Source organism: Andrographis paniculata, unplaced genomic scaffold (assembly GCF_009805555.1).
Source record: "Andrographis paniculata isolate CXL003 unplaced genomic scaffold, ASM980555v1 Contig22END, whole genome shotgun sequence".
In the NCBI taxonomy this organism is placed as follows: Eukaryota; Viridiplantae; Streptophyta; class Magnoliopsida; order Lamiales; family Acanthaceae; genus Andrographis; species Andrographis paniculata.
The window spans coordinates 3901011-3951973 of record NW_026137513.1 but is presented as its reverse complement, the minus strand read 5'-3'; the positions used below and the strand labels follow the sequence as shown (position 1 = coordinate 3951973).

The window sequence follows — 50963 nt, the reverse complement described above, 5'->3', positions numbered from 1 at the left end:
AAAGAGTCTCTTTTTCTTGGGTTGTATGGCCGAAAGGAGTGGCCTAACCAATACAAAGGTCTTTGGGGCCTTTTTTTTTTTTTTAAATATATATATTTTTGTTCTTTTCTTCTTGGGTATATCTTCTTGTGCTGTGTTTGGCTGCAATAAAAATCATACATTATTGATACTGAAATTTCTCTTTCTCTTTCTCTGTCTGTGTGTCTGTCTTTCTCTCTCACTCCCCCCACACAAACACAGGGGGGAACCCCATCTCCCTATTCATGGCATGTGATTGACACAGAAGATTTTGTAGCTTTGTTATTTGTTTTATGGTAGCAGTGTAAATATGCTTTTAGTGTAAAGAATGAGTGTAGAGTGAGAAGACTTCACTATCCCTACCCCTACCCCTACTACCTAAGGTGGGAGAGGATGCTGTGTTATGTTGGCCCCCCTTGCAATTAATAAAGGGGGACTGATTCACTCATCCAATCTCCATCAATGAATATGACTTTGTGGCCCCATTCCCTGTCTCATCTCATCTCTTCTTCCTTCATTTCAGACACCTAAGCTAAACAGATACACACATGCACGTATACCGTAATTTCTATGTTTTAATTTCTATTGTCCTAAATTATATTTATAGAATTTTTTAGATAATTATCCTTTTATTACAAATTAATAAATTTGTTCTTATGATAGAAATTAAAATAATAAATAAATAAAAAATAATAATTTTTGAACGTCTTAAATAAAATATTAATTTGTGAACGAAAAAGGATCCTCTCTCTCACATACTAGTATTTGAACACACAATCCAATCTTAGGCCTAATTTAATTATTAGCCCCACACAACACAAGATTTTGATTACTTAAAGAAAATGAAAAAGAGAAAAACAGTAAACTAAGTTGTCGCGATCCCCCGTTCCCCCGACACAGAATTTGTCCATCTTAGGTCATTCCAAATTGGAATCAAGAAGACATTGCTCGTGGCTGGCATGCACTGCACATATATATCATCCATCTGGAAATAAATAAATAAAATTACAAACATATATCAAAGTAAAATATGGGACATAGAGATATATATATTATATTATATTGTATTACATGTGTAACGCTGTTTAAACATATCCTAACCAACCAACCCCTCCCCCCGTACCATATACTGAAACTCTGTACGAAACCAACACCTATTTATTGCCAACCAAAGATCCCTCCCCCACCTTTTTTTTAAATACTACTGTATTATCGTTTTCCTGTTACAAATTAGAATTGTACTGCAATAATAATAATAACAATAATAATAATAATAATAATAATATTATGTATTAAATTTAGTTTGTCACTCCATTGAGCTTTCACACGATTTCACCGGGGTCTGTGGGCACGAAGTAGCCTTCGGTCCGACGGTATGCAATATTGGACTTTAGAATTAGTATTGACTGAGTCTTTCTTCTGTATTCTCTTAGTTTATTTGGATAAATTTAGAAATATAAATATGTAATCTGTAATTGTCCTCGATAAATCTGTTTTCCGTTTCTGCCCGTGAACATGGCCAATATATTGTTGGTGAATTACGTAAATTTATGTACTCTTTACATTTCTATTTGTGATTTAATCACTAATTCATCCATCACAACAAATAATAATAATAATAATCTACTTTTCCACTATGAGTTATTTAGAGACTATTTATTGTAAGAACAGTGAAGTTGCTCAGCAGTTGAAATTTTGCATTTCAATATTTGTTGAATTATACGATATTGTTATGAATCTCCCAATCCAATCTATGATATATTGAATATTTTTTTATTAATTTATAAATATTGTTAAGAAATTTTTTTGTCCATTTTGGCATATAATAGAAAATGTACTCATAGTCAAAACTCCAAAGGAAATTTTTCGTAATGTCATTTTTTTTCTGTAGAACTTGACTAGGGAGTATTTTTAACTTAAAGAAAAATTGACTGTAAATTAATGTGACATACATGTTTTTACTCTAGACTTCTAAAATTGATGGACTGCATGATCAAATATTTTTTGATATTTTGGGAAGGCAATCAAAAATAAAATAAAAAAATCTTGGTCTATAAAGAATGATGGAATGGTGTGGGATGAACTTGTGATCGTGGGATCGATGATGATAGCGTTGTTGGATGTTTGTTGATGCATTCGTTCTTGTTCAACTTGATAGATTATAATGAATATTTCTTAAATCAAAACTTCTCAAATTTAAGTTTGATGTCGTTAAACTGAATCATCAAAAATATTATCATTGTATCTCATTTCTATATTTTGCACATGATTAATATTTATTTTTTTTGACATACTGGAGTTAAAAAAAAAAACAGAAACGTAAAGAAGATATAGATTTACTGGATTCACCAGCAACGTATTGACCACGTCTAAGGGTATAAACGAAGAACAAATTGATTGAAGACGACTCTGTTACATGTTATATATTTTATATCTCTAACTCTATTTAAATAAACTAAAAAAAATATCAGACACGTTCAACCCAATACTACGTACCGTTGGGTTGGGGGCCACTCCGCGTCCCCGGACCCAGGCAAGGGGGACTTCGCCCCTCTAGACCCTCCGGTTAGCGAGACCCCGTGAAAACTCAGTGAGGTGGTAAACTAGATTTGAAACCTATCAACAAAAATTATGGAATAATATGTGTTAAAAATCATGCTTATTTATTTTGATTTTATAATTTTCGCTCACATAAAACTATGAGAAATTAGCTTTTTATCTTCAAGATTTCCCAACAAATATATTAGCAAATTTTAAGTTTCTTTCTTTCTTCTTCTTCTTCTTCTTCTTTTTTTTTTTTTTTTTTTTTTGTTGCAGTGTGTTATTAATATCTGTTCTTTTTGTCATTTTCTAAAATCTGTTTTTATATAATTTAATTTCTTTTTATTATTATTATATTTTAATCTTTTAATATATATATATACATATAGATATATATAGAGAAAATTTACTAAATTAAGAAATATAGGCGTGAGGTGCACCCTTTAGAACATTACTATTGAAAGTTGATTAAATCTACTAAGCCAAATAAAAAGAAAGAAATTGCACATCAACACCAACGAATTTGCTTTCTAAAAATTGAGCAACTTTAGGAAAAAAGTTATCATATCGAAAATGTTTTTTTTTTTTTTTTTTTTTATTAATTTTGAAAGGGTCCCATGATCCAAAATAATTACAAAATTAACGTTATATATTATTCCCTATCAGAGTCTTGTCACAATTTGTGTACAAGATTGCTTAAGCTCTCACAATAAATTTGTGCGACGTGGCACGTGCCAATATGCAATCTTTTTTATATGTAACAATGATATTATTAAAAAATTAGAAATACTCGAAATAAATGTTAGGGACCATTTGAGAGATCAAAATCAAAATTGGGGAAAAAAATCTAAATAAAATAAAATGCAGAATTTCGTGGGTTTGCTATTAGTTGATTCATAAATAGTGACATTAAATTGCAATGCCACTTATGTGTCACAGAAGAATTTGATTTATTTAATTTATATATTCATATAATGAACAAAACACACACATATATATATATAACGATATCATATTCAATGGAAGTCAACAACAGTGACTTGATAATTTTGATTTTTAAATGCAATGGAATTAGGTAAGAATATCATTCGGAATATATATATATATATATATAAAAATGCATAAATTAAAATTAATTTTTTATTAATTAATTAAATAAATAATGATGTGTGGAGATGCATGTATCATAGATGACGTCGTGCAATGATCATAAAATGTAAAATTGAAAAGTGGGTAATAATTTGGATTTTTTTTTTTAAAAAAAAATATATATATATATTATTCCACTAAGATGAATATATTGTTTTTGTGAAGTACATGAGCTACACATTAGTTGTTCCAATTCCTCATTATTGCTTCATAATTCCATTAAGAAAAATATACCGTGTAATAAATACATATTGGGACAATACATAACAGAACTCCCTCCGTCCAGCTAGAAAGTATACATGTTTCTATTTTGGGACGTCCAATTACAAAGTAAACATTTCATTAAATACTTTACTTTTTTCCACAAATACCCCTACTTTACATCACATTATTACTTTTACACCAAAAAGCAAGGGCAAAAATGTCATTACACTACTTTTAACTGCCCACTATAATTAAAATACTATTATTTCTTAAACACCGCGCCAAAAGTAATTGTATACTTTTTTTGTGGACGGAGGGAGTATAATTTTATGTACTACAATATATTATTCATTTCAACGTAATAAATACTCCCTCCGTTCAGCTACAAAGTATGCATACTTCTATTTTGGGACGTTCAATTACAAAGTAATCATTTCATTTGTTTGGGGGTTTGGATTTTGAGTTGGGATTTGAATAGTAAAATTTTGAATTTGAATAGTTGTATGATGTGATATAAATAGATGTCGATGTAATGTTTTGAATGTAAAATTGATTCTTAGCATAATATAAAAAATGAAAAATTGGTGTTTGATTTGATATTTTTGGGGGAAAAATGAGATGAATAGTGAATTTAAAATCTAATCCCCAAACAAACACACCCTAAATATCTCATTTTTTTCACAAATACTTACATCACATCATTACTTTTATACCAAAAAGTAAGGGCAAAAATATCATTACACTACTTTTACCTACCCACTATATTTAAAATACTATTATTTTTTAAACTCCGTGTCAAAAATAAATGTATACTTATTATTTGGACGGAGGGAGTATCATATTATAAATTGCACAATACAATTTTTTACGTATCACAATATTATAGTCATTATATACTATAATACATATATTGTCCATCTTATATGTTAGACATGAATCAAGTTAATATGATATTGAATTGATACAATAATCGTTCTAACTGCCCTTTTATAAGACTGAATGATAATAATATGTAATTATTGAAATGAATTATACTTTGAAATGATGTAACAAATTTAATTTATTGGCCTTCATATCAAATTTATTGAACCATATTATTGACGTGTTGTCAATCACTTTGTTGACATTTTGCTATCGAAATTTAATTTTTTTCAATAATAATAATGTAAATGTAATATTTATGACAAAAAAATAATCTAAATAATTACATAATAAAAAAAAAAAAACCGAAATCAAACTCTAACAAAAAAAAGAATAAGCTAAAAGATGAAAAAATAAAAAGTAATGGAAAAATGAAAGCAATATATATAAAGGTGAGTTTAAAGAGAGAATAAAAAGAGAATCCCATGTAAGTAAATTGAAAACCCAATAAATAAATAATTAAATATTAAAAAAATAAACATAAATATTAATAAATAAATAAATATATATATATATATATATAATAAATGGGAGGGGGGCATAGAGGAGCGTTCTGAAGTCACTCTCCCATATCTTAAAAAGATGTAAAAAACAAACAAACAAACAAACAAACAAGCAACATCCACACTAACTTTAACATTATATTTTCAGCTTTTTTTTTTTTTTTCATTTTTATATTTATATTAATTTATATTTCGTGTGGCTAATTTATTAGACCAAATCAACGTTTCTACTCTCTCTATCTATCTATATATATATATATATGTATGTATAGGTTGAAGAGGTCGTGGGGTTGATGACGTGGCCTGTAAAAGAGTAGAGTTTAGAGTAGAGCTACCTAGCTTTGTAATGGAGGATTTATATATATATATAATATACATATGGATTTTTATGAATTTCAAAAGTTGGAATCATTATATCTCACACTATACTCTCTCTCTCTATATATATATATATGTATGTATGTATTGTTTTCTTTTTGTGGGTTTTTTTGGCAGATAAAGTTGAGATTTTATGCTGAATGCCAGACAGATCACTTTCATTTCCCAGTACAATTCATATCTCATATCTATATATATATATATACTACTATTAATATAAATTTAATTTAAGGGTTTTTTTTTTTTTTTTTTTTTTTTTTTGATGAGTTTGAAAATATTTTGATTTTAGTTTAGTATTAAAATAATGTATAATGATATATTTTGTGAGAGAAAAAAATATATTTAAACACAGAGTTCAAATAGTAGAATTTTAGGTTTGGAGTGTAAAGAAACAAACTCAGTTTTAGCTGTCAAGAAAATATAAATTTTGTAACGAGGTTTTTTCGTTTGTAAATTCACTTTTTTCCGTTACTAATGATATTAGAGACGAAATTATGGATAAAATTACGTTAGCTACGTGAACTTTAGGAACGGAATTCCGTTACAAATATACTTTTTTTTTTTTTTTTTTTTTTTTTTTTAGTGTTGGCAATAAACTGTTAATATATAAACAATACGATGTTAATTAATTATATATAATCAGCAATTTAATTTGTTGGAATGAAAATTAAAATAATTTGTTGAGTTCAATTTTATTGCTTGTGCACGAACACATATATATATATATGTGTGTGACTGTATGAGTGGAAATTAGTTCCTTTTTAGGTTACAATAAATAATTAATTAAATACACAATTTTGATGGCTAATAATTATTTTATGTGATGTCGTCGTCTAATTGTATTTGTCTAATACAATGGATTCATTTCATTCATAATTATTACTACATCTCATTGGATTTAATTATTTCTTTGTACAATAATAATAATAATAATAATGATTTTGTTGTGGAAATTGACAAAGACACACTTATTCATTTCTGATTTTATTTGTTATCAATTTAAAGTAGCTTTAAATTATTATTTTTTTTTTTTTTTAAAAAAAATCCCCTTAAATATTGCACAATTAATGGGATGCTAATTAGTTTAAATAGTATGCCCAATTAAGCAATCATGTTATATATGTGTGACAAATAAATATTATCAATTTAGTATAAAACAAAAAGATAGAAATAGAAATATATGTATATGTATATATATATATATAGAAAATTTGTTCATTTGTGTTTTTGGTTTTTTTTTTTTTTAATATTTTATTCACAACATCATACCTATCTATCAATCTTCATTCCAAAAGCTAGGTTAAAAGCACCAAAAAATTATTACAGATCACTACAAATAATACACACTCTAATAAAGAATTGGATACTAATTTCAAACTATTTTGAAAACCAGAAAAGAAGAAAAAGTGATCACACGTGAAACTTTACAAGTTTGAATAAAATTACAAATAAAAATCGATTTTATTATTATTATTATTATTATTTTTTTAAAAAAATAAACTAGGGTTTGTTAAAAGAAGTGAATCTAATCTAGCTAGGGCATGCACAAAACCCTAATTATATATTTTTATATATATATAGAAAGAAGAAGAAATCGATCATATGGGAGACCAATTCAAGAAATGTCTCATTGGATCCCAATTGCCAAATTAAAGCACCCTCAAATTCAAAGAGATATACATACACATACATACATATATATATAGTAAATACACACACTTGCATTATATATATATATATACACATATTGTAAATGGAGAGGAGCGTCTGAGAAATGTGATGTTTATATAAATATATAATAAATAAATAAATATATATATATATATTTTTGCTTTGTTGATAGTGCCCTTTTGAAAGAGTGGAGACAAAAGAGTCATCCCTATAATCATCAGACACACACACACACACATATATATCTATAATTATATATAATGAATATTTATAAATTATTATATTACATAGTATTGTTATTATTATTATTTTATAATTCTTGTTGTCCTAATCAGATAAAGCAAACAGAGAATGGGAAGGCTGATTCATAGCTAAATATTGGCAGTTTCTGAGTTTTTTTATTATTATTATTATAATTATTGAAGCCACAGCCATAGGGGATTTTTTAAAAAATAAAAATAAATAAATATATTTATAGTATTACATAAGTATTATTTGTAAGTAACTTAAAATTAAATAAACTATTCATCAATTTCTTCCAAGCATGATCACCAACTAAATTAATATAATTAAGGTTAATAAAGAAAGTACACTTCATATCCATTTTTATAACTAGACCAACTTTATATAATATTACATGTGATTTGTGTAGATATTAATTATTATATTAGTTAAATTAAACACCCCCCCTACCCCCCCCCCCCCCCACCCCAAAATGGTGATTAAAGAATTTCCTCTATACTTACAAAGTAGAAAAAAAATATATTAATAAAAAAGTGTATCTTGTTTGGCCAATTGATGCTCCCTTGGGACATAACACACACATATATAATATATTATAATATACAAACATACATAATTATTACAAGTGAGAGTTTGTACATAAATAGGTGTCAAAATGTGATCAAAAGTTCTTTTAGTGCCACCCACCTCATCTTGACACTGTTTATATATAAATATATATATATATATTGATAAATTTATATTATTATTATTATTATTTATAAGGATGATCAAAATAATAATTAATTTAGTTAATAAATTATTGATGGGACAATGGCCCAGAAAAATTTGATGAATACAACTGATATAAAAAGATAAATAAATATATATATATATATATATAAGTATTAAAAAAGACCCTTCACAATTGCGATCTCTTCCTCTTCATTGATGTCCCAGTCCATTTATTGTATAATCTCCCACTCCAATAAATTATTATTATTATTATTATTATTATTATATTTAATTATTTATTGTGGCTAAATATATAGCACTACAAAAAAATATCAATTTTGTAACAAGGCTTTTTCGTTCTTAAATTCACTTTTTTCCGTTACTAATGATATTAGAGACGAAATTATGGATGAAATTATAGATGAAATTACGTTAGCTACGTGAACTTTAGGAACGAAATTCCGTTACAAAAATGCTATTTTTTTGTAGCGTAGGCTCCATGGTAAAATTTTGTGTGTTTTTTTATTTTATTTTATTTTTGTATATAAGCAAATACAATGTGCAATGCATCTTGTGCTATAACATGTATTGGACCTATTGGTCACACATGTTTTTAATTTTTATTTATTTATTTTTATTTTTTAAAAAAGTATTTCTGAGATTAATTTTCGGCTGCAAACATAATTAAATTTGCGCTTTACTGCACGCAACTAAATTAGACCACTTTATTAAAATTATTATTTTCTTTTTGTAATAATATATAAGACCGGTTCATATATTAACTGATTTTATTTTCTTTTATTCTGAATAATTTGGTAATTGTTTTTACTTTTTCCATTTAAATGAAACTACAAAATTCTTAAAAGCAAACTATTAAAGTAATTTATTTAAATTATTGGGCCTAAGCCCCAAATAATTGGGCTCAGTATAAGCCCAAATTAGGCCTAACAAAAGCCCCAGCCCATTAAATAACCAATAATGAAATGTGTGTTTTTCTTTTTCGTTTTTTTTTTTTTTCTAAATAATTTAATATGTCCGTAAGAGAGAAAAAAAATAAAAATAAATTAGAGGAACATAAAGTATGAATACAAAACAATATATAATGAATGGATTTGTTCATCCAAATTATTTTTGAATGGCACGAATTCTATAATTATTATAAAAAATACAATATATATACATTTTAATACAATATATATGTATATAATGTATATACTCTATTTATTTACAAAAGTGAATAATTTAATACCAAATATTATTTTTATATATTATCCGCATAATTCTCTGTACCTCGATAAAGATGGAGTTCTAACATCTGCAACTTTTCTTAATCCATGCATAGTGAGACTTGTACTTCGTTCTTTAGGTAGTTGTACTTGGGGAAAACAAAATTCGAATCTTCTTTGGATGCTGCAATTTCGATATTCCTTTGCTTCACATATATTTTTTCTTTTTTAGGATTTCAAGAAAATCCCAATGTGGGCAACCAAAAAATCAACCCAAGATCCAATTTTTAATGTGACAAAAGTTTAATTGTACGGATCAAAAAGCCCTTAATTAAGAGCCCAAATAACATCTTGCCCTAAACCCGGCCCATGATCTAACCCGGAATCACAAATGGGCCATGGACCGGCCCAATGGCCCATTGTCCTAACTTGATGCAATGCTACCATTATTGAGTCATCAACCACAAGTAATATATTGTTATTACATAAGCATATAATTATTGTAAAAAATAAAAATAAAAAATTGAGAGGAGGCCATGCATGTGCATTCACTTCTGTAAAGAGATGCTCAAATAACAACCAAAGTACAGAGAGTGTTGTTGGTGATGGATAGATAATTGACATTGAAGTGACCTTGTTGGGACACACATACTAAGATTATACTCACATTTTAATAAGAAAAATAATTAATAATAAGTAGTAGGTTGGTTTGGTGGGCTTGGGGAATATGCAAGAATACAATACATACATACATATATATATATATATATATTATTTCAATCACAAATAATTACTTTTTCTTTTTTAAATTGTGTACTCGTTTGACTGGACACGAATTTTAAAAAAAATAAATAATTTTTTTAGATAAAGAGAAACTTTAAAAAAATAGTATTTTTTTACCAAAAATAAAAACAGGAATAAATTTAGATATCTAAAATAAAATAAAAATAAATTTGCATGACAAGAAAATATTTTTTGTCTTTATTTTACTTTTTGGCTAAATTGCACAAAACTCACCCGTAGTTTCATAAAATTGCGTCAAATCCTATGTACTTCTAAAACTGTGTCAAACTTTCCCTTGGTTTCGTAAACTCTGCGTTTAACCCCTCGGAGGTTCTTATTTAATGGTATTTGACCTAACTGTGCCTAAATTGCAAATAAATTTTTTAATATCAATTTTTAAACCCCTAAAATTTCAAATATATTCATTTCTCTTAGACTAAAAAAATAGTAAATATACTAAAAAATAGTTATTTTTTTAAGTTTTAAGAATTTATTTTTACTGTTTTTTCAAACTAAATATAAGAAAAATCAATGTATTTATAATTTTAGAGGCTTATAAATTAATATTTTAAAATTTATTTGCAATTGAGTCGCATTTAGGTAACCGTTAAATAAGGACTATCAAGGGTTAAACACAGAGTTTATAAAATTACAAAAGAGTTTGACCACGTTTTAGAAATAATAAAAATTTAACGCAATTTTTTAAAATCAAATATATGTTTTATATAATTTAATCTTATTTTTTTCTATTATAAAAAATAGAGATTGATCCAATGTCAATGTCAAGCAGTAGAGCTAATGCCCTCAATCACTCACTCAGAAAGCAGCTTGGATATATTATTATTATTATTATTATTATTATTGAATTATTAAATTGATTCATTCCATGTCTGTATGATTGTGTGTCCTTTTCAAGACTCTGTTGTGGCATCATCACTTACTTTGTCCCACACACACACACACTCATATCTCTTCTTCTCTTTATTCATTCTTTTCTTTTCTTACACATTCTTTTTTATGGTATATGTACAAATCTTTATTCATTAATTAATTAAGGCTCTAATCATTTTAATCAATTAATTATTTGTTTGTTTGCTTCCTTCAATTAATTATTAATTAATTTCAGGAGAGCCCTTTTCAAGATATAGAGAATTTTTTATGAGCCTTTTTTTAAGGTAACAAGAAAACAATCATGGGATTTAATTAAGGATGTTTTGTGTGCTAAAAGTAAGACAATCAAATACCATTAATCAAACCATTATTTTTTTCATAAAAAATATATTTATATATATATATATATATTTTTTCACTTATATTAATTTGAAACAGCAGCAGCAGCATCCAGATATGATAATAATTGCACTTAGAAAAGAAAATTATGCCTTCACGTGATGCCCTTGAATTTTATTTTAATTTAATTTTTCGTTATTTTATATTTTAGTTTTATATATATATATATATTTGTGTAATACCAACATGAAAATGGTAATGATATTTTTGGTACTTTGATCATCTTTCTTTTACCTTTACCTTGTTTAGATTCAGTAATAGTAGCATTTTTATATACATACACATAATAATATATATATATATATTTGCGCACACACACACACTAGTCTTGGACTTATTTTAGATAGATATATATTTTATGCAAAAGAAAAGCATTATGCCTCACTATTTTGAAATATAACATTTTAATTTACAAATTCTTATAATGGAAAAACCAGTAAAAAGCTACTGAATTTTACCAAGAATAATATAATTACCATATTTATTTTTCCACCCTTTATAAAAAAAAAATATCTGTTGGTAATATCAAGAAACCTCATACCCCCCACCCCCACCCCTACCCACCCTACCCCATATATATAGGTAATAAATTTGATAGGGGAGACATGCATAATAATATATACATTGGCATCCAGCTGCTTCTTCACTGTTCTAATTCCAAAGTCTTTGCTCCTTTAATTAATTTCATAAATATTCACCATACTCCCAACTGTTTCTTCCACTATATATACACATATATGATATATATATATATCTTAATAATTAATTAATTACTCTATTAATTTAATTATATGTATCGGTCGTCTCGAACTTTTTTGGAGCCCTGAACAAAAATAAATTATAGGTCCTATAAATACATTATTAGAATATATTTTTAAAATAATATAACTGATTGACACCGATTAGACAAGAAATTTTAACGTGATAGTCTGTGCGTGATAGATTTGAAAAAAAAATTGAAAGATGAACTGTTTGGAAGTTCGAAAAGCAAGAAGGACTGAGTGAGGGCGAAAAAGAGAAAAGAGAGAAGGTGAGCGAGTTTGGTCTGAATAGGTAAACGCAGTGCGATAGGGTGTGATGTAGAGAATCGTAGACGACGGTTGAATTTGGAAAGATAGATGTGACAGTTAAAAATAAGAGAGAGAAAAAATATTCCCTCCGTCCAATATCTATATATCTATTTGTTTTTTTCACGGAGTTTTAGAAATATTAGTATTATATTGGGATAAAATAAAAATAAAAGTAAAAAGACTAAATTAACTATATTAGTATTGTATAATATAAAAGTAATGACATTTGTGTAATATATTGTAAATTGAAAGGGTATTTGTAATGTTATGTAGATCGTACGATTACTAAAAAGGAAAATGGATACTTTGTTGTGGACGAACCAAAATAAAAAAAATAATGAATAGATGTTTAAGGGGCGAAGGAAGTATATAATTAAAATTTTAAAATTTATTTAGATAATTATAAATATATATATATATATATATAAACTACTAATTAAAAATTAATAATAATAATAATAAGTAATATTTTAAAATTTGAACCCTCTGTTAATAAGCGCTCAGCCTGCTCCGAGGCAAGTATCTATAGATTCTAAGTATGGCAAGAATTGGATAGTGCTTTACAACCTTCACTACCATTAACAATATTCTGTTCATATATATATATATATAATATAATGTATTTATTTATATTAATTTATATATATAGTGTGGGACAAATTAAATAAAACCTTAACATAGAAGAGCATTGGGGATTTAAGACACAGTTGTGGCCACCTGTCATCTGTCACTCCCCTGTCTCAACATTCATTACATTTAAAATCAAACCGTTGGGAGCTTTAGGGTTTGTTTGTTTGGTTTTTCGGTGCTTCATAATTAGGTTTTGGCTTTTAAATATTAGTATAATATATATATATTTTTAATAAAAAAAATTGGTTTTTGATATAGTATTATTTTAAAATTTTATATATTTGATGAAAGATCATTGAGTGACCCTCTGGGGATAGCGGGTTCGAGACGGATTTTGCAGACTTTAAAATCCGACTCGTTAGAAAATATTATGACCCAAGATCTGCTTCGCCCCGCTTCAACATGGTTCTAGGACTCGTCCTGCCCTAAATCCTCCGGATTCGGGGCCAATCCGACAAATCCTCTCTTTTTTTTTTTTTTTTTTTTTTTTCCTTAAGAAAATAACAATATATATATTTGTTTAAATATGCATCAAAGTACCAAAAAGTTATAGTTTTAAGAACAATAAAATATTGACAATAGTTCGCAGTAACGGTGATCAACAGTAGCCTTGATTATAAAAAGAATTGTAAGAGAAATAAATACAAAGACAAATTTGATTTAGAATTAAACTTCTATTTTATGTTTAAATTTTTTTAAATAAATAAATAATATATTTTATATTGTATAAAAATATAAATAAATTATAATAATTATTAAAATATTCGGGTTTGGGTCCGAGTCCGGGGAGGAGCGGGTTTTTAGTAAAACCCATAACCCGCCCCGAACCCAGCCGGGTCTAAAATTCAAAATCCACAACCCGCCCCAAACCAAATTTTTTAGATCCGAGCCCGCCCCATTAAGACCGGGTCCGGGGCGGATCCGGGGCTAACCCGTCTCATTTAACATCCCTAAACCCTCCCACCGTCCCACTTACCATGTTCATATTTCTATTGTCGCCTCTTTTACTTATTATGTCATTTTCTTTAGAAAATATTATATACTTTAATTTTAAATTTATAATTTTTTAATTTTTAATTATACTAAATAATTATCTTAATCTAATACTTTTTTAATTATTTACTAATTATATTTATTTTAAAATTTTCGTGTCTGCATTAAATAGGACACGGTAGCCGAGACGGAAGGAAATTTTTTTTATTTGAAAACTACAAGGACTGAAAATAAATTAATGTTTTGATACAATAATATCAAGATATATAAATAAATTGAACAACGATTACAATGTAAGGAGTTATCGAATTTTTGTAATACAAAGCAAAATCATCGATTCAAATCTTATTCAAAACAAATATACACACGACAACATCGTATCCGATATGATTATATATTACAACATACAAATTAAAAAATAATAATAATTTAATTTACTGAAGCGTATTGGGAATAGCAGATTATATTTAATTGGTCGGATTTCCTTCAATTTGTAACTCCAAGAAATACACTGAATTTCATATATTAATTAGCCTGCACACCCAAACCCTAAAACCCACATTTCAATTTTTAATTTATTAAAAGGCTTCTCGCAACTTTATCACCACGAAATTTAAAGTTTATATATATACTCCGTCCCTTAACAATCTATTCAATTTTTTTCATTATAATAAAGTATCAATTTCTTTTTTTTTTTTTTTTTAGTAATTGTAGTATGTACCTACAATTACAAATACCCTTTTAATTTACAATATATTACACAAATGTCATTATCTTTATATCATACAATACTAATAAAAGCAATTTAATCTTTTTATCTTCGGGACGGAGGGAATATTAGACTATAATTTTATTTTTTTTCTTTATCATTAATTATGTATTGGCAATTGCAAATTGTGGTAAAAAATGAAAGAGCATATAGAAAGTAGGATGATGTGGTTGGCAAGTTTTGGGCAACCTTAAAAAATAAATAAATAAATAAATTTACATATACATACATTTATTATTATTATTATTATTATTATTATTATTATTATTATTATTTCCCTTTGACTGTGTTTCATTCATTCACTCATTCATAGTTTTTCTCTCATTCAGACCACTGTACCTACGTATGCATGTCCCCATTATCTCATGCATACACATGTTCTCTTTAAATTCCATTTTTTTATTTGTACTGTGTCTTTACTTATTGATTTATTATTATAGTTATTATAATTATTATTTATTTTATTATTAATTATTTATTTTTTTATAATGTGGAAATCCGTAGTCGCAATCCGAAAGCGCGTCCTGGGTAAACCATCTAATGCAAAATAAACTCGACAAAACAAGTTACACTAGACGAACCATTTGTAACAAATGGACAAGGCGTCGAAGTTTAATCCCACGGTCACAAGTTTCACTTCTTACACAATCGGGTCATCCATTACCGAATATTATTATATAATATTATTTAATTTAATAGTTTCGAAAAATATTAACTCCTTAAATACAAAAATATTAAATAGTAGACGTTGGAAATTGTGGTTTTTAATATATATATATATATCTTATACCTTGATACTACCTTCGATCATCTTGCATTTATCATTGATTTTTATTACATATTAAAGAATATTAGTATATATTTAATACGTTATAAATAGTGTATAGAATATAATAATTTTAAAAAAAGTCCTTCAAAATACTTGTACAATAAAAGAATTGTTGACACGGTGTATAATTATAACAAATATAATTTTTTTATCCACAAAATTCAATATAACAAATGGATTAAGAATATGTATAAAAGAAAAGAGAACGAAGAAGAAAATATAGTGCATGAATTAGTACGAATGATAACCAACCACGAGAATAAGTCTCGAACCTGAAATCAATATATAGGTAAACACAAACAATAGGCTAAATCCCACTGCAAAGGATTGGAAGCCACGAATCGATGGAATCACTCCAAAGACCCGATTTGAGACTCTAAATGCGAGGAAATCACTCCCTAACACTATAAAATAATAAAAGTGAAATTCAATTCAAAATGTAAAAAAGTTCCCATTACAGACAAGAACCTTATACAGAGATACTTGAGGAAAATAAAAGATAACAAATAATAAATGAAACAAACTAAAAGGTAAGTCTAACTACAAGAATATAATAATTATGAAAGTTTTAGTTATGAAATTATAATATATGGAAACTTATAATAAAAGAAAATATATATTAAGCCATAAGCGATGATTCCCTTGATAATCTTCCATGATTAGCGATTCTCTCCATAAGTGATGATTCCCTTGATAATTTTCCATAATTAGCGATTCACTCCATAAGTGATTATTTCCTTTATAATCTTTTATGATTAGCGATTCTCTTGAACTTTCAATTGGGATTTTTGCGGGTCCCATTGAAGGAGCGTCAGATGAAGGCTAAGTGGTCTCCAAGCATTATCCTTAAATTGATTATCCATGAAAAATCAATGCAGTGACGGGTTTTTAAAACTGACGAGCTCGGCTTCGAGTGATGGGTCTCATGGGCATTTGAATGCTTGAAGATTAAACGTCCTCGTCATTCCCTCATTCTTCAAAAGCTTTTTTGTTCCTCCCGAACAAGATATCCATCCGCTGCATAAAAAAGGCTTAAGTCAGAAACATTAAAAGTAGCATGAACTTGAAAAGGCCCATCGTCACGGGGAGTAAGTTTTTACTTTCACAATTCTAGAAATCTTTCATTCCTAAGTGTAGCCAAACCAAATCTTCTATCTTGAATACAACTTTCTTGCGCGCACGGTTAGCTTGTTTTGCGTAATTGTCAGCTGTCTATCGTAGGTTATCCCGAACTTGAGAATGAAGTTGTTGGACAAATTCAGCCTTTTTTCTGCCATCAAAACAGACGTGCTCATTGCGTGGTAATTACATAAGATCAAGATGAGTTAATGGGTTAAAACCGTGAACAACCACAAATGGAGAACAATTCGTAGAGCTATGAATCATACGATTATATGCAAATTCAGCATAAGATAAACATTCTTCTCAACTCTTCAAATTCTCATTAGCTGAGGCACGTAACAAGCTACCCACAGTTCGATTAACAACTTATGTGTGACGTGAAAAACATTGATTTTGTACCTAATTTAGCCCAAAGTCTTTTTCAAATATAATTAAATAAATTATAAATTTCAAATTATCAATATAATTTGGGACACAAGGGCTAAATATAATTAATGTATAAATTTATTAATTTGAAGTATATTTAAAGTGTGAAGTATAAATTATCAATATAATTTGAAGTATTAATTTGTACCTAATTTATCTTATATGGAAATTTAAGCGGGTAATATTAAATATGATAATTTGAAAATTAAGTGATAGGATGAGAGAGTTAAAAGTGTATATTTATTTGAGTAATACGATGGAACAAAGTGTGAAGTATAAATTAAATAAATTAATTATTTTTTATTTTAAAAATGTTGCAAGATTTTTTAGACAAATAAAAAATCAAATGTCGTGTGTTTGGGACGGATGGAGTAATATTTAGTTTAAAATGTGTAAAATAATTGATATTTTTACCCTTTGTATTATATATATTGATATATTTGTAATTGTTGGAAGTGAAAGATCAAACAATACACCGTCAAACACTTCAAATATGACCAACTCTCTGTGCATGATTAATTCACAGTTATAACAACTTACTGCCAACTATATAAGCACAGAACTTCAAAGCTGAGGCAAAGTGTTTGGTAACCCGATTCCATTATAAATCAATTTACATCAAATTCAAGAAAAATTATACTAATAAGTGTTAGATTACAAAATATAAAATAATCACAATTCATTCAACTCAAACTCCATGTGGTTTGACCTTTCCACAAATACTCATTTTGTCTCTTATATGGTCATAAAAGTAAGGACAAATAAGATAGAGACAAATTCCACAGGTCTGCTGCACAGTTGCAGCAGAGAGTCAGCTGTAACCTCGGAAATTATTTGTTGCAGGAATGAAAAAGAACTTTTGTCTATATGCCAAAATAAACAAAGGGTCTTTTCATTTACAGTAATTTATTTAAAATTTAAAGGAAATTTTGATATTAATATGTAATTTTATTATTATTATTATTATAGAAAATCGATTTTTTTAGATTGAATGAACAAAAATGATAAAAATAGTACTTTCGGGGATGAAGTAATATACTTTTATATAATATTTTCAATAAGAATTAAGATTTGATGCAACATAATTTAGAAAATTAAAATAATTAAAAATGAAATAAGCAAACATAATTAAAGAGCGTCATATAACTATCAAAATTAATTATTATATTAAAATATAATACAAATTAAAAAAAATTACAAAAATACTTTCATTACTATCTTATAATACTAATAGAAAGACATTTGTATAGAAAATTATACAAATATAAATATAATGACGCAAAATATAAATGTAACATTTAGAAGCGGACAAGGATAATATAATACTATATATCTATTTTAACACAATATAGTATAATATATATATATATATATTCTTCATCCACAAAAAATCAACTATTAATACAAAATATTATCTTTTATATTTTCGACAAAATTAATCATGCCTAACATAAAATATATCCATCCAAAATCACAAACACTCATGGAATTCCTATAATTACTCCATAATCAAAGTAATTTTAAATAATTAGGAATAGTTATGTCAGATAGAATTTAAATAAATTGTCTATGGAACATTCTAAATCCTGTCTTAAATTCATCAAAAGTATCCAACATGTCAGATCATAATCATTATTAATTTTAGGAAATAATTAAATATTGAAAAACTACCGAGAATCAAGGGAAAAAGAGCAAAATATGTCTCCTATTTCGTGGGATATGGTAACCTATTTAAATAATCCTTTCTTGTTACATTACTTATATTATTGATTCTGAATTTTTATGTAATATTTGATATAAAAATATATATATATATTTTTTATAGCTTCAAGTAAATATAGCTTCATTTTTCTATATATATAATTTTAATATTAAAATAATTATATATATATATTGCCGAAACAGTATAAAAATAAATATTATAGGTCATCTGATCAAGCACCCGTGAAATTAATTACGACTAAATTGGCAATGGTCGTTGTCGAGTGCATGGATGGATTTTGGCCGAACAATTGACAATTCAATCGATGGCAAGACTAACACAAGATAAACGTCGCTCGATGGCGATGGCTAGATAGTGTTCGGCTTGATTATATATAGGTTGTGGATAGGAATACGCTATACTTTTTATGTTATTCAAATTTATATTCATTTATTTTTTTATATGTTATAAAAATAAATATGTTATTTATGTTTTTAGTAATAAGTCATATTTATTTTTTGTATTTTTTTGTTATAAAGAATAAAAAGTAACAAAAATACGTGCTCATGTTAAAATCTGTACTAAATAATTTGAGAACAGATTTGGATGATAGTGTAGATAATAGTTATCTATCTAAAATTGGGGGGGTATTTTGGTTTGTATTTTTATTTTAAATTTTGATTTAAATAATATTAAGATATAATATTTTATGAAAGAAATACTATAAAATTTTTGAAGAAAATACATATATATATATATTAAAATACATACATAATAAACATGAACAAAAAACACCATAAATCTTGCAATATTTGTCCAATTTTCATCACTATAAGTAACATTTTATTTTATTTAATTTTGTTTTGGAGTATTCAAAGTAGTAAAAATAAAATAACCACAGTAGAAATTTCCAATGTTGGAATAAACTTATCAAAAATTCAAATATGTAAAATGATGGAATTGGTTGTTTGACACTACACATAATTAATTATTCGTCGGCAGAATAGTAATTTTTTTTTTTTTTTTTTTTTAGAAAATAAACAAATAAATAAATATTATCTAAATAAAAATAAAATGAAGATGGTAGACATGTAACATTGAAAAGGATGGGAAGTGCAGAGAGATTCCAGTTCCTCAAATCCAAAGAAAGGGAAAAAGGAAAGGGATGGGATATATGGGCCAGCCATTTTTATTATTACTATTATAAAAAAATAAAATAAAATAAAGTATAAAAATTTACAAGATGGTTAATAATATGATTTTTATTGTTATTTTTTAATTTTGGTAATATTATAAGAAGATTATTTTGTATTCATATGAATATATTATGAAGATCTGATTTGCCATTCCTCCCCACTCTTCCATGCCTCTCTATAATTATCAATCACCCATTGAATTATTTATTATTTATTTATTACACTACTATTATATTTATATATATCGATATACATATAAATTTAATTTAAATTTCATCATCCCTACTTCATCTGATTGCATCATTTCCTCAGATTTTGTCCCCAAATTTGCAGTCGTACATTCATGCATTAAACAATGTCTGAATGTACAATACTTTTAATGATGGTGATGAATCAGTCTATGTCGTGATTTCTTTTTATTTTATTTTATTATTATTATATAAAATAAAATAAAATCATTCACCAACCCAATCAAAAAATTAAAAAATAAATAAATAAAACCATACTACTACATAGAAAAATTCACTGCAGTGCAGTGCAGTACATTTTCTTGTTATTGAATGGTCAAACAAGCCTGTATAAACTGTTCCCTTGGAAGCAGTCCTGGGACCCGCAGCTCCCGGTCTCATCAAACGACGGCGATGAGAGAATCAACGGTGGGATGAGACCGGGAGCAGAAGTGCTGTCACCTTTGCAGGCATATTCCCGTGGATATGAAAGCACTCCCTTACCTACACCTTATATAGCTTTATTTTTTCTCGATCATCACACAGACAAGCACTGATATTTATTACCATACTCATGTAAGAAAATATATAATACTTACATTATATATATATATGTATGTAATTTTCTGAAAATTGAGTTTGTTTGTTATGGAGATTGGAGGAGGGAAAAAGAACAGTAGGGGTGGGGGGGGGGGGGGGGGGGGGTGGGGAATTAATTAAATAAATAAAAATAGAATAGGGTTAGAAAAGAAAGTACAGAACTGAATTGAAATTTGAATTGCAGAGTAGAGCAGAGAACAGTGACAGTGTAGTGTTATTGAAACTGTGTTTGTTGTACACACGACGAAGACGACGATGATGACGATGATGAATTGATGATGATGATGATGATGGGTCAGTGATTGAGAGTGATGTATAAACTGTTAAAAGAAAGTACCTACCTACACCTCTATGCCTATTCCTATACTTAACCCCTTGTATTAATTCTTTTTCTTTTTAACTTTTTTTACCCACATCACTTGTGCTTCTGAAAATAAATAAGTGCATTGTTGATATCAATAGTTTTATTGAATTACTTAAATTCTATTCATAGTTGAGATATTACTCTGTTGGGACTCTCGTTTGCGAATAAATTAATAATGACTACGGGTGTGTTTACTTGTGAAGTTTTGGTTTTGGGTTTTGATTTTGAATCGTAAAATTTTGAATTGAAATAGTAGCTTGATGTGATATAAATATGTGTTGATGTGATGTTTTGAATGTAAAATTAGATTTTAGTATAATAAAATAAATAAGAATTGAGTGTTTAATTTGATATTTTTGGAAAAAAATAAAAGTTATAATAATAAAATCAGACCTAAAATCTTACAAGTAAACAGACCCGTACATTTTTCTAATAGTTCGAACTTTTAAGTAAAATGGTCATTTTTGCATCCACAAGAGTTTCACATGTGAGACTTAACTTAGGGTTTTATTAATGTGCTATGAAATTCAAATTCAAGTTAAACTTGATTTGTTTGTCGTTTTATTGAGCTGTATTGGACCTATTTTGGATCGGATGTATTTTTACTATTTAAATCCCTACTCAAAATTTAAATCCCCGAACAAACACACGGAGGAGAGGGAAGATTGCAGTGTTGTTGATTATCATAATGAGGAGTTGGGTGGGAGGGAAGTACTTGGTTTGGTCAACAAAACAAAGATGATTTTTTTTTTTTTTTTTTTTAGGGTTATGGAGTGTAAATGAGGCAAGATCACGTGATGTTTTCTTGCAGAATTTCTCTAGCTAGCTAGCTAGCAATGTAGAGGTGATGTGTGGGTATAGGAGATTGATATATATATATATATATGTGCATACATGAGGTAGTGTTTTGATTAGATAATACATGCATGATGATATCACAGTGTTTACCCACCTTGAGTTTCACTTGTTTTGGCAATTATGTACAATTATTTTGCTCATTCTTCTAACCTGCCACACACTAGCAACTATACATACATATATATATGTATATGTATATATATTATTTCTTTCATTTTTTATATAAAATGATATGTGTGTGTATTTCTTGGACTGAAATGAGTGGTAATGTGCCAGAAAGTTGGGGGGAAAAGTGGGTCTTGAAGTTGGGGTAGATAAAAAGGATATGGGTCTTGAAATTAATGGAACCCCTCTCTCTCTCTCTCTCCTCTCTTTCTCTCTCTCTCTCTAGCTGTGTGTGGAATTATAAAACAGAGGCTTTTGGTCCAATCTGATCAGGACTCATAATTGAGGGGAGTATAGGGTATGTAGGATGAGAAAAGCTTAAGCATAGGGTGGTTTTGAATATGGGGTGGGGTGGGGTACCCCTGGCCTTCAAGAGGGGAAAGATTGATTAGATAAAATAAATACCAAAACTACTGTTTGGAAAACCGGACAGCCAAAAGTGTGGGCCACTTTTAAATCATTTTGGTAAAAAAAAATTAAAAAAAAACATTTAAAACATAAAATAAAATCTAACATGAATGAGTGAGAGAGTGAGAGAGTAGAGAGAGAGAGAGAGAGAGGGGATTGGTATAATATATAAAAGGGTTGTGTTATTGGTGGTGGCCTTATTATATAAAGAGAGTAAAGGGAAGTTGGGGTTTTACTTCTTTTGAGAATTGATTCGAATTCGATACACAAATTAGATTTGATTAATTTTAGTGCGAGAGAAGAGAGAGAGAGAGAGAGGAAGCCATTGTTGCTGCTCTTCAATTTCTTAGCTCCAATCTCAATCTCAATCTCAATCTCAATCTCAATCCCATCATTAGATCGGGTAGAGAAACATCCCCAAATTATATATATACATCAATGGAGGAACAGCTTAGCTCTCTGGCTGTAACTCATCTTCTTCAACACACCCTCAGAAGTCTCTGCATTCATGAAAATTCTCAGTGGGTCTATGCCGTTTTCTGGCGAATTCTCCCCAGAAACTATCCACCTCCCAAGTAATTATATATCGATATATATATAATTCCATTCCATTGATTTCAAATTAATTAATCTTATTGTTATTGTACTAGGTGGGATAGCCAAGGAGGAGTTTACGACAGGTCAAGAGGGAACAGGAGGAACTGGTAATTAATTATCGATCATATATATATCATCACCAAGCCCTAATTTTGTTTTTACTAATTATGGATTTAATTGATTGATTAGGATACTGGTTTGGGAAGATGGATTCTGCAATTTTGCAGCATCAACAAGCACAGGTGATCATCAGGTAAACCCCAGTATTAGTACTACTGAATGCCAGGCTGGATCATCTTCTTCATCCTCCATCATCTATCCTCCTCATGACTACCTTCATCATCACCATCACCAGGGCCTGCAACCTGAGCTCTTCTTCAAAATGTCCCATGAAATCTACAACTATGGCGAAGGGTAAGTAGGTGATTAATTATAATAATTTATTGATTAGATTAATTGAATCGAATTGAATTTGGAAGTGCAGTTTGATTGGAAAAGTTGCAGCAGATCATGGCCATAAATGGATCCATAAAGAACCCATTGATCAAGAAATCAACTTCTTGTCTGCATGGCACAACTCCGCTGACTCTGTCAGTTCTTATCATCGTCTTAATTAATTAATTCCTACATTTGTAGATAAATAATTATAAGTATATGATCACTATTTAATTTAATTTAATTTAATTTAATTTGTTGTTCCCAAACAGCACCCCAGGACTTGGGAAGCCCAGTTCCAGTCTGGTATCAAGGTACTGCTAATTCATTCATTTCCACACACACACACACACGTGTGTGTATGTGTGTGTATATATACAATATACATCGACTCATACATACATACATATACATACATATATATATATATATATACACTTCATTTCAGACAATTGCTTTGATTGCTGTACGAGAAGGTGTCATTCAGCTAGGAGCTATCCACAAGGTCCTCATTCTCTCTTTCACACACATTATTTATATTAGGCTAAATTATACAAAATTCACATGTTTATTGCACAAAATTGGAATTTTGAAAATTGTGTCAAAGTTTCATAGTGTGTCTAATACTCGGGCGTCCTTATTTAGCCGTGTTTAACTTGTACACGACTAAAATGCGAATAAGTTTTAGAATTTTTATTTTTAAACCCTTAAAATTATAAATATATTCGAAATTCTTATTATTTAACCTCAAGAACAACAAATATACTCCGAAATAGTTGTTTATCTCTGGTTTTAAAAATTTGTTTTTTTAATATTTTTTAAAGCTAAACATAAGATAAATTAATATATTTATAATGTTAGGAGTTTAGAAATTAGTAATATGAAATCTATTCGCAATTTGAGTAGTAAAAAACCGTTAAATAAGGACGGTCAATAGATTAGATGTAAAATTTATAAAACCAGAGGGAGTTCATGCAATTTTGTAATACTAACATGTAGATTTTTATGCAATTTAGCCTTTATTTTATATATAATAAGTAATATATACAAATATACAATCAAATGTTAGAAACCAAAATTAAAATTGAAATTGAAATTAAAAGTTGCAGGTGGTTGAGGATCTGAGCTACGTGGTGATGCTGAGGAAGAAATTCAGCTACATCGAAAGCATTCCCGGCGTGCTGCTGCCGCATCCCTCCTCCTCCTCCGCCGCCGCATACCCATCCTCGCCGTACAAATTCAACGACCCTTACGCCGCCGCACCGCCGCCGGCAGAAGCCTGGCCGCCCTACCAGAACCACAACAGCATCAACATGAACACAATCCCGACAAACGATCATCATTACAACAGCAGTTACGACCATTTTCCGACGATGAAAATAACGCCGTCGATGAGCAGCCTCGAAGCCCTCCTCTCGAAGCTCCCCTCCGTCGTCCCCGCCGGCCAGAATAATAATCCCTACTTGCAATCCGCGCCGCCGGAGGATCCAATCGGAGCCGCCGACGGGAAAATCGCCAAGGAAGAGTATCACGACGGCGATGATGACGACGACGACAATAACAGCGCCGCCGCCGGAGGAGAGAGCGGCGGCGCCGCGGCGGCGTACCGCCACCAGCAGCAGCAGCAGCATTATGGGTATCATCATGATTTGAATGTAAGTAGCAGTATGGACAATAATGGGTGTTAATTGATTGTTTGATTGTTTAATTAGTACTGTACTTACAGCTTCTTAGGTAGTCTGTGTTCGTTCGAGGAGGAAAAGATAATTGATTTGGTTTAATTTATGCATAGACAGACAGACGACATTTGATGGAGACGATGATCAATATATATATATATATATATATATAGAGTATGATATATGTGTGTGTTTGTGTATCGTTCTGATTAATTAAGGGTGTAGTGATTCTGTGGGGATTATTTAATTTATTGTATGTATTGAGCAACAAACAGATTGTTTATTTGGTGTGTGGTTATGTATATTTCAAGAGTATTTGTTCTGTGTACGTAATTTTACCGTAAGCTATACAAAATTGTGAAAATATTATATGGAATAATATTTTATGTACTTTTGCTAATTTTTATTTGTTTAATGTTTTGATTTGAATATTTTTTTTATATTTGAGATATAAAAAAATTTGTCAGTAATAAGTATAAAAAATAATACTCCTTCCCTTCAGTCCATAATGTTTGTCACTTTGTTTGAACATTGAATATTATAGAGATTTAATAAATAATTACTAAACAATAATATGACAATAGATTAAATAGTGAGAAATTAGTTATAATAAGTTAAAATAAATATATTAAAATTGTGGACAAATGAAATTATTTTTTTATAAATGAATATAAATTTAAGGTACAACAAAAAAAAAAAATCTAGCATACTTATGGTTTGGGCCTTTGGTCCGGGGGCCGGGCATGTGAGCTTCTGATATATTACAAATGGTATCAGAGCCGACTTTGATTTTGGTGACGAACGAAGTGGCCGGGTGAGTAGCTCTGCGGGGGAGAGCATGTTCATGTCATGTCAAGGAAGAACATATCTAATCGAGGCTGGACATTCCAGAGTGGAGTGCTCATTGAGAATGAGTATGCTTGACCACGCCGGTACGCCAAGGTATAGTGGATGAAGGAGTAATTTATATTGAATATTGATTTTTTTTTTTTTTTTTTGTAAAAATATTCACTCCGTCTCTTTCGTTTTATCATTTTCATCTATCTCAATTCAAAGTATTTAGAATAGTTAATCATACATTAATACTAAAATATCTTTAATTTTTACTTAAATTACAAAGCTAATATTACACATAATAACTATTTTATAAATAAAGTAAAATGATAAAAATGTTAAAACCTCTTACAAATAACCGGATAGAGTAATATGTATTATATATTGAGGATTATATCATCAAAGTTTGGTTGAGCAAACAAACATGACTACTTCATATTAATTGTACTCCCTTTGTATGTGATATCATGTCAAATTACTATAAATACTACTTCATTGTCTCAAAACAAAAAAAAAAACATTTGGGATGAACACATGAATTAAGTAATAATATTATTATATTGATATAAAGTGTAAAAATATTTTTAAAATATCAAAATGCTCATATTTTATATAATTATTGTAAAAATATGGGGATTATTTTGTAAAATAAATGGATAGTTAATGAAATTATTATTTTGGGACAGACAAAAATGATAAAATTGGAGGGATGGAGGGAGTATAATTTATGAAGAATATGATTACTAAATAATTAACAAATATATTAATAAAATTAATTATAAATTAAAATTTAGATGAATAATTAGTCTAATAAATAATTTCAAAATTATAATCATAAAATTTAAAGAATGTATTAGTAAAATTAATTATAAATTAAATTTTAGATAAAATAATTAGTCTAATAAAAATTAAAAAATTGATTAGAATGTATAATTCTTTTATTAAAAAAAAAAAAAGAAGTGATATAAATTGTAGGAGGAACAAAAAAATAATATTATATATGGAAGGAATATAGTGATTTTATAATTTTTTTTCTTTTTTTTTTTTGAATGGCTCCAACAAAAATTTAAAAATTTTGAAAATTTCTATTAATAATAAAAATTTAGTATCCAATTTAATATTTTACGAGAGAAAAAAATTGATTATATATTTTTGAAAAATTAATATTGTCCAACCTTTCAAAAGTATTGTATGAACAAAACAAACACTTTAAAAAATAATAATATTTATTAATTAGTGAAAGTGTGTAAAATAATTTTGATATTTTTGTCTTTTTTTTACTTTATGTAATTATTTTTTTATAACATGAAAACTCACGGTTGCTACTCTAAGAGTGTAATTTGGATAAATTTTTGGCCGAATGTAATAGTCTACAAATTAGATTTTAGAAGAAGTGTAATTATATATTTATAATTTGTTAAATTTAAATGTATATATAAAATAATTTGAACAAACATGATAAAGAATATAATTTATAACATAGTCATATTCAAAACATTACCGTCAACATGAAAAAAAATATGACAATGTTAAGTAAATGATTATGAACATGGATAAAAATATAATTGTGTTCAAAATATGGTAAAAAAAAAATTAATAATTTTTAGTTTGAATAAGATCAAAATTAATAATATATACAAAGAGATTTGCTTTATTATGTTATTTTAATTATATTTATTTCAACAAAATTAAATTGAAAACGATTAAAAAAAAAAAAAAAAAAAAAAAATTGCATATAAAGCATATTTAATTAAGTACAAGGAAATTTTTTATAATTACATTTGGATATGTTTAGTGAAATTATTTAAAAATATATATATTTTTTTTTTACGTGAAATATACAAATAATTATAGAGTAATATAATTGAATATGGGTATATTTAGTAAAATTATTTTTAAAAAAAAATTATGAAATATAAATAATTGTAGAATAATATAAAATAATAAATGTATTTAATATATATATTTTTTATAAATATAGTAATTGTGATTTTTTTGAAAAAAAAAAATATAAAAAAAATGAAATTATGGAACTGTTTCCGACTCTCCAAACCCTTCCGCTCTTCACTTTTTACTTCTCTGCTAAGGTTAAGTCCCCAATCAGTTCGTTTCTTTCTCTGCCATGGATTCTCGTCTTCCAATCGTCGTCCTCCCACTCGTGCTTGCCTTCATTATCGTTGTTCATCCATTACAGAAGCATGGTAAAACCGAAGAGGGGAATGAAATTACAGTTTCGAATTAATTTTTTAGCATCGGAACATGTAAATTTGTTTGCTGATTTTGCATTTACAGTAGCGTTTGGGGAGCTCATCCTCGAGGATGGCTATACAGTCAGCACAGTTGTTGTTGGTGACAAGTCAAGCTTGAAAGTCAAGCCTCACTCCATCCTCCCTCAATCTCCGCCGTCGGATCTATTTGTGCTTCTTGACTCCGTTGATAGTAGTTTCTACACTGTATCAGCTCCTGCAGCCTCCACCGGTATTTGCTTCACTAAATTAAACAATATTGCTGCGTTTGTTTAGCATAAAGGAGCTACGTCCTTAATCGGTGTATAATGGGATGAATTGGGAGAATTTCGGTGCCTATTTTCATCAGAGAATTTTTAGTAAAGTTGCCTCCATTTTGGGAGAAATTTCATGGCTGATAGACGGTTAGCATATTATTGAAATAGTTGTTATAGGTAGACATGAATATTTCAGGGAATTTGTCATAATAAATTAGAACTATGGATGTTCGAGTGAGTACCCAAATTCAGCTTGAAGATTCGTTGACCTGACACTCTTTATCTTGCTACTGTATCTTGATGAAGTGTATGCTATCTGAGACCTTTGAAAAAAATCCTTTGTTCAATCTCTCGTGTGTCTGGTTGAACTGTGAAAGACTTGATGAATGATCTTATATGGCTCTATCCCCTCTTTTAAATCATTGGTGAAGAATGCACTTGAAATCTTGACTATGGAGGAATGTTGATTATCCATGACTTAACAATTTTCCTTTTTGGGATGTAGAAATTCATATCGAGAGGCTGGCAGGGAATGGCAAGCCTGGTTATGCAGATGGAGACCTCGGTTCAGCAACATTCAACAAGCCAAAGAGTTTCGCCATTGATTTTGGTGGGAATGTGTATGTTGCCGATCAGGCTAACCATGCTATCAGAAAGATCACAAAATCAGGTAAGCGTATTACCTGACATTAATAAACAATACATTCTTTGTCTGTAATGAGCATAAGATCTTATCAGAGCCGATGAATTTCAGAACAATTATATGTGCCATTAGAAGTCTTTTCCCCTAACTTATATTGCAGATTACCTTATTTTCTTTTAATTTGTAGCTGAGTTTCGATATTACACTCTTTACACAACAACAACCACTGTTTTTCTGATAAAGAGTTCCTTTTAGTTTGTTTCTTCCTACCAAATCATTTTCAACTAAGTGAATTATTCGGTGATGACATACGGATAGGTGTGACCACAATTGCTGGAGGTTATTCCCAAAAACTTGGGAGGGAAGATGGACCTGCACAAAATGCATCATTTTCGAATGAGTTTCTGCTGTCATTCTTTCCTGAAAGGTGTGCTTTGATGATAGCTGACCATGGTAACAGATTAGTTCGTCAAATCAATTTAAAACCAGCAGATTGTACACTTCACTCCGGAGGAGGATCGGGTAACTGCTCTTACTAGTTGGAGAACTTTTCTTGAGTTACTTGTGATTATTCTTGCTATGAAACAAAAACAAAAACCTCCCTGTTTTACGTTGTGTTTTTATACGAACTATTGGTTTATGTTTTGTCGAATCAATTATTGTCGCAACTTATTCATTTTATCCTTTTGAACCAGTTCTTGGAACCAACTCTGTTTGGATCTTGGCTCTGGGAATTTCTTGCATATTCGGCGCAATCGTTGGCTTTGTGATCCGCCCATACATCATCCCATTTGTAAGTGTACCTTTTATGTAAGTTTTTCCCAACATATCGAAACACCCCATCTTTTGTCTAACAACGTTGTTTAGACAGGAAGGGACCGTGCCTCGTCATCGTCCCAGCTCGACATGGACTCATTCCCTAACGACTCTGGAGAGACAAATAACGATGTTTTGCTCCGCCATCAAAAGCGCAGCTGTTAGAACACCTGTTTATTCTCTTCTTCGTCAGGTCATTCTACTAATCTTCTCTCTTTTGTCTCTCATGTTTAGTCCTTCTAAGGTTAAGCCATCCCCGCCGTATGAAAAACCAGTATCTCTATTAGATTCGGATGCTATAATTCCTAATAGTAGCAATAGTAATGGTAACTCCATGGTCGTCTCACCCAAGATAGACTATCAATTAAAGGATCTGCTCGATTTCAACGGAGGGCAGATGATGGTACCCGTAAATTCTAACCAAGCTCTCGAGCAAGAACAGGTTAAAGAAAACAGCGAGCGTAGCAACATTGACAGCATCATATTAGCAAACCTCGTGAATTTCGACGAGCAGGCTTCTTTCAATTCCCCCGAGCCTTCGGAACATAGCTCGGGAACGGTGAAGCGGAGGTCGTCGACGACGACGATGCGCTACACGTCAGCAGCATTTTCAGGTAACTGATGCTACCTCTATTATATATATTGACTATCATTTTGATTTGGCTTAGCTTAGTACTGAAACCTGGTGCTTTCGTTATAGTATATATTTGTGTCCTTAGGACATTGCTTGGTCACGTGCGCACGTGCCCAACGTTACACTAAAGAACAAATCCAGCTACTAGAGAAATCTGCAGCAGACATTCTTGCAAAGTAGAACCTTGCAAGTTGCAAATAGCTAATAAATCAATAATGATAATAATAATAATCTCTATACTGTACCCACCCCATCTCACCCCCCCCCCCCCCCCCCCCCGCCCCCACCCAGTATTGTCTTTATTTAGATAAAATTCTTCTTTGGATCTGCAAATCTCCTCAAATCTTCACTGTTCGGACAAATGGATCTCTCCCTAACGGTTGTCCAAACATCGGAGGAGGAGTAATAATAATACCAATATGGTTTGCATAGGCATAACCATACACACGCACACTCCCAATATAGAAAGTTTTCAAATAAATTCGACCTCTATCAATGACCGTGAATGTATCCGAATCGGGGTCGAATGTTCTGATGATCGCCGCCGGGATACTTCCCGGTAATGCTGTCCGTCGTCGTCGTAGGCTTCATTACCCGCTGCTTCTCTTGCTCTTGCGGGCCTCCGAAACCCATTTCGTCGGGCCTCTCAAAGCTTCGAGCATCGGGACGGTACTGATGTGATTTCTTTGCTTGCTTCTTCTGGAACTCGACGTCTAATCCTGAGTAGAACGCCCGGCTCTGCTTCAGTTGCTGCATTTTTTCAGAATCTTTCGACATAAACGCGTAGGTTTTCTTAGGCGTCGGAGCCCTCTGCTCGATCGACGGCGGGGGCTCGTCATCATCCGGGATGACAAAGCTCTCCTGCACGGGCCACGACCCTGTCGCGTACTTGTGCTGTTGCCGGTTTATCGGTCTTGTCGGTTTTGTCTTGAACACGGGAAGCAATCCCCGCAAGATTTCTGCGGCAGATTCCCCGGTTTGTGCGACGAGTCTTCCTAACGAGCCGAGAAAACTTTCTTCTTGCTTTTCTTGCTCGTCTTCGTTCGGGATCAGCGGCGGGCGAAGAGATGACTTCAATGGCTTCTCGTACGAACTCGACGAAAAGCTATCTTTCATTACTTCTTCGTCCTGATCGAGGAAATAGGTTAAGTTACGAATCAAACTTCTTAAAGGCCTGTCGAAGGAAGGAAAACTATAAACTCACATCTTGAGGAGACATAATCGATCGAAGCCTACGTTGAAGAAGGGCAAGCATGTACCCGAAGAACCCGGCAGATAAAAGCATAGCAACTCCTGAAGAAGTACATTCGGGACAATCTTAGACAAAGACATCGAAAGTATGTAATGAAACGAAACGACTTCTTTCAAGACGTCGTTTTATCACTCACTCACCATAGGGAAACCCGCTTCCGTATTGATAAGCACAATCATCGAAATGTAGCGGTATCTCCCGAATCGCCTTGTTTCCCCGATCGATTACGAGGAGGGAACAGCTGCTTCCGAGATACACGACGTCGAAATCGTTGGAAAATTTCGCATCCTCACTCGGGCCGTCGACATGCCCACCTCCTCCCCGACCACGCTTTCCACCCGCAATCGTCGTAACTCCTACGACAAAACAAAAAATGAACCTCAAGAAAAGATTCTAACATGCTCTTGTCATTACAAAGAATCAAGATTCGGGGCGACTAGCTCACCTGTGTCGCTAATCTTGCGAATCGCCATATTATCTGTATCAGCAATGTACACATTCCCTCTATCGTCTACCGTCAGCCCTCTCGGATGGTTCATCCGCGCATCCCTCAACCTCCCGTCGACGTGCCCTGCGTACCCGTCCGCCGAGCCCATAATCAACCTCGGCCTACTGTCTGAAATTCTCAAGAATTGCTACATTCAGCATGTGTAATTTGAGCTAATTAACACTGTATCTCTATTATCATAACAGCATAATATCTAACACATCTAAATTCAGCATATCGAAAACAAAATGCTACTACTACATTAGAACCAAATCCAATCGATACCCACACCAAATTATCAAAAACTAATTTCAGTAAAATGAACCCAAAATAAATAACCACATAATGAAGGTGGGATTTAGAAATATATATATATATGTGTGTGTGTGTATCATCAGCATCAGAAGAAGAAAATGAGTCAAATTTGGATTACCAGATGTGATATGAGAGGAAATGAAGAAACAAAAAAATTCTTACAGAGAGAGAGGGAGGAGGAGATCTTGTAGACATTGCTGTTGATGGAATCGAGGATGAGGAGGTCGCCATCGGGCAGAATTTCGACAGTGTGTGGCTCAATCCCGAGCTTGCTCCCGTCGAAAACTGTTTCCACATTGTACCCTCCTTCGAACTTCATCAATGGCCGCCCACTCATGGCTGCCCAGATATGAACACGATTCATTGTCCCAAACCCAGTCAGTCTGGATCATCGACCAGAAGAAGAAGACACAATCGAACTCAATTATTTAATTAATTAATTAGTTACCAGTCTTTGTGGTGGCCTTGAGCGACATAACCCATTTCGTCAGCACAGGGAATGCGTGGTTTGAGAAAAAACCCTTCACAATTCCTGAAAAACAGAAACCGATCAGAACCCCAGGCAGGTAGGGAACATTCTAGAACCCGCCATACACAATGTGTATATATAGATATAGATATAGAGAGAGAGAGGGGATGAGAGAGAGAGAGAGTTACTTGCAGGTGAAGCGGGAGCGGAGACGGCGACAGAGCAGAGGAAACCAGAGAGGAGAAGAAGAAGGAGGAGAGGGGTTTTAGCCATTTTTTTTTTTTTTTTGGAAGAATTTCTTTAGCAGAAGCACAGCATTGCCCGAAATCAAAAACCCTAGAAGGAAGGAGGGATTAAAATTAAAAGGGGCTTTGTGGGATTGAGATTCTTGGATGAAAATCAAAAGAAAAAAAAAAGGAGAAAGAAAGGGAAAAAATGCAGAAGAAATCGACAAATGGTTGGGCCTTTTTCTTGAGAGGAGTGAATGAGTGTGGAAAATAGCTGACAGGAAAGTGATAGAAATTAAAAAAAAAAAAAGAAAAAGGAGAGAAATAGGAATAGTAGAGAGAGATAAGAGAGAGAAAAGAGGGGCCTGGGTTGTCAGGCTTCAGCCCTTTGCCATAATGGAAAAAGGGTTTGCCAATAGGAAGAAGAAGAACCAATTTATTGCCATTACTCTTACAGATAAACACTCACTGCCATTGCCATTATATTTATTGCAATTTGAGATTTAAGGTAGGTGCTAAGACTGGGTGGTAATCTATTCATTCATTCATTAAAATCTATCAGATTTGTGACCTTAATTAATCAGATTTGGGGCTTAATGTAACTAGATTGCAAGAACCAAAATTCAGTTGTCATAATCAAAACACTAGCCAGACATGGGTGCTCCCCTATGATGTTTAGGGTGTCTCTCTATTGATAGCAATAATAATTGTAATAATTTCTGGTCTAACTTTCCTCATATTTTCTATACTTTGAAATATCCATCAAATAATATACCCATAATCTCGTAATAATATATGAAAATCTGAATCAAATTTTTACATTACAAATACCACTTACACAGATGCACTTCTGCAATTTTCAATCATTTCATTAGTTTTTTATTTTAAGATTTATTTCCCAGTTGTATTTAAATGTTAAAAGAATCACATTCTGTCAGGGTTTAATTGCAAAAATTGATATAGCATCTGTGATTTGTGGTCAAAATTATTCTGACCATTTTGCCCTTCCATTCAATCATAAATACCAAGAATTTAATGCTCGTAGTCGTGGGTCTAAAAAATAAAGCAGATATTAACGCTGGAATTTTTCCTTTCTGTCATGATGATAATAATGTGGCAACCTTCACAATTATTCTGCGGCCCAAAATTAGGGCCCACTAATTTTTATACACTGAATAAGGACACCACTTTAAAAATCAATTGGGCCCATAGACTGGCCCAGTTACTTTATTCTTATTCATTTTATTTTTCTAAAAGAAAATATTATTTTTGGTTGACTGTAGATGACCTCCAAACCGGACAGTTATAATCTATTCATAATTATAAAAAGTTTTGTAGGTTTAGTCAGCCATAAACAATAATCAAATGTACATTTCGATGATGCCAAAATTAATAATAATAATAATAATAATAATAATAATAGTAGTAGGGGAACTATTAGAGTGCTAAATTGACAACATTAGAACCCGTAATATATAAAAACAACACGAAGATAATGACAGATGATGTTGTTTCATTATTATAGCGTGTTGTATAATAGTATATGTGTTGAAATTAATTAATATTTATGTTATATAAGACTATATATAACACTATATGGTATGCTGAAATCAAATATTGATTATGTTGTATAAAACTATAACACTTATTGTTAGTTCATATATTGTATTTATATTACATGAATGCAAATTGTGTGCTGCCGATAGTAACACCATGTGCTGCGATGTGTTGTTTCGTTAATTCAGCAATGTAGCCACAACCTAATAATAATAATAATAATAATGTCATTTGTGATGTGCAACGTTAACTACGTACCTAACCATGGGGCCAACTAAATTTCAATTTTATCACTTGGGACCAATAAAAGCATCAATAAGTATAAAGCAACGCCTGTGTGTATGTGTGCCTGTGTTCAAATATATATATATAAATTGTGTCCATTTTTTTAGCTTTCTGATATTTCCATGTTAGAAGAAGAAGATCAAGACACTCAAAAAGCACAACAATTTACGTACAAACCTGGCCGGAATATTCCATCAGAAGATGCCGTCGAAGGCGACCTGGAACTGGGCGCCGCAATGCGGCTTCGGGTTCGACGCGTTCGCGAGCCCTCGAAGGAGTCGCACCACATCCGCCGTGTCGTTCAGGAAGTACTTCGCCTTGCTCGGCTTCTGCCCGACCGTGCACGCGAAGATCTCGGGCACCGCAGGCCCAACAGGACTCGCCGCACATTTCAATATGCTCTCGAACATGTCCTCGTCCGATCTGTCATCGCCGACGCACAGAACGAAATCCGGCGCCTTCCCGCCATCGTCGTTGGCTAGCGAAGCGAGCACCTTCTCGACGACCAAACCTTTCGTAACTCCCTGCAGATAAAAGATTCGTTACGCAATATCGATCGAAGCGTTAGAGAAAGAGACGAAAAAGAGACGGCGAACTTGTGGTTTTGCTTCTACGATATGCTGCCCCCTCCGAACAACGGCAGGTTCGTTCGAAAGCACGTCTTCGAGATGATCCAGAAGCTCCTTCGCCTGGCAGGAGCCGAAGTCCGGGTCGGCGTCGCGGTGATGCCACACCAACGCGCTCTCTTTAACTTCCATGTTAGATCCATCCGTCGCTTCCGTGTAGAGATTCATAATCGGTTCGACAATATCTTTCCAGTCGAGGTCGGCGACCAACGGTTCCCACTCGGAGGTTTCGTGCCATCTGAAAAAACACATTTCCATGTTAAATTGCAAAACCCGACCTCTCGAAAGAAAATAAAAAAAGTTCAATACCTTAGGAAATAGCCATGTTCGGCGGCGAGTCCCAAATTTTCACAATTCGCGAGCCATTCGCTGAGCGAGGCTCTTGATCTCCCACTAACGACAAATACCGTGTTATTCGGGTCTTTACACAGAACGTTGAGCGCATTTACGACGTCCAGGCTCGGGGATTTATCCAACGATGATTGAGAAACAATGGTGCCATCGTAGTCGAGAAATACTGCCCTTCTGCTCGTCCTTTTGTAGGCCGAGACCATTCGATTGACGGATAGCTTCTTGAAACTCGGAGAAAGTGATATAACTCGGAACCCAAGCCCTAATCCGATTCCCGAACATCGCTTATTATAGTGATCCTTGCAAGCTCGCTCCAAATCCTGCATGAAGCTTCGCGACCAATAGGCGACGTCGTGGGAGCTAACGTACCGATAGTGTTTCTCATGCCTCAGCTGCTTTTCCGCATCAGGGATTGTGATCGCCATGTTCATTGCCTCGGCAACAGCGTCGATATCCCAAGGGTTTACCCGAATAGCTCCGCTTAATGACGGCGAGCAACCGACAAACTCGGACACGACGAGCATGCTTGTCCTTGGCGAGTCGTGATTTATACCCATAGCATCGTCCATGGTAGAAGAGCCCTGTCGGCAGACTATGTATTTATACGGAACCAAGTTCATACCGTCCCTCACTGCATTAACTATGCAGCATTCAGCCATCGCGTAGTAGGCAGTTTTCTCGTAACGGGGAGCGGGGCGATCGATCAAAATCACGGGTTCGTAATCCGAGCACCCATAGGCGTCGTTAATTCTTTGAGCTATCAAGTATGTTTCTCTTTTGGCTTCTTGAACATCTTTTCCAGAGCTCCGGGCAGGATTAACGATTTGAACCAACACCAGTTTTCGCTGCAAGTCGCGGTGTTGGTGCAACAGCTGTTCGAATGCTAGCAACTTTAGACTGATGCCTTTAAATATATCCATATCGTCGACTCCAAGAATCAGCTTTTTGCCCTTGAACTGTTCTTGAATCGCTTTCACTTTACTGCTCGTTGAAGGCAGATTCATCACAGATTCCAGTCTGCCCATATGAATACCTACAGGGAGAATTTTTATGTACACTGTACGACCAAAGTAATCGAGGCCAATGTGACCCCTTTTAGATTCATAGTCGAGCCCTAGCATTCTGCTGCAGCAGGATAGGAAATGGCGAGCATAATCGAACGTATGAAAACCTATTAGATCAGAATTCAACAATCCTTTCAGAATTTCATCTCTCACAGGCAATGTTCTGTATATCTCGGATGAAGGAAATGGGCTGTGTAGAAAAAACCCAAGCTTGACTTGATTGTATCGCCTCCTTAAAAATGTCGGGAGTAGCATGAGATGGTAATCATGGATCCAGATGAAATCCTCCTCGGGGTTGGCTATCTCCATGATCTTAACAGCAAAAACCTTATTTGCAGACACATACGCCTGCCAAAGCTGTCTGTCGAATCTATCTCCATGATCTGGGCACATGGGCAGCATGTAATGGAAAAGAGGCCAAAGTTGCTGCTTACAAAAACCATAATAGAACTTCTTCTGGATATCGAAAGGAAGGAAAGTGGGTACACAATTGAAGTCCTCGAGAAGCTTCTGTGCAATTTCATCCTGTTCATTGGCCTCTATTTCAACTTTGAGAGATCCCACATATATAACTTCTGTTTCGGGTGAAAATCCATCCTTCAACTGCAACAGTAGCGAATCTTTATCCAAACTGAAGCACCATTTCCCTGTTCCATTGTCTTTTTGAGCATGCAAGGGCAACATGTTTGCCACTATAATTTTCCGCTCTCGGCATGCTGGTGATGTACCATCCGACTCTGCATCACTGCTTCCATTACCATCAGATATTACTCCAGGAAGAGTCATTAACCTAGGAAGGTCTCTAGGTGTTCGAGGAACATCAAGCAATTCTCCAGCTGCCAAGTCCAGCAAATTTCCAGAAGATCTTGCTTCCATCATCATTAGGGTACTGCTCAGTAATTTATCAAGTATTGGTTTCTACGCAGCTGCAGTTACAGGGAATTAGTTAAAACAAAATATTAATAAAATTGTAAACTGAAGCATACATAATAGCAATAAATAACAATATGAAAAGGAAGTCTCTGTTACTAAACATGACAACCCAATCTAATTATGTTTACCATCATTAAGTGGTGTACTAAGGGTGTGTTTGGTTTGTGTTTCAAACACAAATCAATAGATGCATTTCCAGGAGGAAAAAAAAAAAACATCACCTCATACATTATTTTAAGTCAAAACATAAACCAAATCTTCCCAATCCAAACCCAGAAACACATGCCCCAAACTCAAACAAACCCTAAGATTTCAAATAATTAAGCAAATGCTGGATGAAGCTTCCATGCACAGTTTATCACTCCAAACAAGCAAACCAAACAGCCAATGCTTCTTCACCCACTCACTCATTCAAAACACTTATATAACACAAATTTTGTTTAGATTAATCGACTTCATTTAGCTGTGCTCATCCACAGGAACCTTGTGTGTCAATTCAAACTAGCAGTCAGATCATATTTAGTATTCCAGAGAATGTAGTCCAGCAACCAGTAACCATAGACCATTCTAGATCGATTCTCGGCAAGAGCTATAAGAGCATATTGTGGTCCTTCCTTTATATATTTAGCCAATTTCTAGAAGGTAGATAGAAACTCAACTTCATTCCCCATAGCCCTGTCCAATTCTCTGACCAAAACAATGCCCAAACATCTAGCTCAATAGCAAGTATAGGAACAAAAGTAACAAAATTTCCTCTTTAACATATTATTCATATTGCACGAACATAAGAAGCTACGTTTGTTTAACTTCTTGTTCTTGGGATGTTGTACACCCCTTCAAAACAGACACACGCCAAAGTGGAAATTATCCTGTACTTATCATTTCTCTTTTATGAATATAAATGAATACTAAAGTCCAGCCTTTGTCTATTCAAATCTAGTTAAGTTCACACACACAGATACATAGTTTGAAACATTGTATACCCTACCTGCTAATATTCACACTACAAGCCATTATATGCCACTGAAACATTCATCATGATATCGAATTCTATATGCATACACAGGTATATACAGCACAAACACAACTTATAATACATACTCCTTGGATCAATCAAAACACTCCAATATGTATATATACATATATATATATATATATCGTCATAGATTTAGGCTTAATAATAAGTCACAAAAAGCATTAATTCCATCAAATTTGCATCAAGTAAATCCGCATGCTTTAACCCAACAATAAATCATTAGGATCTACTACGAACTCTCAACTTCACACGAAGGTTAAACAGCTAAAATATTCAAGTTCCTATAAAATAAATACATATGATTTTGCTAAAAAAAAAAGTCAAACACAATTGAATCATCAAAATTCACTCCATCACATACACTCGCCAAACAATTCAAAATTTCAAATCAAAATCAACTCAACAACTCTCCAACATACTCCAACCAAGAAGCAAAGCAATTCCTTCTCACAGATTTCACCAGCACAACTAAACCAACTTTAAAAAATAAAACAATTATCACAACCGCTTCCATCACTCACCAGATATCACGAAGGCACCGTCACCTATGAAACCGCTACAAAATCGCTTCCATCAGACTTCTCCTAAACAAACCACACATAAATGCACAAACAAACGAGAGAAACAGCATAACCGAAGGGAGAAAACGAGAATGAGTTCTTTCCAAAGGCAAGTGCGCGCAGAAAGGGAAAGGAATAATTAATGCATCGGGATGGATAAAATGTACAACAGTCCAAAGCAGGCCCACAGTACAACTGTCTGAAGCGGGGATTGACTTTCCCTTAATCTGATCCCGTTCAACATACCCCGTTTGGGTTTTTTTTCCCGTTTCGATTGACCCGACAAAATTTACCCCTCTTTCGACGCATTATTACAGTTATGCCACTGCTGCAATTTCTAGCCATTTTCTGTCTAACCTTTTCATTTATTATTCTATTTATTTAACCATTTAATATATTAAAGACAAATAAAAAAATAAAAAGTTGCCCACTGAAAAATTAGGTTGCTTAATTTGATATATAACGTACCCAAATTAAAGGACACTTTTAGGTCTCCTTTTCATTATTGAGTTATTAAATTTTAAATGTTGAATATTTTTCATTGGGCATTTAGGTCAGATGTATTAATTAAGTGTATCGATGTCCCCACTGCTTCCAAATTACTAGTATTTTTATTACAATGTTGTAAAGACAAAAATACCCTTCAAAAATAGTACAATCCGTAGACTAGAGGGAAATTTTACTACTATATTTTAATTTTAATTTATAAAAAAGTTAATTTCTATAAACTTTACTAATGATCCTACGAAGTTGCGTCCGTCAAATTTTTTCGTGATTATATAAACTCAATGTCTAACTTTTCTGCAGTTTTTATTTAGCCGTATTTGACCTTGCGAATAAATTTTAAAATTTTAATTTATAAACTTTTAAAATTATATATATATAATTTTTTTATATTTAGCCTTAAAAAACAGTAAAAATAAATTATTAAAATTTGAGAAAAAATAATTATTTTTGAATATATTTATAATTTTTTTAGGTTAAATATAAGAAAAATGAATATATTTGTAATTTGAAGGGTTTAAAAATTGATGTTTTAAAATTTATTTGTGATTTGAGCTTATTTAGGTCAAATACCTTTAAATAAGGACCGCCAAGAGGTTAGACGTAAAGTTTATAAATTACGAAGGAGTTTGATGCAAGTTTTAAAAATACAAAAGATTTGGCGCAATTTCGTAAAATCACAAGTAGATTTTGCAGTTAGACTCTAAGGGTGTGTTTGTTTGAAGGATTTTTGTGAATTTCTACTATTCATACAAAATTTTTTCCCCAAAAACATCAAATCAAACACCTATTTTTTATTTTTTATATTATACTAAAAATCAATTTTACATTCAAAACATCATATCAATACATATTTATATCACATCATACAACTATTCAAATTCAAATTTTTTACTATTCAAATCCCAATCTAAAATCCAAACCCCAAACAAGCACACCCTAAAAAAAATCAAACATAACTTCATATAGTCATAAGTATGGGGGGTTTGTGGTAATTTACTTTATTAGACTGTTTGTCAAAGAGAGACAAAAGGGTAATTAAAGCGAAACCTAAGGGGCCAATTTGCAAATATATATTAGAGAGCGCCGACATGGCAAGCCATCAAACTTCTACTATTATCTTGCGCGACATCCAATCGCTCGTCGCCACGTCACTCTCGAAAGCGAGGTCCGAAGAAATAGGGCGGACCAATCCGGGTCGTGCACGTGAGAGGCACGTGGGAAGGAGTTATTGGATAGGGAAAACTTATCCACAAGGATGTAGCGTGCCGACTTCTGTTTCGTGGGCCCCACAGCCTACGTGGACCCCACTATTTATTATTTTAAATTTTTTTTTTAAATACAATTATTAAACGTGGGATTTTCCTATTGGACACATATTCTGGTAGTTGAAATCTCCATATTTATCCATACAGACTTCAACGGGCTTTGCTTAGGTTTTAATTACATCAATTTTTTTTTCATTAATTATGGCTAATCCTAACCATTATCCTTAACTTGTCTGTTCGTTTCAAATATACAACATATGTATTTTTATTTAATTTAATTATTATTTTTGTCGTTTAAAGAAAGTATTTTAAATAGTTTAATTTTAATTAATGATATAATTTAGAAATGATGGCTTGTCTTGTGTTTATTTTTTATATATATTCTTTAAAAATATTCAAAGGACAAACAAGAATTTAATCTATATTAAATTTTTAAATTTATTACTCTCTTCGTTCCATGTAATATGGGTGCATTACTGTAGACTCGAGAATTTAGGTAAAGTATAATTAGTAAGTAATAAAGAAATGTATTAATAAAAATAATTATTATTTAGTAAAAATAATTATAGATTAAGATTAAGATAAATAAATAGTTTAATTAAAATTATAAAAAATTATAAAATTTAAAATTTAAAATGCGATTAAAGTGCATAATTATATTTTCAAAAATAAAAAGGATAAGTTACGTGGGATGAACGAAAATAAAAAATAAGGACAAATTATGTGGAACAGAGGGAGTACTACTTAAAATTAAACCATTGTATAACTTTAAAACTATTTGTCATATTTAGACGCTAGAGTTTGAGGTACCGTGTAATTAGTAATAATAAAAAAGTCTATTAGTAAAAAAATTTATAATTTAATAAAAATAATTGTAAATTAAGATTAAAATGAGTAAATAGTTTAATTTAAATAAAATAAATTTTAAATTTTAAAATATAATTAAAATATATAATTATATTTTTTAAAAATAAGTAATAAATTACATGGACGAAGAGAGTATTATTTATTCATAATTAAATATAAACTTTTATAATCAAAAGTATATTGAATATTATGCTAATAATTTATAGTACTCTCTCTGTCTCACATACAATGTCCACGTTGTCGTTTATGTTTGTCCCACATTCCATGTCATTTTATTTTTTTATAAAATGATTACACACTTTAATTTTATTTTAATTTTTTTAATTAATTTTTTTAAAAAAATTAATTAAACTAATTAGTTATCTTAATCTTAATTTATAATCATTTATATTATATGATAATTATTTTCACTAATACATTCTTAATTATCTACTAGTTACACCCCTCATAAAATACCGTGTCTACATTGTAGTAGAGATGGTACGTGGGACAGATGTAGTATTGTTTAATCAACTAGTTATATAATTCAATTAAAAGTTAAGAATTCTTTATTTTTATTTTTTTTTAATGTTATATATATATTCAATAACACTATTATAATAAATAGAAATTACTATTACATTTCAAATATCAAAATTAAAATATATGTTACTAATTATTTAACATAACTACCAATATCTACTCTAGGTTAGAATTAATTGAGGATTAATATACAAAAGGCAGCCTTTCTTGACTTTGATGAAATGATAAATTGGCTGCCATTTCTCATCTGTACCACTCCTTTTTTCATCACACTCTAAAAGTGGTGGACCCTTTGCATTTTAAATTCAATTACACTACTAAATTCATACCTTTTTATTTTTTAGATTTTTAATTCTTATCTTTTTTAAGTAAAAGTCATTAAATAAATCATTTAAAATATAAAATTAACATTATATATACCATTTTAATAGATAAACCAACAACTACAACTTTGAGATATTTTACCCTCTTTCTGCTAAGCAATTTGGCGGTAATTTACCATTCCAGGATAATGATCCCTTTACTTAGACACACTATTGTTTAGTTAGGATGGGTAAATTAGTAAATTATTAATAATAAATTATAATTTTATTTTTTTTATTTTACGTGTTGATCTTTAAATATTAATTATTATATCAAAAATTAATACAAACTAAGAAAACTTTGCAAAAATATTTTTATTAATACTAATAAAATAACATTTGTATAAAAAAATTATACGAATATAATGATATTTTTTAATGTTAAGTACAAATGATGCAAAAGGTAAACACGACCCGTAGAAGCAGACGAAGAGAGTATATAATATAGATTTTATTTTGTAGATAATATAATTTTATATAATACAAATAAAAAATATATTTATTTATTTATTTATTTATAATTAACTTTAAAATTTATTTTATTAAAATATCAAAATTTTAAATATAGATAAAATATTTATTTATTTAAGAGTGATAAAAGTAAAAGAGTTTTAAGTGAATCATACAGATAGAAATTAAAATTTTAATTTAATTAATTTATAATTTTTAAATATATTTAAATTGAATAAATTTACTAAAAAAAATCATATTTTATTTTACAGACAAAAAAAGAAAAATGGGGCAGGAGAATTGTTTTATACTGAAGATATTTGTATTACGGTATTCAATTTAATTATTAATGGGCCACATTTGGCCTTTAAACACATTAACCTACCGCGGCCCAAAAGCCCAATTTTAAAATTGGGCCCAAACAACTATATTTAATTAAAAGCCCAATAACAGTGGGAAAGCCTCTTTCCATCCTAAAACCAACTTTATAAAACTAAAAAGAGACCAATCTAACTAAAGTATAGAATTAGAAACTTACCAAAAAAAGGGGTCGTAAACACATATACAAAAAAGCCTTGGGACACAACGTCGACAACCTCGGACGATCCGAAACCTCAAACATGGTACACCATGCCCACCTCCAACGTCGACGCATGCGGCGACGTCAGGGCGTATGTCGCCGCCCGGCAGTTCCGTCGCAAGAAATCGTAGCCGCAGTCGATTACGATTCGTTTCAATAGACCCGATCCTTGTTTCGATCGAACGTACGAATGTCCCATAATGTACGCGATCCCGCCCTCCCGGGCCTCCATAAGCTCCTTCAGCTCGTCGCGCGCGCCGTCTCCGATCTCGGGGCTCTCCGGGATGACGAACCGGACCCTTTTCCTCATGGGCGGCGGTGGCGGGGACACGATCTCCCGAACCCGCGACGTCCCGGGCATTTCGGGACGAGCCTCGACGACTCTCCCGTCGTTATCGTCGTTGTCCTCGTGCAGCTGTACGCCGTCCACATAAGTCGAAGGCGTCCCAACGACGACCATTTCCTCGCTTTGCTGGGTCGACCATTTGTCAATGTCATTTATCCCGCTCTTCCCCGTTCGGATATACTCGGCTATGCTGCAGACGAGGTCATTTTCGAACTGCAAGTCGTCCTTGTGCGCATCGCGGTAGCCGTACCGAACAATGCATCGGTACATACAGTATTCTCTCGGCCCGATATGGCCGACGAGAAAACGCTCCTCATGTCGAACATGCGGGATCGGGACAGACTTGACGCAGAGGAAGATGAGAACTTGGTGGAACGCGGGGAGGTTCGTTACGAAGTGCGAAAAGATAGCCGGAATTCCGGAAACGAGCTCCGTGTGGATTAACCCGATTCCGCGGACGCGCACGATTCCTAAACTCGGGCCAAGGCCGAGGAGCCAGTCGACCGAGACTTTATTCTGGACATCGAACTCGTACTTTTTCAGCATCCCGTAATGCCAAACGCACATTACGATCATGAAGATGAACGATAAGGCGATCGGAACCCATGCCCCCTCGAGGAACTTGATCAGCGACGCCGAGAAGTACAACGCTTCGATCGTCCCGAAGAACAGGACGAACGCGACTGCGAGGAGCACGCTCTGGTGCCAGCACAAGACGATCACGAGCGACATCAGGCAAGTCGTCACCAGCATTACGGTAATCACCGCTAATCCGGAAGCGTTACCCATCCGTTTTGTGTCGCGGAAACCGACCGTGACGGCCAAACACAGCAGCATCAGAGTCCAGTTGATCTCCGGGATGTAAATCTGGCCGTGGAACTTCGACGACGTGTGGACTATTTTAACCCTAGGGAAGCACCCGAGCGCCGAGCACTGCTTTATGATTGAGAACGTCCCCGTGATGATCGCCTGGCTCCCGACGACGGCTGCCATGATTGCGATCACAAGCACCGGCCACCGCAGCTTCTCTGATCACACAACACCACCAATTAATCGACAAAATTCCTACATCAACGCTACCAAATCAACACCAAGTAAAGATTTACACTTGCCCGGAACCGAAACGTAGAATCCGATCCGATAATCGTTCTGGATCGCGTGGTGCTTTGATAGATACGCAGCTTGGCCCATGTACGCGAGGATCAACGACGGATACACCATCGATGTAAAAGCAATCTGCAAGATCACACAAAGTCAAGTCGAATCAAATCCAATCCAATTCAACCCAAGCCAATCCAATCCAATCCAATCCAACCTTGATCGATAGCTGCGAGAAGTGTCCGAGATCAGCAAACATGGCCTCCGAGCCTGCGATAAAGATTCCAAAACCAAGATTAAATGCATGATACCAAACCAAATCGCAAGACGATGAGGTTGAAATTCGACTGACCGGTAATACAGAGCAGGATCCCGCCCAACGACATCCAACCGCTGCGCTGCGTTTTACGCAGGAAGCGATACATATGGTGGGGAGATAGAGCTTTGTATATGTGCGGATTCCAGTAGAAAATGTTGTAGATGCCGATGGCGCTGATGCAGAGCAGCCACGCCACGACCACCGGCGCGAACAAGAACCCGACGCGGTGCGTGCCGTAGTGCTGAAGGGCGAACAGCGCGATCAGCACGGCGCAGGCCACCGGAACCTCGACATCTACGTACGTAAACCAAGATTATTACAATAACCATTGTCTGTCCGAATGATCAAATCAATCATCAAAAAAGGGGGGGAAATCATTAAACCATACATTTGTGGTGCTCTTTCGCCATAGCAAGTTCGACACCAGACACAGCAGAGAACACTGGAAAATTCAAAAGCTGAAGTTGTTATAACAGACAGACCAAAAATTGGGAAAATAAATGTGTCGGAATCGAAGGAACCTGAAATGGCAGGAGTGAGAATCCCATCCCCGATGACCATACAAGCGCCGAGGAGAGCGAGGAGGAGTAAGAATCTCTGCAAAACCCTATATTTTTCGAGGCTGGATTTAAGGCGAGCTCCGAAGGAGGAGGAAGGGGGGCTTTTGATATCCTTCTTGTAAGAAGACAAATCCTCGTCGGCTAAGTGGAAACTCGGGAGGGGATTGACCTTGGCGTGTCTGCACAGAAGGGAATACAATGCGAATGTGCCTCCTTCGCCATTGTCGTCGGCTCTGAGGACGATGAAGACGTATTTCAAGAGAGGGACCAAAGTGAGCGTCCAGAAGACAAACGACAGAACTCCGAAAATCTCCTCGTTCGTGTCTGAATGCTGAATGTCCTCAGCGAAAGTGCTCTTGTAAACATACAATGGGGAGATGCTCAAATCGCCGTAAACTACGCCCAGGCTTTGGTACGCTAAGCTCAGAATCGTCCGCCATGATTCCTTCTGCAAATCCAATCGCCAAAGCTTTTAAAAAAAAAAAAAAAAAAAACAGAGAAGTCGGTAGCTATAAGCTTCTCACCTTATTGACAGAATTGGGGAAATCCCCAATTTCGAGATCCATAATCAAACCCTAAATTGAATTTGATTATCCTTCCAATTGAACTGAACTGAACTGAACTGAAGTTCAACCGTGACCCTTTTTCTGAAACGCCCACTCCGAGTTCAGAGAAGAACAGCTCTCGATAAAACGCATAATAATTAAATTAACTTGGGGATTAAATGCGGCCTCGGTCAGAACAGCAGGCGGAGAAGACTAGAAACTGAAATCGAAAATATATCACAAGTAGGGGATTTAATTTGTGAAGAAAGCATCAATTAGGGATAAAGGATGATGATGGTGATGATAAGTGCGTTCTCCCTCCCGACTTTTCATGGCACCTGCACTCAAAAAGAAATCATTTTTGTTGCGGAGAAAGCAGCAGTGGGGATGAATGCTGCTGTGCTGTTCTTATAATTTTATTTATTTTTAATCTTATTATTTGTATTATTTTTCTTATAATTATTTTACATATATATATTTTATTTATTTTAAATATTTATAAAATTATAAATAAAAAATAATAATATTAATAGTTAAATTTAAATATAATATCTGTTTTAAACGCCAATTATTTTTCGATAAGACTTCCTGTGGATAACTTTGTGGGTTTGGTTTGGCTTGGAGACATGAATGGGGTTAACAAATATTTATGTAAACATAATTTTGTTTTTGTTAATAAAAGTACGATGCTAGTGTAAAATGAGAATATTTATATATAAAAAAAAATAAATTAAAATAATTATTTTATAATTAAATTATTCAAAATAAAAATATTTATTATAAATAAAATTAAATAATATATTCTATTAATTCATAAAATTATAGTAAATAAACATAAAGAAGTATTCCACCTTAATTCAAAATATCTATTTGCTTTTTAACAATATATTAAAATTATAATATTTTATTAGTAAAAAAGATGTGTAATATAATATTGATGTTTCTTAGAAGTATTTTTATATGTAGATATAAATTATTTTCATTATAATAATAAAAAAATAAGATATATTTTCAGTAAGAGTAAAAGTGATACATTTAGTTCAATTAAATACAATATTTGTTATGCATAATATATAAATATATATATATTTATTTATATATTTATATATATTTATAAACAATACATTAATATTACTTTATTATATTATATTATTTTATTTTATTTGTGATTATGTGCAATTAATTTCATTTAATATTGGATTGAAATTAGAGACGTCTGCAGTACACTGAATGTGATGGTCAGACTCAAACTCGGACTTTCTTTGCCTCAAAAATGGCCTTTTTTTGACAAAAACAAATTTAATTTCGCAAAAAAGAATAGAATTTGTGCACTTAATTCACGGGGTTTGTTTGGAGGATTTTGTAAGATTTTTATTATTTATTAATTTATTTTTTAAAAAAATATCAAATCAAATATTTATATTTTATTTTTTATATTACATTAAAAAAATCAATTTTACATTCAAAATATCACGTCAATATCTATTTATATACATCATAAAATTATTCGAATTCAAAATTTCTACTATTCAAAATCTCAATTAAAAATAGAGCGAACAAACACCCAATGTTTAATGAAGAAAAGCGTTTTCTTCTAGATGCTTCTCAATAATTTCAGAAAATTAATTTAAATATTGTAAAACAACCTGTAAACATTTATAAAAGAAAATGACAAAAATTGTTTGTATTTATTGTATTTTGGATGTTTTGAATTCAAAATAAAAGCTTCATATTGTTAACAAATAGCATATAGATAAACTTGAAATATACAAATACAAACCCAAACAGGAATCGGTAACGTTTTTTTTTTTTTTTTTTATAAGTTTGGTAAAATTTTAGTTTTAGTTTATATTAAAATAATGTTTGATGGGATGTTCTGTGTGAAAAAAAAAATATATTTTTTTTGAGAAAATGCATAATCCAAATAGTAAAAGTTGAGAAATTTGGAGTAAAAAAACATAATATAAATTTACTATTCAACAAATGTATATATAAATAAATAAAACCCTAATTAAGTATATTTTTTACAAAATATTATTGTACATTTCAATTATTATCAAATTAAAACTAAAAACAATTTTTTTTTAAAAAAAAAAAACTAAATACATTCATTACCACATGATTTTATGATGCAAATATAGCATTGAATAATATAATTAAATAAATAATTAATTAGGTAGCTAACTTTTGGTTGAATCATATCATTTGCTTCATGGGTTGGGTTATTTGTCATTTAATTTAGATGTATGACCTACAAATTAGTAATTAAGTGAACCTAAAATGTCACACAATTATTGCCATATCCTCAATAATTTTAATACATGCATATATTTTCGAGTTTAATACCATCAAATTCATCTAATTTTATTATCCACATAATTTCAATATTGATTTATATTTTTTAAATTACCAATACATTTTTTATACAAAAAATTAAATTACAATTTTTGTTATGGGAATATATATATAGTTAATTAATTAATGGTGGATCTTGATCAATTACTTTTTCATATGCATAAATTGATTAAAATACAAGATCCATGTGATTAGCTTTAATTTCTTTTGTGATAGTAGTATAATACTTTTATTGAAAAAGTCTATTCATTGGATTAATTTGGTAATAAATTAACCATAATTGATTTAAATTTTTGTGGTAGGGTTCTCTAAATAATTCATTAGTATTTTCTCTTTATATATTTTGTTTTTTTTTTTAATTTAAAAACTATTATATTCTTCTAAAAAATCTAAATAGTGAATTAAAAAAAAAAAAAGAAAACCATTAAAGTTGATCTATAAGTGGACGTTGATTTTAATTTTTTTTAAAATAATATTTTGATATAGTGTTTTATAAAATAAAATATAATTTTTTTATTACAAACTGTATAATGTAAATTTTATTTCAAATCATAAACAAACAAACCCTTATACATATTTATTTTGGATTTATTAATAGGACCAAGGCAATAGTGAAGCAAATGTCCATTTCAAGAATTGATAGTTACTCAGATGTTTCTATTTATACTTATTGAATTAAATCAAAATTGCCAACTTGAATTTATTTGGAATAAACCCTTTCAAAGTTACCATAATAATTATATTCATTTTAAAATGTCGAGTGACAGTATAAAAATAAAATAAAATTATAAGAAGTAATAATGCCCTGAAAACTAGCTATATATGTGATGGCTCAAAAGTCAAAGTCCCAAAAATAAATAATTTTAATTTATAAGTGGGATTTT

The 50963-nt window shown here is 31.6% G+C and overlaps 5 protein-coding genes across 8 annotated transcripts; 2 read left to right on the top strand and 3 right to left on the bottom strand.

Annotated features, from left to right (window-relative positions):
• Positions 1-23174: 23174 nt before the first annotated feature.
• LOC127245260 (protein RICE SALT SENSITIVE 3) lies at positions 23175-26037 on the top strand. Of its 3 annotated transcripts, XM_051266023.1 has the most exons (8): positions 23176-23575; positions 23651-23704; positions 23787-23850; positions 23953-24011; positions 24082-24187; positions 24305-24346; positions 24481-24537; positions 25136-26037. In XM_051266023.1, the coding sequence occupies exons 1-8, from the start codon at positions 23439-23441 to the stop codon at positions 25718-25720; spliced, it is 1104 nt and encodes a 367-aa protein (XP_051121980.1). In that variant the 5' UTR covers positions 23176-23438; the 3' UTR covers positions 25721-26037. The 3 variants fall into 3 exon arrangements, with proteins under 3 accessions (XP_051121978.1, XP_051121980.1, XP_051121979.1); XM_051266021.1 differs by having other exon boundaries at positions 23175-23575; positions 23787-24011; XM_051266022.1 differs by having other exon boundaries at positions 23178-23575; positions 23787-24011; positions 25142-26037.
• A 2556-nt stretch (positions 26038-28593) lies between these two features.
• Positions 28594-31397, top strand: LOC127245247 (uncharacterized). Of its 2 annotated transcripts, none has more exons than XM_051266000.1 (7): positions 28594-28746; positions 28838-29023; positions 29554-29718; positions 30010-30213; positions 30387-30484; positions 30563-31121; positions 31227-31397. In XM_051266000.1, the coding sequence occupies exons 1-7, from the start codon at positions 28668-28670 to the stop codon at positions 31319-31321; spliced, it is 1386 nt and encodes a 461-aa protein (XP_051121957.1). In that variant the 5' UTR covers positions 28594-28667; the 3' UTR covers positions 31322-31397. The 2 variants fall into 2 exon arrangements, with proteins under 2 accessions (XP_051121957.1, XP_051121958.1); XM_051266001.1 differs by having other exon boundaries at positions 31208-31397.
• Positions 31398-31427: 30 nt separating this feature from the next.
• On the bottom strand, positions 31428-33991 carry LOC127245246 (uncharacterized). Its single transcript, XM_051265999.1, has 7 exons — positions 33853-33991; positions 33644-33727; positions 33358-33534; positions 32839-33009; positions 32534-32749; positions 32346-32434; positions 31428-32269 (listed from the first exon to the last, which is right to left on the bottom strand). The coding sequence occupies exons 1-7, from the start codon at positions 33935-33937 to the stop codon at positions 31634-31636; spliced, it is 1458 nt and encodes a 485-aa protein (XP_051121956.1). The 5' UTR covers positions 33938-33991; the 3' UTR covers positions 31428-31633.
• A 1775-nt stretch (positions 33992-35766) lies between these two features.
• On the bottom strand, positions 35767-40436 carry LOC127245245 (probable alpha,alpha-trehalose-phosphate synthase [UDP-forming] 10). Its single transcript, XM_051265998.1, has 4 exons — positions 40265-40436; positions 36669-38700; positions 36330-36597; positions 35767-36257 (listed from the first exon to the last, which is right to left on the bottom strand). Exons 2-4 carry the CDS (start codon positions 38654-38656, stop codon positions 35928-35930), a joined length of 2586 nt encoding a protein of 861 aa, XP_051121955.1. The 5' UTR covers positions 38657-38700; positions 40265-40436; the 3' UTR covers positions 35767-35927.
• Positions 40437-44576: 4140 nt separating this feature from the next.
• On the bottom strand, positions 44577-48116 carry LOC127245483 (potassium transporter 6). Its single transcript, XM_051266402.1, has 7 exons — positions 47704-48116; positions 47141-47627; positions 47008-47061; positions 46653-46913; positions 46518-46570; positions 46315-46438; positions 44577-46230 (listed from the first exon to the last, which is right to left on the bottom strand). Exons 1-7 carry the CDS (start codon positions 47743-47745, stop codon positions 44891-44893), a joined length of 2361 nt encoding a protein of 786 aa, XP_051122359.1. The 5' UTR covers positions 47746-48116; the 3' UTR covers positions 44577-44890.
• Positions 48117-50963: the final 2847 nt, after the last annotated feature.

Coding starts and splice junctions, on each gene's coding strand:
- LOC127245260 (XM_051266021.1), top strand. CDS start 23,439: ATGGAGGAACAGCTTAGCTCTCTGGCTGTAACTCATCTTCTTCAACAC. Junction 24,012..24,081: donor ATCTACAACTATGGCGAAGG/GTAAGTAGGTGA, acceptor TTGGAAGTGCAG/TTTGATTGGAAAAGTTGCAG. Junction 24,347..24,480: donor AGTTCCAGTCTGGTATCAAG/GTACTGCTAATT, acceptor ACTTCATTTCAG/ACAATTGCTTTGATTGCTGT.
- LOC127245247 (XM_051266000.1), top strand. CDS start 28,668: ATGGATTCTCGTCTTCCAATCGTCGTCCTCCCACTCGTGCTTGCCTTC. Junction 29,719..30,009: donor CAGAAAGATCACAAAATCAG/GTAAGCGTATTA, acceptor ACATACGGATAG/GTGTGACCACAATTGCTGGA. Junction 30,214..30,386: donor TCACTCCGGAGGAGGATCGG/GTAACTGCTCTT, acceptor CTTTTGAACCAG/TTCTTGGAACCAACTCTGTT.
- LOC127245246 (XM_051265999.1), bottom strand. CDS start 33,937: ATGGCTAAAACCCCTCTCCTCCTTCTTCTTCTCCTCTCTGGTTTCCTC. Junction 33,535..33,643: donor CAAGGCCACCACAAAGACTG/GTAACTAATTAA, acceptor ATATCTGGGCAG/CCATGAGTGGGCGGCCATTG. Junction 32,270..32,345: donor CGATTATGTCTCCTCAAGAT/GTGAGTTTATAG, acceptor TTCCTCGATCAG/GACGAAGAAGTAATGAAAGA.
- LOC127245245 (XM_051265998.1), bottom strand. CDS start 38,656: ATGATGATGGAAGCAAGATCTTCTGGAAATTTGCTGGACTTGGCAGCT. Junction 36,598..36,668: donor GAACATGGCTATTTCCTAAG/GTATTGAACTTT, acceptor GTGTTTTTTCAG/ATGGCACGAAACCTCCGAGT. Junction 36,258..36,329: donor TCGTAGAAGCAAAACCACAA/GTTCGCCGTCTC, acceptor TTTTATCTGCAG/GGAGTTACGAAAGGTTTGGT.
- LOC127245483 (XM_051266402.1), bottom strand. CDS start 47,745: ATGGATCTCGAAATTGGGGATTTCCCCAATTCTGTCAATAAG. Junction 46,914..47,007: donor GGCGAAAGAGCACCACAAAT/GTATGGTTTAAT, acceptor TTACGTACGTAG/ATGTCGAGGTTCCGGTGGCC. Junction 46,439..46,517: donor TCTCGCAGCTATCGATCAAG/GTTGGATTGGAT, acceptor GTGATCTTGCAG/ATTGCTTTTACATCGATGGT.